At 38.0% G+C, this 72,089-nt stretch overlaps 1 protein-coding gene across 2 annotated transcripts; it reads right to left on the reverse strand.

The window, feature by feature from the left end:
* Positions 1-6,647: 6,647 nt before the first annotated feature.
* On the reverse strand, positions 6,648-52,712 carry DNAJC12 (DnaJ heat shock protein family (Hsp40) member C12). 2 transcript variants are annotated; one of them, XM_066243570.1, is made up of 6 exons: positions 52,506-52,712; positions 42,774-42,852; positions 29,442-29,581; positions 13,798-14,002; positions 10,624-10,687; positions 6,648-7,200 (listed from the first exon to the last, which is right to left on the reverse strand). In XM_066243570.1, exons 1-6 carry the CDS (start codon positions 52,581-52,583, stop codon positions 7,122-7,124), a joined length of 645 nt encoding a protein of 214 aa, XP_066099667.1. In that variant the 5' UTR covers positions 52,584-52,712; the 3' UTR covers positions 6,648-7,121. The 2 variants fall into 2 exon arrangements, with proteins under 2 accessions (XP_066099667.1, XP_066099668.1); XM_066243571.1 differs by lacking the exon at positions 10,624-10,687 and having other exon boundaries at positions 52,506-52,707.
* Positions 52,713-72,089: the final 19,377 nt, after the last annotated feature.

Here is a 72,089-nt window from a genome sequence, read left to right on the forward strand (position 1 = left end):
ATGGTAGTTCTATTTGTAATTTCTTGAGGAACCGCATAATGTTTTCCAGAATGATTGTACCAATTTACATCCTCACCAACAGTGCACAAGACTTCCTTTTTCTCCACATCCTCACTGACACATTTTTTATCTTTTTTATGACAACCATTCTAACAGTTGTGAGATGATATCTTGTTGTTTTTGATTAGTGATATGAAGTACCTTTTTGTATACCTGTTGGTCATTTGTATATCTTATTTGGAAAAATGTCTAATCATCTGCTCATTTTTAATTGGTTTATTGGTTTTTTGCTTTTGCATTGCAAGAGTTCTTTATATAATTTGGATATTAAATCTTATCAGGAATTTATTTGCAAACATTTTTTCCTATTCCATGGGTTGTGCTTTCATTTTGTTGGTTGTTTTTTTTTTCATTGAGCAGAAGCTTTTTAGTTTGATGCAGTTTCACATATTAATTTTTGCTTTTGTCACTTATGCTTTTGGTATCAAAAAAATCACTGCCAAGCCCAATGTCAAAGAGCTTTTTCGCTATATTTGCTTCTAGAATTTTTACAGTTCCAGGGCCTATTTTAAGTCTTTAATCCATTTTGAGCTAATTTTTATAAAAGGTATAAGATAGAGTTCCAATTTCCTTCTTCTACATGTAGTTACTTAGTTTTCCCAACATCATTTATTCAAGAAAGTATTTATTCTTTCTCCATTCAGTATTCTTTGCTCACTTGTCAATTAGTTGGTCAAATAAGTTTCCCCCATGCCAAACCTAATGACTTCATCTTCACTTGATTTCATCTGAAAAGACCCTATTTTCAAGTAAGATTACATTCAGAGGTAACAGGAGTTAAGACTTTAAAATATCTTTTTGAAAGACACAATTGAACTAATAACATGGAGTATTCCCAACATAATACATATGCAAACATCTACAGAAACAGAAAGTCTTGTATAATAAACCCTTATGTACCTATCACCCAGGTTCAACAATCATCAGTACATAGCCAAGCTTGTGTCACCTGTATCTCATCCACTTCCCCTCCCCTCCTATATGATTCTGAGGCAAATTCCAGACTTTATATCACTTAATTTATCAAAATCTGATGCATCTTTTAAAACAAAGACTTGTTTTAACTTTACCACAATTCCATTATCACACCTAAAATTGTTAATCATCAATATCCAGTTAATGTTCAAATTATCAATCACCTTATAATTTTTTTTTAACTCTTTTGTTTAAGTCAAGATCCAAATAAGATCCTTAGAGTTACTGACACTTAAACCACCTTCCTAGGAGATGAGTTAACAATGTCAGCATCTTTAATCTCTCACTGGGTGGTTCTGAATATGTAAAAAAGACTCTGAATTTTAAGAGGATGGAGGGAAATCTAGACAGGAGGGAGGAAAGAGTCAAAAGACATCAAGGGGTGGAGGGAGGATTCAACAAGTTTTAGATCTAGGAGCCACACGGCTGTGGTGAGAGGAGTCTGGGAGTAGGAAGAGTGGCTCAAAACAGTGGTGGGGAGTGGGGAGCAAACAGATTTTTAAGAACAAGGAGTTCTGTTAAATAACTATATATCTTACACATCAGTCACCCAGAATTTTTTTTTTCCAAACACACCAAGCATTGTCAAATCTCCAAGCTGTTCCTTCCACGAAATATACTCTCTCGTACTCCTATCCCAGACCTTCAGCCTAGAGAACCCTACACATCTTTCAAAACCCAGCTCATATATCCACATATGTGTAAAGACCTCTGACCCCTCCCCCTCAGAGCTGACCTCTGGACATACCTCTACTCCTCTACTACAGCACAACATGAGCTGTGCTGTCATTATCTACTCAGATCTGCATCTCCCAGTGAACTGTGGGCTCTTTGAGGGGAGGAGCAAGGGTGGTTCGTTTCCCACAAACCTAACCTAGAGTCCACCATGGCAACATTCATTCTTGACAGTTAATTAACAAAAGAAATCATCCAAGCAAAAACCCTGGAAGAAATGAAACAGCCTTGGTGGGAGGAGGATGAGAATGCACAGCCTGGTGCAACCTATTCTCCCACAGGGAGGGCGAGATGACACAGAAAGCCGGAAAGTAATAATACCAGGAGACACAGCCGCGCTGATGCATATCACAAAACCTGAAATTGAAGAGAATTGAAGCCTTTCATTGTGAGACATCTCATCATTTTCTCAGTAATTTCATCAGTTTTATAATTTCTTCCATCACTGACTCCCCAGTAGTCCTGGCATCCCTTCGTCTATGATGTGGACATGGCGGGTAACGGTGTTTGCCTCCAGGAAATTAAAGACCCTTTCAATAACTGCATTACTCATTGACACTTGCTGCTGTGATTGAGCTTGTAACCACCATCAGATCTGGGCACAGAAAGGATATGAAAATTCATAAGCAGGAAAACAATCTTATCTTCCCCTTATTCAGCTCTCTCCTTACAAGAAATATCTGCAAAGTCATCTGTTTTGCACTTCTAATTTGTTCATCAAGGGGCATATTTTTGACCGGCCGGCTGGAATATATCCCATGGGGACTGGCAGCTATTTGGGATCCTAGGAAACTGTGACTGCTGCCTAGGTTTTCCAGAGTTGCTCTGTTGAGCTGTTGTTTAACTTAAAAGAGCACAATTGTTTCAGAATTGTATTTCAACATTGCAGGACACTCAAAAGGCAAGAAGCCATAAGACTGAAGAAAACATTGGACAGTTGTAAGAAACTTTAAAAAAAATCAAGAGGACTTTGTGGAATCAGTGCTAAAGAGGAAGAATCAAAATTAATATTTAAGTTTTAAAATCTGATACTACATTTCCCTTATCTAGTCAAATAATTACTGTGTACATGCTAAAAATTATTTGTTTTTATATAAATTATTAACTGGAAAAAAAAGACTGAAAAAACACCCTGTTCTCTTCCTATGGAAGATACTGGAAGAAAAATATGCTCGGTTTTATTATTGCTTTATATCTTGGGAACTCCCTGGTATCATGGGTTTGGAAGGTGCGGGGGAATTTGTTTCAGAAACACAATACCACATTGAGCCACTCAACAAAGCCTAGCTTAGAGTGGAAGAAAACCTAAAGGCAAGAACCCCAATGAACAACCACTATTCGCTGGAGTTTCCAATCCAATGGCCCTAAAATCTTTGAAACTTACCAAACTGCATCTGTTATTTGTTTAAGAATATTGTAATCAAATTCTAAATGCAGTGTAAATAGTATATATAAACTGTTTGATCCATTACAGCAGGGGTCGGGAACCTATGGCTCGCGAGCCAGATGTGGCTCTTTTGATGGCTGCATCTGGTTCGCAGACCAATCTTTAATAAAAATAATAATGTTAAAAATATAAAAGATTCTCATGTATTACAATCCATTCATTTCCTACTGCTCATGTTCATGGTTGCGGGTAGCTGGAGCCAATCACAGCTTTCCTCCAGGCCACACCAAATTTTTATTGGATAATGTGTAACATACACAGATCGTTGTATGGTTCTCATGGAATTACATTTTAAAATATGTGGCGTTCATGGCTCTCTCAGCCAAAAATTTTCCCGACCCCTGTATTACAGTATTAAGTATTTATTCTATAGGTATAGTTCACATAAAGAAATATTATTATAGAGCAATTCATTACAGTGTTACTTGTGATCACACATACAAAAAAAAAACTGTAACCTTGATGTAAGGTCGGTGGATGGAGGGATGGTGATGTAGGGACTCAGACCCGCCTACTTTGGCTAGGACCGCCCACAATCAAGCCCGCCAAAGGAAGCTTTCCAGGAACCATTTGGAAAGAAGCGATGGTCTGCCAGCCAGTGAAATTTTACCACGTCATAGTAGCTCCACTTCCCTAGAGGGACCCTTTAAATATCTGCCACGCGGTTTAATCTTGGCAACTTCTCTGGCCTCCATGTTTCCTCGGGGCCAGGAACCTTGCCGGGTGGAATGTGCGCTCTGTACTCAATAAAGCCGTTTACTTATTCCACACTTTGCGGCTCCGACCCTCTTCTTTCCTTCTCGGCGGGGAAAAATACCTTACACTTGAAAAGTATTAATAGAAGAGAAGTTAAATTATAGTTCAGCCACACAATCGAATGCCATGAAAGGGTAAAAAGAATAAAGTAGGCCTTGCCGGGGTGACTCAGGAGGTAGAACCTTGCCCTGGCAGGCCAAAGTCACGGGTTCAATTTCTGGTCAAGACACATATGAGAAGCAACCAACGAGTGCACAACTGAACGGAACAACTAACTGGAACAAGTGAATGCTTCTCTTTCTCTTTTTCCTTTCCTTTCTCTTCCTCTCTCTTTCTCCCTTCCTCTCTCTCTCTCTCCAAAATCAATGGGAAAAAAATTTTTTTTAAGTAGCACTCTTGTACTAATAATGGAAAAATCTCCAGGATTAAATAAATAAATGGAAAGTATGTAGAAGTGTAAACAGTATGCTACTGTTTGTATAAAGAAAAGAACAGAAACACATCTATGTTTGTAATGCACAGGACATTCATGGAAAGATATGCAAGAAATTTCTCTGAGATGGAGAAATAGAAGAAAGGAATTGAGGAGGGAGAAAGCCATAATTCCATTCATTGATTATCACAAGATTTGACACATACTTATATAGTAAGAACAGTAACAAGTACACATACTGCTTACTACGTGCCAGGCAGGTTTTAAGCACATTACATACTTACACTAATTCAACCTGCTCCTTTTAAACTATACAAAATTTAGATACCTCTCTTATTTCACTAAATTATCAACTATTTGAGAGCATCAACATGACTTAATAATTTTTATATCCTACACAAACAACAGGACAATATTTTTCACATAATGCTCTCAAGAAGTATGTACCATGTCCTGGTTGGGTGGCTCGTTTGGTTAGAGCAAGGGGTAGTCAACCTTTTTATACCTACCATCCACTTTTGTATCTCAGTTAGTAGTAAAATTTTCTAACTGCCCACCGATTCCACAGTAATAGTGATTTATAAAGTATGGAAGTAACTTTACTTTATAAAATTTATAAAGCAGAGTTACAGCAAGTTAAAGCATATAATAATAATTACTTACCAAGTACTTTATGTTAGATTTTCACTGTTTGGCAAAATAAATCTTTATAAAACAACTTACTATAGTTAAATCTATCTTTTTATTTATACTTTGGTTGCTCCGCTGCTGCCCACCATGAAAGCTGGAACACCCACTAGTGGGCAATAGGGTGTTGACTACTACTGAGTTAAAGCATCATCCTGAAGCGCAGAGGTTGTTGGTTCGATCCGCGCTCAGCACACATACAGGAACAGATTGACATTCCTGTCTCATCCTCCTTCTCTCTCTAAAATAAATAAATATTTTGAAATACATATGAACTTTGCCCTGGCTGGGTTGCTCACTTTGTTAGAGCATTGTCCCAATACACCAAGATTGTGGGTTTGATCCCTAGTCAAGGCATATACAAGAATCAACCAATGAATGTATAAATAAATAAAACAACAAATTAATGTGTCTCTCTTTCTCTCCTTTGCTAAAAATATAAATAATAAATAAAAAAAACAAATAAAAGATTTCCTACTAAGTTATATGGAATTGAGTATATACAATGCTTAGCACAAGCCTGACCCATCATAAATCCCCATTTAAATGGAGCTCTTTCTCACTTCTTATTGGTGGCTTCTGGCCTCATGGGAAAAAAAAGTCAATGAGAGTTGGCATTCAGTCTTGTCAACAATTGGGAAATCCGTCTACAACAAAAGCAGAGTGGACTATGGGAATGGGAAAGTTTTTCCTATCAATAGGTCATTAAATGTCATCAGTGCTATAAGTCAGACAGTCTGGGGGGAAAGAGAGAGAAAAAAATTAAAACTCCAATTCTTAGATTTAAAAATTTACTTATTCAATCTAGTATTTTTTTAGTACCTACCTGGGCCAGGCAGGGATTATGACAAGCAATTGTAGTCTAAAATCTCATTTAATTAGTTCAACACACTATATTTTTTGCATTTATTTTTTTATTTTTTAAGTAAATTTTGCAAATATGGTAACAATGCCAAGTCATATTTTTCTGAAGTGGTAAGAGATTGCTAGAAATAATTCTCTAAACAGATTTGACAAAACAATAAAACTTTACATGAAATCAAGGAAACCAATACAGGATTGTATTTGTTGTTGTTTTTTAAGTTTTCACCTATATTATGAACTTAATTATGTTCCTCAAAAATTCATATATTAAAGTCCTCCAAATCCCAGTACCTCAGAATGTAAGCTTATTTGAAGATAAGCTCTTTAAAGAGATGATTAAGTTAAAAGGAGGCTGGGTGGAGTCCTTATTCAATGTGACCGATGTCCTTACAAGAAGTAGAAACAGCAGGGGAGTTCATGTGCAGAGAAAGGCCATGTGAGGACACAGTGAGAATGCACCCATCTGCAAACCAAGGAGAGGCCTTGGAAGAAACCAATCTACAGACACCTTGATCTTGGCCTTCTAACCTCCAAACTGTAAGAAAATAAATATCTGATGACTTGCTATATAATCAAATAAACCTGGGAGGAATATAGTTCCTCAAATAAATAATCTTTTAAATTTATAATTAAATTTATTTATATTAAAGTATAAATATCTATTCAAATTATTTTTAAAATATAGTTGAATTATACATTCATTACGAACCTTGGAAAAATTATTTATTTCATTCTGTGAGGTTTAAACAAGTAATTTCACATTTCATTTCAAGTCCAGAGTCAGAAAACATTTCTTATACATCCAGCACAAATAGAGATCATCACATATCAATGAAATATTTAAATACAGAGATTGATTTTTAAGTGGATTTCTCTAAATAACATGAACAGGAAAACACACATAATACAATGTTCTTTGGATCTAAGAGCCTTAATTTATTCAAATATTAGAAGAACTTTGCCTTCTAAAAGTTTTTCATTTAGAAAACATTGTGAGAATGGGTTAAAAGATGAAGGAATCAACTAGTACTCAGCAATTCACAAATGTGACAGATAAGCAAGACAGTTTAAAGATTTGAACAAAAACTTCATGCTAGCAGCACGAGATGGTCTTGCTCACTCACTCTCTCCTACAAAGCAGGGACATTTTATATTTCATAGTTTCTAAATTTCCTCAGGAGTTCTGAAGGAGCATCCCCTGACCAGCGGAAACGAAGATGCCAACTGTTCACATCTGAAAAGCCTTTAAAGGAGAGAAGAGAAGATTTTTAAATCCAAGGTAGGAACAAGTAAGTCAAGCTTATAATAGTAAAACAGCTTGCTGATAAGATGTCACTGCATAAGTAAAATGTAAGGGTAAGTCTTTGGTATGAATTATTAATATCTCACAGAAGCTGATTAACTTAAGCAGACTATTGAATTCTTATGAACAGGGATTAGTTTATATGGATGAGAGGATCTCACATGCTTAAAGTTAATAATACAAGGATATTTATAGATGCCTCCAGTGGTGGGAATTTTGACCATTCACAAAAGGAATTGAAAACAACTTTCAAACAGCCGTCAAAATAAAAGGTTAATGGTAAAGGATCTCTGGAAAGACAAGTAATTTATTCCATAATACTAAGATTTATTTTTTTAGTCTAATAAACAATTTTGTTGAAAATTAAATAAAAGGTCATTCTCCTTCTCTACTAGAAAAAGTGTAAATTGGCAAAACTCTTCTGGTAGGAAACTTGCAATATTTATCAAACTCATTAAAATGTAACCCAATAATTCTACTTTTAGAAATTTATCTTAAGGAAACAATCATGAATGTGCTCAAGGGTTATAACTGTACAATGTTTATCATTATACCTTTTATAAAATTTTTTTAAGGGAGAGAGACAGAGAGAGAAAATGAGACAGGAAGGGAGAAATGTGGAACATCAACTCATAGTCACTTTTAGTTTTTCACTAATTGCTTCTCATAAGTGTCTTGACTGTGGGGCTCCAGCCAAGCTTGTGACCCCTTGCTCAAGTCAGCAACCTTGGGCTTCCAGCCACCGACCTTTGGGCTTAAGCCACCGACCATGGGATAATGTCTATGATCCCATGCTCAAGCCAGTGACCTCGCGCTCAAGCTGGTGAGTCCATGCTCAAGCTAGCGACCTTGGGGTTTTGAACCTTGGACTTCAGTGTCCCAGGTGGACACTTTATCCACTGTACTACCACAGGTCAGGCTATAAATGCTTTTAAAAATCAAAAACCCTTCTAAGTCTTCAGCTATACAAAGCTGGTTAAAAGGCTTTGATGTCATCATTAACATTTTTTTAATATATATTTACAATCACAGAAAAATGCTCATAACATTGTTAAGTGACAGGTAGTTAGGGAACAGTTTAGACAGTATGGTTTTGTTTTTAAATTTCTTATTTCCATGTATATTTATGTAAATTTAAAAAAATTACCCCTAAATGTTAATAGTAGTTATCCTTGGATAGTTGGAATAGATGTAATTTTCATTTTTAATACCCTTTTTGTTGTTTACCTGTATTTTGCTATTTTTCTGAAATGAACAAGAAAGCCTTTTGTCATTTTTTTTGTTTGTTTATAAAATTGGTAATGAAAAAGCAGGTTATAGAATAATAAACAAAATATGCTTCCATTGATATTTAAAATATTACCTAAAATGTTATCTGAATGTCTAGTCAGGAAAAATTTACTCAGAATAGTTGACAGGGATTATCTCAGAAAAAAACCAGAATCTGTTTGCATTTTCTTTAGAATTACCACAGAAAACAAATATAAAGAATTTGCATTTGAAGAAAAAGCACAAAGGAATTTCTTTCTGACAATCTGTAATTGAAAAACACACACAAAATACGTACAATATGATCCTTTTAGTTTTAGGTATCATAACATATAATAATATAACAAAAGATCAGTAATAGATATGTTCTCTAGGGGGTAAGATTACAAGTTGCATTTTCTTTCTTTTGCTTGACCATATTCTCTCATCTCATCTACTGCTAGGCAGACCCACCTGCCAGAGGAAGCCTAGGCCTAGCAAAGCCTGGGCAGGTAGATGCCCAGAGGACATGGCTGCACACCAACAGCATCTGCTACATTTAATTTTTTGTTTGTTTTTATTCCAAGATATTATACAAAATGATTTGAATATAAAATTGTATTTATCAGAAGCCATAGTTACTGCATATTTAAATGAAAAGAGAGTAAAGGTGAGATTTTTCTCACACACTAGTTATCAGTTGCCATGATCTATATTTTACTGGTTGCAATGCCAGTCAGAAGATGAAGGGGATTGTTTGATGGCCGCTCATCACAGAAGAGGCAAACTGCTCATCACACAAAAGGCAAACACCACAGTAAATATTAATTATTGCTTGAAGAAGTTTACAAATATGCTGAAAGGGTTATGTGAGAGGGCTCTCAGGATTTGGTAAAGCTGACATGAATAATATTTCTTAAATGCTGAGTTTATTCATACTACAGTCAATGAAATTATAAGTAAGTATGCAACTATACTTTGGTATATCACACTCCAGCACTACTCAGAACAGCCAATACTATCTTTGTTTTGGGGGTTTTGTTTTTGTTTTTAGTGATACAAAGACAGATCCAGGTAGGGAAAGAGATAAGAAGCATCAACTCATAGTTGCAGCACTTTAGTTGTTCATTGATTGCTTCTCATATGTGCCTTGAACGAGGCTTCAGCTGAACCAGTGACCCCTTGTTCAAGCCAGTGACCTTGGGCCTAAGCTAGCGACCACAGAATCATGTCTATAATTCTACGCTCAAGCTGGTGACCCCTCACTCAAGCTGGTGAGCCCACACTCAAGCCCAATGAATCCATGTTCAAGCTGGCAACCTTGGAACTTGGGACCACAGCATCCCAGGTTGATGCTCTATCCACTGAGCCACCACTGGTCAGGAGAGACTAGCCAATAGTCTCTTAAACAACAGGAAGAAAATACTGGTAAATGCAGTCTATTGCAAAATTTCAAACTTTATTCTCCAACAAACAGCTTCTCAGAACAATGATCCTCCTTCCTCTCACCCCCTCCACTTCATTCCTTGACCTCAGTAAGAGAATACACTTCACAATGTGAGGGCATCAAACTGACATCACAATTTATACTGAGTGAATTATGATATATCAGCTGTCAAAAACAATGCATTTATTCTAAATGTAAGAGTCTAAGGAGAAGTCCTATAATAATAAATTCTGACATTTAAAAAATACTATGGGCCTGACCGGGTGGTGGCGCAGTGGATAGAGCGTTGGACTGGGATGTGGAAGACCCAGGTTCAAGACCCCGAGGTCACCACCTTGAGTGCAGGCTCATCTGGTTTGAGCAAAAAGCTCACCAGCTTGAACCCAAGGTCGCTGGCTCGAGCAAGGGGTTACTCAGTCTGCTGTAGCCCCACAGTCAAGGCACATATGAGAAAGCAATCAATGGACAACTAAGGTGCCGCAACAAAAAACTAATGATTGATGCTTCTCATCTCTCTCCATTCCTGTCTATCCCTCTCTCTGACTCTCTGACTCTGTAAAAAAATACTATGTGCCACATCTATTTTCCACATGTTATTTACTCCTCAAAAAATCTACTTAAGTTAATCAGTTACTGTAAGATATTAATAATTCATACCAAAGACTTACCATTTGGCCCACCATGAAAGCTGGAACGCCCACCAGTGGGCAGTAGGGACCAGGTTGACCAGCACTGCAAAAGTGGGCAGTTTTTGTAAAAAGTTTGACGACCCCTGGAACTAATATTTTATCCATTGTACAGTGTGTCCGTAAAGTCATGGTGCACTTTTGACCGGTCACAGGAAAGCAACAAAAGACAATAGAAATATGAAATCTGCACCAAATAAAAGGAAAACCCTCCCAATTTCTGTAGGATGATGTGGCAGCATGTGTGCATGCGCAGATGATGACATAACACCGTATATACTGCAGAGCAGCCCACGGCCATGCCAGTAGAGATGTGGATGGTACAGAAGATAGTTCAGTGTGTTCTGTGGCTCGCTAAATTCGAATCCATGACCAAAGTTCAATGTGAATATCAGTGCGTTTATAATGAAGCGTCACCACATAGGAATAACATTACTCGGTGGGATAAGCAGTTGAAGGAAACTGGCAGTTTGGTGGAGAAACCCCGTTCTGGTAGGCCATCAGTCAGTGACGAGTCTGTAGAGGCTATACGGGATAGCTACCTAAGGAGCCCTAAAAAATCTGTGTGTGAGCCCACATCGAACTGCACTGAATAGGTATGAAACTGGGAGAGTTTTCCTTTTATTTGGTGCAAATTTCACATTTCTATTGTCTTTTGTTGCTTTCCTGTGACCGGTCAAGAGTGCACCATGACTTTATGGACACACTGTATATGGGTAAGAAAATTCAGAGAGGTTAACTCTTGTCAACATAGGAATGTCCAAACCTGTAGAGAATTTTTATAAAAATGTATTATTTGAGTTAAACAGAGGTATGCTGGAAGCAAGATCTCAAAACACAGAAAAATCCTTCCCAGAATAACAATTTGCAGTTTCTTTTATTCATTTGAGATTAAGGAAGGAATGTAAGAAAGATATCACAAAGGTGGGGATTGGATTACAGGTTAAGAATATGTGCTCCTTTGAGGGTGGTCAAGGATTAGGACGAATCTGAAAAGAGGCATTTTAAAGGTGTGTTAACCTAGAGTCATAGAAGCAATGGACAGGGCTTGATTAAGGCAAAGATAAGCCTTTCACTAAAGAAGATACATACCCCACCATGGTTTGCTCAGTTAGGAGTTTATGAGCAGATCACCCTGTGAGGTTCTGTTCCATAGAACCTCATCCACATTCACTTGCCCAAGTTCACAGAACTCATCAGTGGAAGAAGCTGGGATCTGGTTCCAGCGACTATGCTCTTAGCCACTGAGAACATAGAGGCATGTGCTCAGTGGATTGCCATTCTGTACTTCTGAAGCCCTCGTAAATGAATATATACTGTATTTGTACATGCTGGTATTAGCACACAGAACAGTGTGGAAGGGGACACACCTGGGCATCTGCATAGGTTACTTTGGGGGGTAGAAGCAGAGAAAGATGAGAGACTGGGGTAGGCACTAAGTTATTGTTTATATATGATTCTTCAAACTTTTTAAAGACTAGCTCGCTATTTGGGAGATTTTAACATATGTAAATAATTCTGAGGTCACTATGTCAAAATCTCAGATTTGCCCGGTCAAAGCACATGTGGAAGTTGATGCTTCCTGCTTCTCTCCCCTTCTTTCTCTCTCTCTCTCTCTCTCTCTCTCTCTCTCTCTCTCTTTTTCTCTCTCCTCTCTCTTTAAAAATGAATAAATAAAATCTAAAAAAAACATATGTAAATAACTTTTAAAAGAAAGAAATTTTCAGGCTTTTATGAGAGATTCAAGTGGGGCCTGAATCTCTGAAGTGTCCAATTTCCCTAGTTCTGGTGAAGTCAGATTTAAGTCTGAATCTAAAATAGAAAGTCATGTGTTAGGGACAAAGAGATCTGAACATTTCAAGGCTAAAGGGACAAACATTGCATGTTTGCCTGTGTGTGCATGTGAGTGGGTGTTTGTATGTCTGTGTTTGCTTAAAACACTGTTTTTTTGACATTTGGCTTCTGCTTTGATCAGTTGGCTATAACCACTTCCAGTTATGAGGCTGATACAGTCAAAAGACGGACTACAAAAGGATCTTTTGGGTAACCAGCAGAGATACCTAAATCAAACTCTAAGAATCTTTATTCCCAGCAAGTAATGAGCATTAAAAGTTCTCTCAAAAGAGTGATTTGAAGTGACTATTTCTAAAAAGACTATAATTCACCACAAAACATCTAATTATCTTCTTTTATTAAATAAGTGTTCAAGAATGGTTAGGAACCTTCTGCTTAAAGGCTAAAATTTAATGTAATATTGTATCACAACTCTGAAAATCAATTAAGATTTTGAAGGATCGTTACAGTGTGTGTACATAACACACCTATCTATACAAGACACACAGTGGGATGGCTATATAGACAAACAAAGAACTTATAATAATAGCTCACATGTACCTAGGGCTACTGCAGGCAAATCACTGTGCTAAGCATTTTGCATGGATCTCCTCATTTAATCCTCATAATAAGTCTTTAAGAAGGTGCCATTATGATTTCCTATTTTGTAGATGAGGAAACTGAGATCTAGAGAAATAACTTTCACCAAGTAATACCATAATTAGTAGAGTCAGGGTGTGTAGCTTGGGATCCAGGAGTGCAATCTCCTAACACCTGCTTCAGGGGATCTATAATGATTCAGAATGTCTACAGAGTTACTTATAGATAAGGTATCTTCTCAAGATAGTACAGCGCCTTAGAAACAGACTGAAACCAAATTGCCTTAGTTCAGACCCCTGCCCCGCCACATGCAAAACTGCACAGACTTGAGAAGATTATGCAGCTGCCCTGGGCTTCAGTTTTCTCATCTGTAAAGTGATGTTGTAATGTTGATACCAACCAACCTCACAAACTTATAGTAAGAATTAAGTTAATTAATATATGTAAAATTAACATCAAATGAGATAATAGATGTAAAATAATTTATGCAAGCCATTCCTGCACATAGTAAACTCTCCAATAAATATTAGCTAGCTTTATTTCAGTGACAAGGAAGACACTCCCAGAAATATCTTAAATTTCCTTTGCCAGGAATGTATTGAAGAATATATCTTTTAGTTTCTGTTTCAGTGCTAAGCCAGTATCATTTAAGGTGCCAAACCAATCCTCAAACTTGACAAGACTCAGATTTTCTCCATGTACAAAGCTGATGACATGACTTACTTGAAGAATCTGGATTCTGTGGGGAGAGTGGCATCTTTAGGGACTCAGATTCCTTTTGCTCCATTTTCTCTGTGGTTGAAGCCTGTCCTTCTTTCTTTATTTCTCTTTGTTCGTTCTGTTCCTTGTTTTCAACCTCGTTGGTATGAGTCTGGTCAGTTTCTTCCAGCATCAGATCTTTTTTACCTCTGACAGCCCAGTGCATTGACTGCGTTAATTAAAAGCAGAAACATAATATAACATCAATATTATATCGTATTCTATGTTTACATTTAATATGTGGTAACACCTACCTGTTATTACATTGCTAATTATCAGAATGTTAAACTTGACAGTTAATCAGATATTAATTAATTAATCCAGACATTAGTTAATTAATCTTTCCTGATTTAGACGACTAATGATATATGGAGAAATCAATATTATGGTATAGAGCAAAGGGACTGGCATCAGACAGGTTCAAAGAATTAGACATTTCCTCAAAATATTAAACCTAGAATTACTATATGGACCCAGCAATTCCATTCCTAGGTATATACCCAAAAGAACTGAAAACAGATATTCAAAGAAACATTTATCCATAAATGTTCATTCACAAAAGCCAAATAGCAGAAACAACCCAAATGTTCATCAACTAGTGAATAAACAAAATGTAGTATATCCATACAATGGAATATTATTTGACCATAAAAAAGGAATGAAGTACTACAATGTGTATAATCTCTGAAAACATTACGCTATATAAAAGAAGTCAGGCCTGACTGTGTGGTGGCGCAGTGGATAGAGCGTCAGACTGGGATGTGGAGGACCTAGGCTCGAGACCCTGAGGTCACCAGCTTGAGCATGGGCTCATCTGGTTTGAGCAAAAGCTCACCAGCTTGGACCCAAGGTCGCTGGCTCAAGCAAGGGGTTACTCTGTCTGCTGAAGGCCCAAGGTCAAGGCACATATGAGAAAGCAAGCAATGAACAACTAAGGTGTCACAACGAAAAACTTATGATGATGCTTCTCATCTCTCTCCATTCCTGTCTGTCTGTCCCTATCTATCCCTCTCTCTGACTCTCTCTCTGTCTCTGTAAAAAAAAAAAAAAAAATCAGACACAAAAAGCCACATATATATGATTCCACTTATATGAAATATTCAGAATAGACAAATCCATTTAGATAGACAGCAGAGTAGTGGTTACCAGGAACTGGGGGAGAGGGCAATAGGAAGTGTTGCTAGTGAGTATGGGGTTTCCTTTTGGGGTGATGAAATAGTTGAGGAATTAGATAGTGATGATGGGAGAACAACATTGTAAATGTACTTAATGTCACTAAATATTATACTTTAAAATGGTTAAAATAGTGAGTTTTATGTTATGTGTATTTTACCACCAAAAAACAATGCAGCTGGCCCTGGCCGGTTTGCTCCGCAGTAGAGCGTCAGCCCCGCATGTGGAAGTCCCATGTTCAATTCCTGGCCAGGGCACACAGGAGAAGCACCCATCTGCTTCTCCACCCTTCCCCCTCTCCTTCCTCTTTCTGTCTTCCCCTCCTGCAACCAAGGCTCCATGGGAGCAAAGTTGGCCTGGGTGCTGAGGATGGCTCCATGGCTGCTGCCTCAGGCACTAGAATGGCTCCAGTTGCAGAGGAGCAACACTCCAGATGGGCAGCGTATTGCCCCCTGGTGGGCATGCCCAGTGGATCCCTGTCGGGCACACGTAGAGGTCTGTCTGCCTCCCCCTGTTTCTCACTTTGTAAAAATACAAAAGTAATAATAATAATAAATAAAAATGAACAAAACAATGCAGCTGTGTGTCTTGAGTCATGCCCGATAATTATTGTAACTACTGTTGTGACCTTCCATTCAGCCATGATCAATCAGGGTTGACATCAGAATTCTGGCAATAAAAATATTAGAATTCTGGATTATACATCTCTTTAAGAAAAATGCATGTCCCAAAGCAGGAATTCAATCAAAATTTACGATGAAATATTTGTCCTAACTTTAAGTGAGTTCACTTCCTATATACTTTCCTAAGTCCCGTTATCTTCAGGTTAACAAGAACTTATAAATTTCTATTGTTTTAAAGGACAGTGTGAATGTCTGTGTGTACACTATATGAAAGGTTTCTGGAAGGAAAGACAAGAAACTGCAACGGTGACTTTCTGGGAGAGGAGAATAGAACTGGTGTCTGAAATAAGATGAACTCTCTTCTTACTACATATCCTACTATATTGTATTGTTCTTTTATTATAGTTTAATTTACAATTTTTAAAATATCAGAGGTTATAATCAACAGTGTTGGTTATTGCCCATTGATTTCTGGTATAACTTTTATATTTTTAGACATATTCAAGATCCAAGAAGCCTGAATACTCTCCCTGGAAACCTGATATCATAGAATTGTGTCAAATATGCTGGCGGAGGTCATTTGCCCAGTGATTTAACCGTGTGATTTTACCAGTGTAATTCTGGCTGTGTATAGATGTACCCATATTTTTTAATTGATCTTTATTTATTGATTACAGAAAGGGAAAGGAGACAGAGAGACAGAGAGAGACAGAGAGACAGAGAAAGGAGCAGGAAGCATCAACCTGCTGCTTCTTGCATGTGCCTTGACCAGGCAAGCCTGGGGTTTTCAACTGTCAACCTCAACATTCCAGGTCAATGCTTTATGGACTGCACCACCACAGGTCAGACTTCCATGATTTAATATTACCAATCAAGTGATCAAAGTAATGTGTTCTGTAACAATTCAAGAGTATATAATGGACACTGTGCTTTCACCTCTGACCAAGCTCTTGTTACACTAGAATAGCCTGTTCCAGAAATAAGAAAGACTGATACATTGAGTCAACAACAAAACCTTCATATGTCCTGCTAATTGTAGCAGGTTTAAAGTTTATGTGACTCTGACTAATCACATTAGCTTTATGTTACTGTTAACTAACCAAATGTTTCAATTATAATTATAGAAACAGGAGGCCGGTATCCTGCTTAATTTAGCCGGTTCAGTTGCCAGAATGTCACTGAAGCCAAGACCCTTATCAGAACTGACAAGAATGATCCTGCATTCGCTGTTGCTCACTTCCCAATATAGAATGGCCTCTCTTCCTTTGATCTCTTTGTTCTGCCTTCCTGGGGTTGTCAGGGCCTTCCCCTTTTCCTTCTTATAAAAACCCTCAGTGCTGCCTGCGCTGAGATGTTAAGATAGGTTTTTGAGGACAGGAGTCCCCCATCTTCTCAAGTCACCAGCATTTAAATAAATTTCTTTGCTTCTCATTAGCACCTGTCTCAAAGTATGGTTTCCATGGCAGCAGGCAGCCGGACCTGTGAGCTGTTTCCTCATTTCCTCAGTTTCATAGTGGAATTTAGAATAAAGAAGATATCAAAAATGGGTTTTCCAAATGGCAGTGTTCGTTCAGTCAGAAGGACTGAGGAACAAAGGTAGGAAGGAGATAGAGTTACTTTTCCATAGACCCTTTTATACCCTTTCTATCTTGTGTCCCGTATATGTATTTCTTATTAAAATGTTTAGTATGGGATAGATGGGTGGATGAAAGGAAAAAATAAATAAATACAGAATGAGAAAGAGAGATTGAGAGTTCGCTGTATCAAGAATATTTTGCCTGGCCTGTGGTAGCGCAGTGGATAGAGTGTCAACCTGGAACACTGAGGTCACTGGTTCGAAATCCTGGGCTTACCCAGTCAAAGCACATACAACAAGCAAGCGATGAATAACTAAAGTGAAGCAACTATGAGTTGACATTTTTCACTCCCCCTCCCCTGTAAAATCAATAAATAAAATCTTAAAAAAACAAAAAGATATTTCAATTAGAATAGTTAGCCCTGGCATCAACCAACATAGTAAATAGAACTGTTTATTTTCCTGATATCCAGAGTATTTGTTTCCTATACTACAAAGAAAGAGAGAGAAAGCAAAGCAAAGAAAAAAACATTGATTTTCTGAAGTCCAAGGCTTATTGAATTAGCTCAGAAGTTGTGACATTTAAAACGGTGCCAGAACTGCAGAAGGGGCCACTGTTTCTGCTACACACCTGCCCCATGTCGCAAGGGGCATCTCGCTCTTAATACATAGTGTACTGCTTTCTTGGACAGTCTGACCTTATTTTAAAATACTGGGGTTGCCAACTTCTGCCTAGGGCACTACTTTATTTACCAGTTTAAACAAAACAATATAGGGAGGCAGAGGCTGAATATTACATACATGGCCAAATTGTCTCACCCAACTTTTTTTTTTCTTTTTTAAGAAACCAAATCCTGCTTCATAAGGCTGAGTGGCCATTATTGGTTTCTCTGCTAAATTATGAGGTACCAGGGGTGATGTGGGGGCGGGGGTGTTTATCAGCACATCGACATCTTAAAGAGTTAGAGAGACACCACAATTTCTTACCATCTGTCTCAGTACACTAATACTGGCCTCACAGCAGGAGCCAGGAAAAGAACCTTGCCAAGAAGAAAGGGAATATGCAAAGGGGTAAAATGCTTTCTTGGAATCTTTTCAATAAATCTGTTCATCACAATTTTTAAAGAAAATTAGGAAGTGGTAATAACATGATGTTAATGAATAATAACCAAAATGGTCATAAATAATAGCATGAAAAGGTAGATATACAGGGGGTCCTTGGGTTATGACAGTCTTGACATATGACATTTCGAGTTTATGACGTTCACTCCCATAAAAACTTAGTACAGGTAGAATCATCTCCAGCGTCTCCTGCATGTTCCTGAGACAATCCAGGTTCACCTGACCCAGTATCTCCAGCACCTTCTGCAGGTTCTCCTGCATCTCCAGCTTCCTCCTCCCAACAGGTCACTCTCTCCCACCTTGCAGTGACCCTTCCAGTGTGCAAGCCAGCCACAGGAATAAAGGTATAACATTTTTGGATATGCACTTTTTGTCATTTTTTTTCTGTTACTACAGTATAATGTCCAGTACCGTATATTTATGTCCTTTTCCTTTTTCTGTGGCTTAGTTGTGTTTTTATGTTCTAGATTATGATTTTACAACTGTGTTAGGATAGGTAAGTGACTTAGGCTAGGGTGTATTTCGACTTACACCAAAATTCTGGTTACGTCACTGTCGTAGGAACAGAGCTATGTCATAACCCAAGGACTCCCTGTAGTCAAATACAGATATATAAATGTATAGGTAGATACATATGCATAAAATAAAGACATATGGACAGACTGGAGGGTCATGTGGCCTTGATATACCCTAAAACCATAAGTATGTTGAAACCCTCTGCCTTAATCCCACCAGAGAAGCCTTTTCTTTCCAACTGCAAAGGAGCATTATCCTGAATCCTCTTCTCCAAAAGTAATCAACCCACTCACCTCAAGATCCAGAATTACCCCCATAAAGCTATTACAACTACCATTCAATGTAATTGGCTTTCACACTAACAGATAAAGAGGATGGAACAGTGAAAGGAAATGCACCAAAATATCAATGTGGTTACATCTGCATGACAGGATTATAAAGCTTTTTTTCTTTTATTTATTTATAGGCTTTGGGGGTGTTTTCTAAATTTTCTATAACAAGATTACATATATGTATTTCAGTTAGGCAAAATGGTTTCTAGCACGTGATTGACCTACCTGCCTATCTTAAGAAGCAGTTGCTCTCATACCTGACCAGGTGGTGGCATAGTGGATACAGCATCAACCTGAGACACTGAGGACCCAGGTTCGAATGCTGGCTGGAGCGTGGGCTTATACAGCAGTGTAGGGTTATTAGCTTGAGTATGGGATCATCGACATGATCCCAAAGTCACTGGCTTGAAGTCTGTGACTTGAGCCCAAAGGTTGCTGGCTTGAGCGAAACAATCACTAGCTCGCCACCCCCTCCCCCCATCAAAGCATGTATGAGAGAAGTAATCAGTGAACTAACAAGCTGCAATTACAAGTTGATGCTTCTCATCTCTCTCCCTTCCTGTCTGTCTGTCCCTCGCTCTAAAAAACAAAAAAGAAAGAAGAAGAAGAAGAAGAAGAAGCAGCATCTCTCAGTGACCTCCAGCTCACTCCAGGCGGGGTGTACAGTATCACCTGAAAGAAAGTTCTTACATACATAAGTAGGCCCATTAAGTTTTGTACTGCCTTGTACTACATAGCTCTTAACAAGCATGTGCCACTTAGCCAAAAGCCACCTCTGCTCCTGGAGGACATTCATACATCAAGTCCTCATCCCCTTTCAGGTATAGAGAGCCAACCTTTTTTTTTTTTTTTACAGAGACAGAGAGAGAGTCAGAGTGAGGGATAGACAGGGACAGACAGACAGGAACGGAGAGATGAGAAGCATCAATCATTAGTTTTTGTTGCTCATTGCGACACCTTAGTTGTTCATTGATTGCTTTCTCATATGTGCCTTGACCGTGGGCCTTCTGTAGACCGAGTAACCCCTTGCTTGAGCCAGCAACCTTGGGTCCAAGCTGGTGAATTTTTACTCAAACCAGATGAGCCCGCGCTCAAGCTGGCGACCTTGGGGTCTTGAACCTGGGTCTTCCGCATCCCAGTCTGACGCTCTATCCACTGCGCCACTGCCTGGTCAGGCGAGAGAGCCAACCTTTTGATGTTGCCCAAAGTTCCCTTAATAAACTGTTTAATTCTGAAGTTGTCAGCCTCTTTTTTTAGTCTCTCAGCTTCATCCTCCTTTGAAGGTCAGTTCAGACCATATGAGAAAATTTTCCCAATATTTATAATTAGATAAAAATTAGAATTCAAATATTAAACCTAGCTAGGACTGCCAAAATATACATATGAAAGGGGAGCCTCTGGGTGATAGTAATGTATGTGTTGAGAAGGATGATTACAGAGTACTGTATACATTTCATAACCACTTCCTAAATTGTAAATATAGGTGTTATACATTTTTCGGTAGGTTTATTTCAAAATTAAAATGTTAATTTTGCCTGAACTGTGGTGGTGCAGTGGATAAAGTATTGACCTGGGATACTGAGATCCGAGGTTCAAAACCCCAAGGTCACCAGCTTGAGTGCAGGCTTATTTGGCTTGAGCACAGGCTTGCCAGCTTCAGTATGGGGTTGCTGGCTTGAGCACAGGGTTATCAACATGATCCCAAGGTCACTGGCTTGAGCCCAAAGTTCGCTGGCTTGAAACCCAAGGTTGCTGGCTTGAGCAACCTTGCTCATGATTGGGTCCAAGTTTATTAAGGGAACTTTGGGTTGCTGGCATGATCCCAAGGTCACTAGCTTGAGAAAGGGGTCATGGATTCAGCTTGAGCCCCCCAATCAAGTCATATAGGAGAAGCAATCAATGAACAACTAAAGTGATATAACTACAAATTGATGCTTCTCATCTCTTTTTTCCTGTCTCTCTTTCTCATTCTCTCTCTCTCTCAAAAATAAATAAATAGCAACAAATAAAAAATTAATAAAATAAAATCAATCAATAAAAAACTTTTTAAAATGCCCTGGCCCAATGGCTCAGTGGATAAATCCTCATGCCCATGTGTGGAGGTCATAGGTTCAATTCCCAGCCAGGGCACAACTCTCTCTCTCTCTCTCTCTTTCTCTCTCTCTCTCTCTCTCTCTCTCCGTCCCTCCCTCCCTCTCTCTTTCTCTCTCCCTTCTTCTTTCTCTCTCACTCTTTTTCAAATCATTGAAAGATAAATATTTTCTTAAAAGGATTCAGGGCCTAGAAAGCTGAAAGTGTGAGTTGTAAGTGGCACAGATGGCCTGTATACAATATATCGACTTTATATCTCAGTGCTCCTCTCTTAGAACAAAGTGCCTATAGTATGCCTTAGATGGGTTGTGAGGACTAATGACTCACCTACAATAAATGCTTTCAAAGCCCTCAGTGAAAAGATATTCTGAGATAGCAGTCTTACTCATCCATCATCTTTATGAATAAATCAGAATAAAGCATTTTATTATCAGCCTCTAGATGTGCTGATCCCAATTAATAAAATATCCAAGGAAAAAATCAAACTTTACCTAACCGATACAGACACCCTTCATGCTTTGTAGTACAATCAAAAGACTAACATAAGAGCAATGCTAAGCAGCTTGGTTTGCTGGGACACATATAGATCATTCATTTTTGTGTTTACAGAGTCTATTTTTTAGTTCCACTAGGGTATTAGTTGGGCACAACAATATTAAACATCAAGTAAACTATTGTGGAGTTACTCAGTTTGATACAATGAGTATCAATAGAAATATCAAATTATAGTAATTGAGAGAGTCAATGAGGAATACTAGGGAGGGAAGAGACTGGACAGTAAAATAATGGACTACAGCAGGCAGAAAATCGCTGTGTGCATGGAGTGAACTAACACTAAATAGACACCAAGCTTGGGTGCAGAGGCCACTGTCCCACTCTGTTAAACTGGTATGCTCTTGTCTGCCTTCTTAATCAACTTGTTTACCAGCTCTCCTCAATGGGTTGTTAGTTTCTTTTCTTTCTCTTTTTTTTAATCTAGGAAGCCATTTTCTTTCTTTCTTTTTTTAATTGATTGATTTTAGAGAGACAGAGAGAGGAAGAGAGAAGCATTCATTTGTTGTTCTAATTAGTTGTACATTCACTGGTCACTTCCCATATGCGCCCTGACCAGGGTTCGAACTTGCAACCTTGGTGTTTCAGGACAATGCTCTAACCAACTGAGATAACCAGACAGGGACTAGGAAGTCATTTTCTTAAATTCTGTACCTAAGTCAACACTGGAATAAAAAAAGAGTGTGTCTATATGTCAGGAAACATTGAGACAAATAGAAAGAATATCAATGGACTCAGGTGAGCTATGGGTCAGCTAACAACTATTTTAAATTGAAAGATTCTTTTTTTTAGTAGTTTTTTTCTTTTAGCAAGAGAGAGAGAGAAAGAGAGGAAGGGAGAAAGATGAGAAAATCAACTCATAGTTGCATCACTTTAGTCATTCATTGACTGTGTCTTGACTAGGGGGCTCAGGCCAAGCCAGTGACCCCTCGCTCAAACCAGTGACCTTGGACTTCAAGCCAGCAACTATGGGATCATGTCTGTGATTCCACGCACAAGCCAGCGACCTCGTGCTCAACCTGGTGAGCCTGTACTCAAGCCAGATGAGCCCACACTCAAGTTGGTGACCTCAGGGTTCTGAACCTGGGACCTCAGCATCACAGGTCAACACTCTATCCACTACACCACCACCAGTCAGGCAAATTTGAAGGGTTATTTTTATCCTGGATCTCTAAGAGTACTTTTTTTTTTTTTTTTTTTTTTTTTTTTTTTTTTTTTTTTTTTTTTTTTACCTGCCTGGGTGATTGTTGACCTGGTTTTGGATAACATCCAATTAGGACAAACTGCCTCTGAATAAGTCCGAGGTGCTGAACTATACACTTTTTCCCATCTGGCCAGAAAAACTGTGACTATACAGGCATAATAGGAAGCTTCCCTGGTAGTCTGTAGCCAATGCACTCATCCAAAAACCCTTTGTCCAGCCAGAAACAGTTGGCAAAGAGGTCCACATGAAGGTGACCGGCAGCCCCAATAAGCCATCTCAGAAACAATCAATTGGTCAAACAATCAGTTCATCAAAAGTGTGTTTCTATTAACTCATTTTTTTTATTGACTCACTGATATGAGAGAGAGGAAGGTGCGGGAGGGAGAGAAAGAGAAACATCAACTCTTCCTGTTACTGGAAGAAGCCAGGGTTCATGTTGCCCATCGTCCCTTTAGCCAATTTATGAGTAACAGGTATAAGCGTCTTTAATCAAGATTGTCAGCAATTCAAGTGGGCAGAGCACTCAGGTCCAAAAAACTTTCTTAACAGTCTCAGCTGACTGACCAGTTTATGTTCTTTTGGGGAAGGTTAGTAATTATTGACTATGCAGTTAATCAGGTAGTAGACTGCAGGTGGTTGGAATCTGGCGTGCAGGAATGTACCTCAGGATGCTTGTTTGACATGAGCGATGGCCTTATAGGTATTCTTTAACTTTGTCTCTAGGGCACTGGCATCTTGATTTTGGGAACCCATCTATAAGACTTCTTACTTTTCTTGGAAGAACATAGTGCAAAGATTATATTGTTCATGAGACAGGCTATTTATTCTTGCTAAGAATTATTATTATTGAATCCTTTAACTCATTATATTTGGAAGGACATGAAGGAGGACATAAAGATTAAATTCCATATTTATGCTTTATTTTCTAAACTATGAGTATATAAGAGTTAACTCCTAATATACTATTAAACCCTTACAGTTCCACATAGTTGTTCCATTTAGTTGTGTATTTGTTGATTGCTTCTTATAGGTGCCCTGATTGGGGGGTTGAACCCCTGACCTCAGTACACCAGGATGACACTTTATCCACTGAGCCACCCAGCCAGGGTCATTTCTATTAACGCTTTATAAGATTTATAGCAATTTATATGGCATAGAACAATTTTAACACTTGTGAGAATTTTTCTCAGTGTTTTCTTTTGACTGTGCCCAACCACTTTCCCACAGCATTCTAAAAGGAATTCTGCCATATATGTTGAAGCTAGAGGGAGAACAATTTATACTCTGAATCCCTTGGGCTAAAACCATTTAGCTTGACAATGATAAATTTTCATAAGATTCTTTGAGCTAGAAAGGCATCTGTTTTCAAGTTATCCCAAGATCCCAAAGGCCCTGATTACAGAAGCCCTCACCCCATATCCTTTTTTAAACCAACATCACATACCTAAATTTAAATTCCTATCAGATGGTCTCATATGACTTCTTAAAATATTTTTACAAATTAAACTATCAGGAAAAACTTCTAAAAAGGAAAAGAAAAATAGTTAGTCAAATTGTTAACATAAGCAGGTAGCTAGATATTGATGGAAAAAGAGAGCAAAGGGAATTGGACATTACATTTAATAAAAATTGGAAAAGCTGCCTGACCAGACGGTGGCGCAGTGGATACAGCATCAGACTGGGATGCCGAGGACCCAGGTTTGAGACCCTGAGGTCGCCAGCTTGAGCGCAGGCTCATCTGGTTTGAGCAAAGCTCACCAGCTTGGACCCAAGGTCTCTGGCTCGAGCAAGGGGTTACTCTGTCTGCTAAAGGCCCATGGTCAAGGCACATATAAAAAACAGTCAATGAACAACTAAGGTAAAAAACAAAATTGGAAAAGTCTGCTTCAGTAAGAAGCTTCAACATCTCATTTACAATTTGGACAGCCCACAGGTACGCCCAGCTAAAGAGATTAACACTCCCTTTCTCCCCTATGTAGGGAGGACTAACCAGGTTTTCCAATTCCCCAGATTAAAACCAATTCATACCCAGAATATGGAGAAGATGCTTCTGTGCTACACTTTAAGGCATGTGCAGTGGAAGCCAGAATGGTGGCCATAGAGGCCTCTCAGTCTAGTCTAGAAGAAGAATCTGATTGGCTATTGGGAGGAACCAACACAAGACACAACATTTTAAAGAAATTGATTGGTTGGCTTAAAGGAAAGCTAGTTCTTCTCAGCCCAAAAATATAAACAGAGGCCTTTTTTACTCTTTCTGCCCTTTTTTTTTTTTGTCCTTCTCTCTGCCTTCCTGCTTGAGAATGCACTTGTCCCATTTGCTCCCATGCTGCGTGGGCTGGCAGCTGAGCAATTTCCCAAGTACAGGCTTTGAGAAGCACCTGAACTGGACTGAGCTTTAATATGGGCTAACCCATGGCAAAGAAAATCTGGATTTTAGTCTTTATACTGGGCTTAATGAAGACAAGAGTGGACTTTTTACTTGGCAGGACAAACGGAAAGAAGACACTGGGAACCTGGGAATAACCTTCTATTTCAACCCCAAATAAATCACATTGCAACAGCCTAAGAGTATCCAAATGCAGGTGCTTATAAAATTTTATTTTTGTGATACTGTACAAGAACTACATTTCTACCAGCATCAGAACCAGCATCAAAGTAACAGTACTTAGCATGGGAAAAGAAAATACCAGTTACGGTTTCACCATTCTTGGATTATAGAAGTGTGTTTCTTAAGCCTGACTGGTGGTGGTACAGTGGATAGACTACTGACCTGGGGCGCTGAGGTCCCAGGTTCAAAACCTTGATGTCATCAGCTTAAGCGTGGGCTTATCCAGCTTAAGCACAGGCTCACCAGCTTGACCACGGGGTTGCCTGCTTGAGTGTGGGATCATCAACATGATCCTACGGTCGCTGGCTTGAGCCCAAAGCTCGTTGGCTTAAGCCAATGTTGCTGGTTTGAGCAAGGGGTCACTGGCTCAGCTGGAGCCCCCTGGTCAAGGCATATATGAGAAAGCAATCAATGAACAACTAATGTGACACAGCTATGAGTTGCTTGCTTCTCATCTGTCTCCCCTCCTGTCTGTCTCTCTCTCACGCTAAAAAAAAAAAAAAGAGAGGAAGGAAGAAGGGAGAAAGGGAGGGAGGGAGGGAGGGAAGGAGGGAGAGAGAGAGAGAGAGAGAAACAAAGAAAAAAAGAAAGAAAGAGAGAGAGAAAGAGAAGGAAGGAAGGAAGGAAGGAAGGAAGGAAGGAAGGAAGGAAGGAAGGAAGGAAGGAAGGAAGGAAGGAAATGTGTCATTTGAGGAATCCTCCCAGAGGAGATTCCTGAAATGCAAACCTATATGTGATGCTGCAAAAATGCACTGTGATTTGTCCTGCCTTGAAGCTATTGGGACTGATGTTGCTCCCTCCCAATGCTTTTCCTTCAAGAAGTATTATACTACTTAAATAAAGAAGCATAAACACAAAGTTGATGATGTAAAAGATAGAATTTATGCGATTTAACACTCTGTGTATAGAGCAATCAAACACGCAAATGTGTTTTAGATAAATGTCACCCACCTTAAGTTATAACCATTTTATTATCAGAATGGCATTAGTAATATATATACCTAATCCAAACACCCCAATGGCAATGTTTAGCTACATAAGGATAGACAATCTATTAGGTGATGAACAATACTAGGTATAACAATCATTAATTTTTATGCAGCAATGAATATGGAAGGCTGAACAAATGAAATGTACCAATACAGAAAGCAACAATTAAAATGTTACAGAGAGAGTTAAAGATTTTACATGCAGAAGTCACTATGAGGATAAGGACAGAAAAGAATGAAAGGAAATACACAGAAAGTCTAACGAATGAGGTACAAAACACCTGCAACCGGGCATACAGGATTCAAAATCCACTGACGAAGAGAAAGAAAAACAAGTTGGAAGCAAAAAGGTATGGCCAAACAAAGAAGACAATGCAAGAAAAAAACCATTACAAAGCAGAAAGATGTGCATCTCATCATTTTTGTACCATAAAATAAGAATAACTCCAAAACCAAATGCTAGCCCAGCATACTATATACTTCAATTTTGCTGACAAGATAAATGATGTAGCCAGTAAGATCTAAAATGTAATTATTGTAAGAGCTCAACCGGTTCCTAGTTAAGCTAAATTCAAAGCAGAAATGATGTGTTTGGAGACAGGAAATTAGTATTTAATGGAAAGACATCAGCAATATAAATTAAAGCAAGGATTTAGAGGAGAGTTTTGTTTTTTTTTTAATCCACAGCTAACTTGATATTAATGATTAAAATTAAGTAACAGAGTTCAGTGGATCATCAAAACTGTGAACTGTAAATCAAAAGGCATTAGAAGAGCAAGGGTCACTAATTCAGTTGCAGGTATAGTGTCACACACAGCAGAAATAGAAATATGATCATGTAGAGATGGTAGAACAATATTTATTTAATCAATGCCAATAAGTCCTTTTGGGTATACACAATGTAAAAGGAAAAAATCTTATGCTTAAGTATGTGACATTAAGTCACTATTTTAAAAATATTCTCCCTAGTTATTCTGGACATAGAGTGTGGGGCTAAAGTAGGTTTACAGTTATGAGTATGTGAAACAGAATTTATTCTTGTATTATTATTCATTATTTTATTATTTTCCATACAAGCAACTGTAAACCTACTTTTGCCCCACTCTGTATATTCAATAATCATGTAGTTAGTTCTTTATAAATAATTAACTCACTTAAATCATATGAATAAACACGCATTCCAAAATGAGCTGAAGAAAAGTTTATATTTTATGCAGAGTGACTTTAACTATATATTTTGAGAATTTTGCATTGTTCTTCCTGATTTCTTCAAAGAGCCTTCCTGATTATTACAGATCTTTTATCAATAAAAAACAATTTGTTCAAGTTTTCTTAAGATAGAACTATTAGCCCTGGCCGGTTGGCTCAGTGGTAGAGCGTCGACCTGGCGTGCAGAGGTCCCGGGTTCGATTCCCGGCCAGGGCACATAGGAGAAGCGCCCATTTGCTTCTCCACCCCCCCCCCTCCTTCCTCTCTGTCTCTCTCTTCCCCTCCCGCAGCCAAGGCTCCATTGGAGCAGAGATGGCCCGGGCGCTGGGGATGGCTCCTTGGCCTCTGCCCCAGGCGCTAGAGTGGCTCTGGTCGCGGCAGAGCGACGCCCCCGGAGGGGCAGAGCGTCGCCCCCTGGTGGGCAGAGCATCGCCCCTGGTGGGCGTGCCGGGTGGATCCCGGTCCGGCACATGCGGGAGTCTGTCTGACTGTCTCTCCCCGTTTCCAGCTTCAGAAAAATACAAAAAAAAAAAAAAAAATTGTTCAAGTTTTCTTAAGATAGAACTATTAAGAAGGAAATTTAAAGGTAATTCTGATGGGTTATAATTTAAAAGATGTGAATCCAGACAACAGCATGGTGCCTGCCAGGGGAAAGGGGGCTGGGGGAGGTGGAAGAGAGGAAAGGGGGTAAATGGTGGTGGAAGGAGACTTGAGTGGGTGGTGAGCACACAGTATAATATACAGATGATGTGTTATCGAGTTGTACACTTAAAACCTATATAACTTTTTTAACTACTGTCACCCCAATAAATTCAATTTTAAAAAAAAGATGTGAATCATTTTGTAGACTAATTCTAAAAAGTGTCCCAGAAGACTTGCTATATGGTAACTTCCATATTGTTAGTCTCGTGTCATAGAGAAGTGTCCCTGTGAAAAAAAAGCTGGATGGTAAGTCATGCCTCAGAATGTAAAAACCTTTAAAATTGCATTTAAAAGGTTTATAATATATAAAGGCCAATGTAAAAATAAAATAAACATATAACACAGTAAGTATAGTGATTATTTTGATATTTAGGTTTTTCTGATGGCATAAAGAAAGATAACACAATAGTTTAAGGCCCCTCTGAATTGATTCAATAATTCTTTAATCAGAATTTAAAACAGAAATAATTTACAAATAATTTATAGCTTTCTTTGATGAATCAGACCCTGTTTATTTATGGAGTTTCTAAGCCTTGACAAAGAACAGGCTGATATGAACTAAAAAGATAGAGGAGCTTAATTTGCAATTGTTCAAAATTCAGCAGTATTATACGAGCAACTTCAGAAGCACAGTTATCAGAATGCATAATACAGTAAATGATGATGGGGAGCATATATAATAAATCAAGCAGCCAAATAGACTCACAAGGATATCACGGGCTCTTCTGACACTAACCTACCAAATTTCCCTTCACAGGATTTCGTAGACATTGACTGAGTTTCATCCACATCCTATCACCTTCTTGGCCTTCTCCTTCTAATTCCCTAATGTCTCTAAGCTACTATGTTTTGGTCTAACCACTGGGAAGCCTGAGCTTCATATATTCACTTCATCCCAGAGAGAAACCTACTGTTTTCACTGAGTCACTCAAAGCTTCCCACTGCTGAAATGGCATCGACATCTGGCTCCTTCGCCAGTGGTCATAGCGGGCTCGACTTTCTTCGTTAGTCAGAATCTCCTTTGCCTTCTGCAGCTTCTGAAAAGTCTCCACTGGAAAACAAATGAAAAAATGAGTACGTCTCTTTTGGAAGAGTTATTTTAAACTCTTAAACATTTAGACTGATCTCACTGGATTACGTCTCTGCTACTTAGTAGCTGTGTGACCTTGGGTTAGCTCACCGCCTCAAACTTAGTTTCCTCCTTTGTAAAGTCTATCATAAGGACAAGTGAGATTGTGTAGGTAAAGTGCTTAGCTCACAATTTATCCACTCCCCTACTGAGATCCAGTAATGTACCAGGTGCTGTTCCAAGTACTGATGACACAGGTGTGAACAATGAACATGACCTCTTTAGTACAATAGACATTTATAAACATCGAAAAAATTATAATTTTGTCTACTAGGAAGAAAACTACCTTTTCTCCCCCCCCCTTTTTTTATATTTATTTATTTATTTTTAATGGGGTGACATCAGTAAATCAAGATACATATATTCAAAGATAACATGTTCAGGTTATCTTGTTGTTTAATTATGTTGCATACCCATCACCCAAAGTCAGATTGTCCTCTGTCACCTTCTATCTAGTTTTCTTTGTGCCCCTCCCCCTTCCTCTTCTCTCTCCCTCTCCCCCCTCCCCCCGTAACCACCACACTCTTATCAATGTCTCTTGGTCTCACTTTTATGTCCCATCTACGTATGGAATAATGCAGTTCCTGTTTTTTTCTGATTTACTTATTTCACTCCGTATAATGTTGTCAAGATCCCACCATTTTGCTATAAATGATCCGATGTCATCATTTCTTATAAAAAAAATGGGAAGAGGATATGAACAGACACTTCTCCCAGGAAGAAATACAAATGGCCAACAGATATATGAAAAGATGCTCATCTTCTTTAGTTATTAGAGAAATGCAAATCAAAACTGCAATGAGATACCGCCCCACACCTGTTAGATTAGCTATTATTAACAAGACAGGTAATAGCAAATGTTGGAGAGGTTGTGGAGAAAAAGGAACCCTCATCCACTGTTGGTGGGAATGTAAAGTAGTACAACCATTATGGAAGAAAGTATGGTGGTTCCTCAAAAAACTGAAAATAGAACTACCTTATGACCCAGCAATACCTCTACTGGGTATATACCCCCAAAACTCAGAAACATTGATTCGTAAAGACACATGCAGCCCCATGTTCATTGCAGCATTGTTCACAGTGGCCAGGACATGGAAACAACCAAAAAGCCCGTCAATAGATGACTGGATAAAGAAGATGTGGCACATATACACTATGGAATACAACTCAGCCATAAGAAAACTACCTTTTTTTTTTTTTTTTTTTTAAATAATTTTATTTTTTTTAATGGGGTGACATCAATAAATCAGGATACAAATATTCAAAGATAACAAGTCCAGGGTATCTTGTCGTTCAATCATGTTGCATACCCATCACCCAAAGTCAGATTGTCCTCCGTCACCCTCTATCTTGTTCTCTCTGTGCCCCTCCCCCTCCCCCTTTCCCTCTCCCATTCCCCCCTCCCCCCCGTAATCACCACACCCTTATCAATGTCTCTCAGTTTCACTTTTATGTCCCACCTATGTATGGAATAATGCAGTTCCTGGTTTTTTCTGATTTACTTATTTCGCTTCGTATCATGTTATCAAGATCCCACCATTTTGCTGTAAATGTTCTGATGTCATCATTTCTTATGGCTGAGTAGTATTCCATAGTGTATATGTGCCACATCTTCTTTATCCAGTCATCTATTGACGGGCTTTTTGGTTGGAAAACTACCTTTTCTAACAGTAGTCGTCAGGGATGGTAGTGACCAAACCAGAGGAACATTATAAATAAAAATACCTATGGCATGGCAATTTAGAGGAAGTAGAGAATTCTAGGGTGGCTGGAAGACACAGGGCCAGGAAGAGAACAATAAGGGCTGGGGCTGTTGTGTAAGCCAGGACCCAGTATTAGGGACCTCAGAGGTCAGGCTGAGGATCTTGCTCTGTTTTTGCCGTAAGAGCAACAAGAAGCTATTGGGAGCTTTTAAGCACAGGAAATAACATGGTAGATGGTTGATAATTGGTAGCTTGGTCACTGATCTATTGACCAGTGGTATACAATAGAAACCTTTCATGGCCCTGTTAAAAACACTTCCAACTTCATTTCTGCTCCTGAGTCAAGTTAACTTCACTTCTGCTCCTCAGTGAAGTTAAACCTTTCTATAGAGCAGGATAGAGGATCAATATAGGAAAATCAATTGTTTCTATATATTAGCAATGAGCAATCTGAGAATGAAATTAAGAAAATAATTCCATGTACAGTAGCATCAAAATGAATAAAATATTAAAAAGGAAAGGAATAAACTACTTAGGAAAAATGTTAACAAAAAAAGTATAAAACTTAGACAATGAAAATTATAAACCACTGTTGAAAGAAATTAAATCACCAAACATTTAGAAAGATATCCATGTTCATGGATCAGAAGACCAAATATTGCAAAGATATTAATACTCCCCAAACTGATCTACAGATTCAACATAAGGTTGTTTTAAATTTTATTGGAATGACACTGGTTAACATAATTAAGCAGATTTTAGTGCCCAATTCTACAGCACATCTCTGTACACTGTATTGTCTGTTCACACCCACAAATCAAGTCTTTGCCCATTACCATTTATTACCCTAAACCGGGGGTTGGGAACCTTTTCGGCTGAGAGAGCCATGAACGCCACATATTTTAAAATGTAATTCCATGAGAGCCATACAATATGTTTAACACTAAATATAAGTAAATGTGTGCATTTTATGTAAGACCAACACTTTTAAAGTACAATAAGTCTCTGAATTCTTTTTAATAATGTTGTTCTGCTGTTGCTAACCAATGATGAATAAAGTACTTCTTACCATTAATGCAACTTCTGGTGCTGCATGGTTTTGCTGATGGCTTTGTAGTCTGGTTGATACGTGGTGAGGTTAAGCTTCATGCAGGCGTTGAGACTTCCATCTGTTAAACGTGATCGTAGTTTGGTCTTAACGTTCTTTAGATGTGAGAAAGATTACTCATATGCATATGTAGAGCCAAACATTGTCAGTACATCAATACTCACACGCTGCAGTGTGTAGTATGTGACGGGAAGCGCGTTCTAAGTTTTGACAATCAGCTGGTCCGTGGGTTGAAGTTTTTTCATTTCTCCCCACTTGTGTTTGCTCGCCAACTCTGCTTGCTGTTGTGCAAGTCTTTCCAAATCTTCATTCAGTGACTTGAACTTATTCACCCACATGTCTGAGGCCTTCAGGTCAGCAGCTTGTGGCTCAAAATCTCTGATGGAGACACTGGGGATGTAACTCAGGTCGGCGCTGTCCACTGCACACTCATGTGGTTGGGTGATGAACTTAAAAAGATGAGTGCGCTCACAAAATTCTCCAAAGCGCGCTTTGAATGACTGCAGGAGATTAGATGTGAAGCCTGCTAGCTGCTGGAGATCAAGATGTTGATCAGGGTAACTTGCTGTGCATGCATCTTTAAACTCTCCCAGTTTTTCAAAGTGTAGTAAACGACCTGTTTCAATGTCAGCAATGAAGAGTTCCAGCTTGTTTTCAAATGCAAACACTGCTTGTTGAAAGGATAAGACTGTATTTCCAACGCCTTGCATTTTCACATTGAGCTGGTTCAGATGTTCAGTCTGATAGCACTACTACACCCTTGTGGCCTTGGCACTTGCAGTCTTCTGTCCTTTCCACCAACATTTACCATATTTTTTGCTCCATAAGATGCACTTTTTTCCCCAAAAGTGGAGGGGGAAATGCCCGTGCATCTTATGGAGCAAATGTTCTTTTTTCTTTCATCTTTCTTTCTTTCTTTCTTTCTTCCTTCCTTCCTTCCTTCCTTCCTTCCTTCCTTCCTTCCTTCCTTCCTTTCTTCCTCCTTCCTTCCTTCCTTCCTTCCTTCCTTCCTTTCTTCCTCCTTCCTTCCTTCCTTCTTTCCTCCCTTCCTTCCTTCCTTTCTTTCTTTCTTTCTTTCTTTCTTTCTTTCTTTCTTTCTTTCTTTCTTTCTTTCTTTCTTTCTTTCTTTCTCTCTTTCTGTTAAGCTGCTGTGGGGTCCTGGACAACTGGAAGAGTATTTGAACATTAAAGTCTCTTCTCATTTGTTAATAACACTGCTAATGGTTGTTAATACTGCTGTTGAACTTACATTGTTGAAATATTATTGTGGTATATTTTATTAAATATTTTAACACACCATTTGGTTCAGTATATTTTTTTTTCTTATTTTCCTCCTTAAAACCCTAGGTGAGTCTTATGGTCAGGTGTGTCTTATGGAGCAAAAAATATGGTATACCCCGGCACTTCACATGTTACTTCCTTCAGATGGCAGCTCAGATGTCGTCTTGTCAATGGAGTCTTTTCTGACCATGCTATATAAGATAGCTGCTCACCCCATCAGCCCAATTCTTTTATCTCCCTTAACCTGTTTACTTTTCTTTATAGTTCTTATCCCCTGACGTTGTGTAGTTATTTGTTTGTGATCTGTCTCCTCTACCAGAATACATACTCTATGGGAACAGAGACTTTCTTTCTTTTGTTCTCTGCTGCACCTCTTACATTGGTGCAGTATAGCAAGTGCTCAGAAAGTATTTGTGTACTGAATGAATGAGCAAGAGCCTCCTATTTTGAGTGTGAACATAAAAATAATCAAATAGTGCTATTCCCTGAGCTTTAAACACCAAAAACCCCTCACATATCCTTATAATATTTTGTGAATTAGGAACATTTTAATAGTATCATTGTAGAAAATAATTTAAAGTATCCTGATAGGTGTAAAGCCAGTAGTCACGGCCAGGGCCACTGGCCCATGCAGGTTCGCATTGGATTCGGACAGTTGGTAAAGAAACAATGGAGCCAAAAACTGATAGGCCATCTTCTTTAATTCTAGCTTGCACCCGACGGGCAAGTAAAAACACACACTGGGCTCCAAAACCCACTCACATTCAGTGCTCACAAAGCTACTGACTTAACCTAGTTTCCTAGAATCAAAGGTTTCTAGCTCACCAACCTTATTCTCCTTAGTTCCCCATCTCCTTCCTTATCCCAGATACAAACACTACACAAACTGGCCTCTCACTCAATACTCTGCCATCTTTGCTGCTTCTCCTGGCCACATGGCCTCTTTCTGCTCTCTGCTCTGCTCTCCTCCGCTCTCATGCTAATCATCCCAGGAACCAAGAGAGCAAGCTCCTGTTCTGCCCCCATTTTATAGTGTAGATTCAAAACCTTTAATCCAATATACAAAATAGGGAAGTCTCTAATACAAAGTCACTTCTCTGAGGCATGATTGGATTGTACCACCCCACATCAAAAAGGGTGGGAAAGGCTTAATCCCAAAACTAAGCCCCAGGCTACAAGGATTCTCAACACACATTAATATCACCTGGGCGATGGCCTCACATGGGCAGCGCCATCTTTAACAAAGTGAGCATAATACATTTTATCTGCCCAACAATAGGCCTTAAAAATATCTCATGAAGAGTAGTCAAAATCCTCTATAACAGGTGTTAAGGCAAATGTGCAGTCAATACTAACTTTACCTCTATACCTATTGTGAAAATACTGAAATACTTCTGTGTACCCCACTGCTAACGAGCTGATCTTCCTGACACCAGTCCCCCAAACACAACACTTGAAGTATTCCCCTAGCAACCAGAGATACAGCCTGTCACAGAGAGCACCTCCAGGACCTTGCTCCACTGTTGGACAGCACAGATGCCCAACAGGCCATTACCTATTTAATACTACCACAGGAGGTAGTAGCAATTAACAGGTTAAAGGGAAGAACCTAAAGATGAGGTCATTAAAAGCTACAGGAAAATAAAGAAACAAATGAAAAGCATCTTGTCATATCAGCTGGTTCCAGTGAGCAATTCTTCCTGTTGCTGATGCCAACATAAATCTCTATATAAAGGAGATGTCAGTTTTTCCAACAGGAAAAAAAAAAAAGGTCATTAAATTATCACCACAGATGCACATGCCAGTTATTACTAGAGTAGGAGCTGTAAAAATTTACATATTTATCTATGAGTCACCTTCTCTTTGCACATTACCGCTGGCCTGTTTTCCAGTTTCCAGAACAAAAGAAGCCTGCCTGGAATTATTCTGAGGTCAATCCCTTAATGACAATTGATAAGCAGAAAGCAAAAGAGTCCTTATCTTTCCTGTTAGGTGGCCTTTTCTTTATTCCATCCTCCTCCTCACATTTAATAAAAACGAGTTTGGGTTTATATTTCTCCTTTAATATATCAGCTAATCAAATGAATCACACAAGATAAATATTTGCCTGTTCTGGGAAGAGAGATCTCATTTTGTAAGCTTATACCAGCAAATGATGCTGGAACCTTTGAGAGACAGACACTCTCTTACTTCACTCCTAGGTCGACTTTGAGAACACATAGGTTCTTTTAAATTCATATTTCACAATAGAATTTGTATTATTATAGCCATATTTTAAATGCACAACACTTACAATTACTTGAGAAATAATAATAATGTAATATCAGCTTTGAAAAAACTCTGAAGAAAAATATACCAGCTGTTAGTGGTTCTCTGGCAGAGAGAGATAAGAACAGACTCCCACTTTCAACATTATTTATTACTATATGTTATTTTTATTCTGAAGGAAAGAAGCAATAATGAATTTTTGAATTAGAAAAACATTGAAACATTCAAAGGTATCAGCATGGGACAAACAGCTGCCCTTCAAATATCCGTATCTCTTTGAAGCCCACAAATCAATAACAAAAGTCTTATTTCACAAGACCTTTGACCCCTTGCTTCAGGGTCAAAGAGAAGTTTTAAAGCATTGACCCAAAACAGTTAGTCCTGCACATGCACGGGATTGGCATGAACAGCAGCCAAGTTCTTTTGTGTTCAGTGACACAATTTCTACAGTACAACCTGTCCTGCCTCCATCACCCATACCCAGAGAGGAGAAGGGATTTCCAAGAGCCTTCGGTTTCGAATGTTTTAAAATGAAAACAAGAAAGCTCTAAATGGTTACTTACAAAAGAAAACTATCCCATTTTGTTAAATTTTTATCTTGGAGTGTCGCAATTAAAGCAAGAGAAAGTCCACTGAATCATAATTGCCAAAATTCATTGAACTATTCGCGTATAGGGCACCTCATTTAATCTTCACAACAGACGCATGAAGTAATATACTATTACTCTACCTATTTACCTGTGAAAATGCTGAGGCTCAGAGAAGTTGTCCACAGTCAGATAGCTTGGAAGTGGGAGCTAGAACAATCCAGACCCACAAACTCATGTTCATATCTTCTACTCCAGGGGTAGTCAACCTTTTTAAACCTACCGCCCACTTTTGTATCTCCGTTAGTAGTAAAATTTTCTAACCACCCACCAGTTCCACAGTAATGGTGATTTATAAAGTAGGGAAGTAACTTTACTTTATAAAATTTATAAAGCAGAGTTACAGCAAGTTTAAGTATATAATAATAATTACTTGCCAAGTACTTTATGTCGGATTTTCACTGTTTGGCAGAATAAATCTTTATAAAACAACTTACTATAGTTAAATCTATCTTTTTATTTATACTTTGGTTGCTCCACTATCGCCCACCATAAAAGCTGGAACGCCCACTAGTGGGCGGTAGGGACCAGGTTGACTACCACTTTTCTACTCCATCATGCTAACAAATTAGTAATTTCTTTTTTTTTTTTCAGAGACAGAGAGTCAGAGAGAGGCATAGACAGGGACAGACAGACAGGAACAGAGAGATGAGAAGAATCAATCATTAGTTTCTCGTTGCACATTGAGACACCTTAATTGTTCATTGATTGCTTTCTCACATGTGCCTTGACCGCAGGCCTTCAGCAGACCAAGTAACCCCTTGCTGGAGCCAGTGACCTTGGGTCCAAGCTGGTGAGCTTTTTGCTCAAACCAGATGAGCCCACACTCAAGCTGGTGACCTTGGGGTCTCGAACCTGGGTCCTCCGTATCCCAGTCCGACGCTCTATCCACTGCACCACCGCCTGGTCAGGCCAAATTAATAATTTCAATGACAAAGCCTGAGACTACATTTAGTGAACCAAAAAGTATATGTTAATGGGTTTTATTTCTCCTACCTGCAGTTGCTCTATAGGCTAGTTTTTCACTTTAATGAAATTCATTTCAAAATCTTTCTAATGTATTCTGGATTTCCGTCAACCTAAAATCCAGTATCTGAGTGAATTTTTAACATTTTAAAATATTTTTCATCAGTAACCCTCTTTTTCCAGTATGTAAAGAAAAAGTTAAATTTTCACAAAAGTCTTATTCATTCAAATTGAGTAAATAGATGTTTAAACAGTTTTGAAAACAATTTTTACCCAAAGGTTGAATCATCTATCAACAGCAAGACCGACAGGGAAGATGTTGACATCTGTGTACCTTTTCATTTTAAACAATATCTACACAGTCCAGTGTTTGTCTGAACAAGAAGCCTTGAGGTTGCCAGTATGTGAAAACTCTCATCACTATGGCAACTAGAAATGGCAATGATTGCACAGTGATTCATCATATATCCCAAGTAGAAATTGTTTGCCAAGGACAGAGAAACAAATCAAAGCTACATTGCATTGGGTGACAATACCCAGTTAAAGAATAACCTGGGGCCTGATTGGCAGTGGCACAGTGGATAGAGCATCAACTTGGGACGCTGAGGACCCAGGTCGAAACCCAGGTCACTGGCTTGAGCATGGGCTTGCCAGCTTGAACATGGGATCATTGATATAATCCCAAGGTTGCTGGCTTGAGTCCAAAGGTCACTGGCTTTAGTTAGGGGTCACTGGCTCAGCTGGAGTCCCCAACCCTGTCAAGTATGAAAAGCAATCAATGAACAACTGAAGTGACACAACTATGAGTTGATGCTTCTTGTCTCTCTCCATTCCTGTATCTTTCTCTCAAGAAAATAAATAAATAAATAACCTGGGACTGGTAGTTGTTTTTAAGTGTTTATCAAATGTTTATATTTTTAAGTTAAGACATCTATCTTAATATTAACTCCAGTTTAGAGAAGTAATTAATATCTCTTAAAGAAATGTTCATGAACTCATTTATTTACTCAAGAAATTATTTGCACAAAGCAGATGTTCTCTGTGGTAGGTGCTGGGACATACCACTCTGAAGAAGACAAGCAGGAAGCCTGCCTCACTGAGCTGCCAGTCTGACTAACAAGTGAACAGGCAAGAAGGAGATGGTCTGATACACAGTTTGCTGCCTGATATATAGAGTGCCCTGGAAGTCACACCTGACTTCCCAGAGGAAGTGATGACTAAGCTGAGACCTGACACGGGAACATTGACCTAATTCTAGCCAATCAAAGTAGGGCAGGAATGGGCACAGGCTTCTGGGTGTTCCAGGCAGAGGAAGCAGCAGGTATTAAGATCTGAAGAGGAGAAAACAGAGCATTTTATGGAACCAAGGAAGTTCTGAGTGACTAAAACATGGACCTGTAGATATGGTGGTGGCAAGAAAATGAAAATGGAGATATGAGGGAGTAGTATACTACGTGAGAGGGTTGATACCTGAAAAACCTAATGACAAAGAGCAAACTACTGCTCTACATGTGCAATATGAGTAAATAACACAACCACAATGTAAAGCAAAAGAAGCCACACACAAAAGAGTACATGTTGTATGATTCTATTTACACTGAAATTCAAAACCAGGCAAAACAAATCAATGACAACAGAGATCCACAAATCAGAAAGGGTGCTGACTTTGAACAGGATATTAAAAGGAACTTCCGGGGTGCTGGAAAGTTTGTCTGGGCAGCGGTTAAACTGGTTACACAGAGACACAAATCCATCATGTTTGCACTTATGATTTGTTTGTACTGCCTTAAACAACTTATGCCTTAAGGAAAATCAAATGAGCAAAAGTAACAGTTAAGTATTTAACAAAAAAATGACTTCCTATACTGAAAAAGGATTTGTTTATAGAAATCAAATAAATTAATGATTTCTAGAAAAAAAATAATAAAGAGCTTTAAGATAAAGGAAACTCTTTTTATACCAATCTTTATGTATTTATTCACACATTTGATAAAAACATCAGAGTTAGGAATAAAATCATTATGATGACATGAGTAACTACCTTTACAGACCAAACTCAAGGGCAGTTAAATTCCCCAAAATCAGAACATGAGTAACACACAGCTCCTTAACACCTGTGCACTCACACACTCTTGCCCATAACAATGACAGGGGCTAAGTGCAGACCTAACCCAAAGCCTCTTCCCTGGCTTGTTGGGGCCCAGGGAGGGAAATATTCTTTAAGGAAGAGGAGTTTTAGTTTTATCATTTGTGCAATGTGGAGTTATAGACAAGCCTTAATCATAATATTTTTCTTATAGAAAAATTATACAGATACACATACTATATATGTAACTATAGCATATACATATAGCAAACATAATAATTAAATTTAAGATAGTATTACCTACCCTGAGGATAAAATCAGGATATGAATACATAGGAGACTGCAACTACATTGGTAAAGTTTTAAGTTGGGTGGCACATTACATGGGAATTTGTTTTGGTATTCTTCATATATATATATATATATATATATATATATATACACACACACACACACACACACACATATATATATATTAAATCATTTATTTTTTTCATAATTAAAACAAAAATTGACCACTATCTCTAGTGTGAAGCAATTAAAGAAGTGCTATAAGGATCTAAGCCTGAAATGATGGTGACCTGCTGTAGAGGCTGTGAGGACGGAGGGAAGAGGAGAGAGATATGGAAGGTAAATCACTAGAATTGACCAGATGCAAAGAAGAGGGAGACAAGGTTTTTGCTTGGCCAACTAAAGGGATGATGGTTTTATTTATTGAGATGGGGAAACAAACAAACAAAAAAACAAAAACAAAGGAGGGTTTCCTTTTCTCCACATCCTCACCAGCACTTGTTGTTTGTTGACTTATTGATGAGCACCTTTCTGACTGGTGGGAGGTGGTATCTCATTGTAGTTTTAATTTGCACTTCTCTGATGATTAGTGATGTTGAGCATTTTTTCATATATCTATCGACCACCCGTATGTCCCCTTTGGACATAAGTGTCTATTCAGGTCCTTACCCATATTTTAACTGGGTTGTTTTTTTTGGTGTTGAGTAGTGTAAGTTCTTTATATATTTTGGAAAGTAGCCCCCTACAGATGTATCATTGGCAAATATGTTCTTCCATTCAGTGGGTTCCCTTTCTGTTTTATTGGCGATTTCTTTTGCTGTGCGAAAGCTTTTTAGCCCATCAGTAAATGAGTGGATAAAAAGCTGTGGTAGCCCTGATTGGGTAGCTCAGTTGGTTGGAGCATTGTTCCAAAATGCCAAGTTTGCATACTCAATCCCCACTTAGGGCACATACAAGAATTGATCAATGAATGCATAAATAAGTGGAACAACAAATCAATGTTTATCTCTCTCCCATCCTCTCTAAAATCAATCAAAAAATTTAAAAAAAATTTTTTTACTGTGGTACATTTAAACAATGGAATACTAGTTGGCCATAATAAAAAGGAAGTCTTACTTTTTGAAAGAGCATGGATGGACCTAGAGATTATTATGCTAAGTGAAATAAGCCAGTCAGAAAGATAAACACCATATGATCTTACTTATATGTGGGATCTAATGAACAAAATAAATTGGTGAACAAAATAGAAACAGAGGCATAGACACATGGAACAGACTAACAGGTTTAAGAGGGAAGGGGGGTTGGGGGCCGGATGAAAGAAAGTGAAGGGATTGAGCAAATGAAAACTCATATATGTAACACAGAGACACAGACAACAGTGTGGTGATAACCAGAGGGAAAGGGAGGTGGGAGAGTTGATGGAGGTGGGCAAAGTGGGGGAAATGAGGAGGGAACGAGACTACCTGGGGCGATAAACGCAGGATGCAGTGTACAGATGATGTTTTGTTGAGTTGTACACTTAAAAGCTATCTGATTTTGTAAATCAATGTCACCTCAATAAATTATTTTAAAAATAAACAACATTTTTTACAATATAAATAAATAAATAAATATGAACAAGATTTTAGAGAGAGTGAGAGGATAATAATGAGCCATTCCAGTTTTTGACAGAGTGACTTTGAAATATCTCCAAATAGGGATTTCTAAGAAGCAATCAAAATTACAGTCTGAAAATGACGAAAGAGGCCTCAGTTAAGGATCAATTTGGGGACCATCAATAAAGAGCTAATGATTGAAGCCACAGGCTTAGACAAGACTCCAGAGACAACGTGGGGAGTAAGCCCAGAAGAGACTTTAGGAGAGAACCTTAGGGCAATGGAGAAAGAGACGCAAAGCCGACAGAAAGAGCAGTTTAAGAGATTGGAGGAAAAGCGTGAGTGTATAACTCTGGTAGCTAAGAGAAAAGAATGCTTCAAGAAAGCGGGCATGATCAACAGTGCCAAATTCTGAAGCAAGTTCAGGGAAGATAAAGACAAAAAAAGCAACCATTGGATTTGATAACCAAAAAGTCCTTGGTAATTATTACAAGGCAGTTTCCAAGAAAGGTGAGAAAGAAATCAAACTGGGCTAAATTGAAAACTGAGCGGAACGTAGGTAGAGATATCAACTGTGGACATATTTTTCAGGAAGTTTGTATCTAAAGGAGAATGATAAGTGAGGAACAAGAGGGAGACAGATTAAGAAAGGATTATTGGTTCATTGGTATTTTTTCAAGCTAAGATATACATAAGCATTTATGTCTAAATTTATGATAATGGAATTTAAGTTACCATAAAGGAAAAAACAAAAGTTTGAATATATTATCATACATATGGACATATCATATATGGACATATTCAGGTCCCTGAAATGAAGAAAACACAAGGCTCTCACCAAGACAACTATCTGGTTACAAGTATATTTAAGTTATGCTAACACTCCAGCAGTGGTGAAATAAGAAATAAATGAAACAAATTTTAAACCATGTATGTTATAGCAGAAAGAAAAATGGATGTTAAATGACTGTTAAAATGACTAGAAAAATGACCTTATATTATACTTTTCTTTCCCCTCCTACCATCCAATAGAGGGGAAAAAATCCTTTGTAACTGAATGAAAGAATAAGTTTGATAATAATAGGAAAAAAAAAACTAAGTTACTATTCAGTAGCTTTTTAGTTCTATATGCTATTCATTTTCATGAGAAACAGCTGTTAAATACCTACGTGCTTTGGAGTTTTCAGGATGCTTGTCAGGGTGACATTCCAGAGCTCTGACTTTAAATTCTGCCAGGATTTGTTCAACCTAAAACAAAAATCAATGTTTAAAATAAAGAATCCAACTTAAATATCATGAAGGACAAAGCTGGACATCAGTCCTTCCCAAATAGCCATGATCAACCCAACTTTTCATTTTGATGCTTACATTTGTATTTTGACTTTTTACTCTAAGAAAAAACTTCTTCAATAACAAAATTCAGAAAGCATCCATTAAAAGCCCCTATTCAAATTGTGGTCTAGAATGACAATTGAACTTGTTACTGTATTTAGATGATGACCCTAGATACCTATGAGCTCAATATGTTTAAATGTCGAAAATGGTCAGATAGGTTTATCCTAAGAATGTTTATAAAGATGTGTTCATACATCTAAGTCCTTCAAGAGATGTTTAGCCTGACCTGTTGTGGTGCAGTGGGTAGAGCAGTGGCTCTCAAACATTTTGAAGTCAGGGCGCATTTAAAATCTTACAAATAATTGTAGGCGCACTATATACAAATTTCTGAGAAATACGTTATAATAATTAAGTCAAATATTAAATAAAAAATATAAAGTCCAAGCATGCTTTTATGATAATTAAAAAAAATAAATACAACAAATTAAATTTATTCTGACATTAAAAAATATTTTACGTTACATTTTTTGAGTTATGCTTTTTAGAATTCATAAAAAAGAGGGGTTAAAAAATTTTAAAATGACAAAAAAGTTATCTTTTTATATATAGAAATACATTCTTAGTAAGATTTATTATATTTGGCAGGTCCCGGCACAAATGTGTTAAGTTTTTTCATTCTTGTGTTTATGAGAAACATGAGCCTGATGTGTCCTAGCAATTTCTTCAATGTTTGGGCATATAGTTGAAAGGCAAACTCTCATTTCCTCAATACATTGAAGAATTCCTCTCCTTTTACTCTTAATTGTGTTGAGTGCAGAAAACCCCCACCATACATATCATTTTAACTTGACCAAACAAAGGATAGAGGGAACTTGCCTCCAGTCTTTCCAGGGAACATGTCGGGTAGTGTAAACAAACCAGCACCACAGCTTAACAGCCTTTTGCAACCTAATCAGGCAAGTGAGGTGGGGGTTTGGGCAGACTGTCAGCTTACAGCCAATTCCCCACACCTCTGTCCCCCAAAAATCTGAACACCAAAAACCCTGTTGGTTTTTTGGTCTCCAGCAGGCACATATTTCTCTGGAATACCATAGGGCGCACCTGGAAAACTTCTAGGGCACACCAGCGCACCCTGGCACACACTTTGAGAACCACTGGGGTAGAGCATTGTTCTGGAATGCTGAGGTCACTGGTTTGAAACCCCAGGCTTGCCTAGTCAAGGCAACTATGATTTGAGACTTCCCACTCCTCCACCACCACCTTTCTCTTTCTTTCCTCTCTCTATAATCAATTAACACAATTAATTTAGAAGAAAAAAAAAGATTCTAGCCACCATTCATTATTCGATTGTCCAGTTTCCTTCTTCCTGTCTTTTGGCCCTTTTCAATTTTTTTTTTTGAAGAATTTCACAATTTTTAGGCCCTGGCCGGTTGGCTCAGTGGTAGAGCGTCGGCCTGGCGTGCAGAAGTCCCAGGTTCGATTCCCGGCCAAGGCACACAGGAGAAGCGCCCATGTACTTCTCCACCCCTCCCCATCTCCTGCCTCTCTGTCTCTCTCTTCCCCTCCCGCAGCCGAGGCTCCATTGGAGCAAAGATGGCCGGGGCGCTGGGGATGGCTCCGTGGCCTCTGCCCCAGGTGCTAGAGTGGCTCTGGTCGCGGCAGAGCGACGCCCTGGAGGGGCAGAGCATTGCCCCCTGGTGGGCAGAGCATCGCCCCTGGTGGGCGTGCCAGGTGAATCCCGGTTGGACGCATGCGGGAGTCTCTCTGACTGTCTCTCTCCATTTCTAGCTTCAGAAAAATACAAAAAAAAAAAAAAAAAAGAATTTCACAATTTTTAAAAAAAGGATATAATTCAAACCTGATCATTTTGCTACCAACTAACATTTTGGTTAGAGATTTGACTAGGAGAACAAACTTCAGCCCAAACTGGAATTATGTTTGAAGGCTATCTGTGATTTGATTTGATTTAATTTGATTTCACTCACCCATTTAATCTTTATTATCAGGAATACTCAGGACTTAGCTTTATTAATCATATTTGCAATGACAGCAGCAGGAGAGACAATAGTGTTTATGTGGCTCGGAAATCTGATTGCTCCATTTTAAAGCCCAGTTCTGCCCTGAGACTTTAGGCAAGTTATATAACTTCTAAGTGCCTAGGTTTCCTCATCTTTGCATTACACAAATAATATAAGTAGAGCACTATATATAAAGCCTGCTTATAGTAAGACCTCAATAATAGTAACTATTATTGAATGTCAGTGGTTGGTCCTGACCATTTGGCTCAGTGGATAGAGCATTAGTATATGGGTGTCCCAGGTTTGATTCCCAGTCAGGGCATACATGAGAAGCAACTATCTGCTTCTCTTCCCCTCCCTCTGCCCCTTCTCTCTCTCTTCCCTTCTCAAAGCCAGTGGCTTCAAGCATCAGCCAGGGTGCTGAGGATAGCTTGGTTGATTCAAGCACCAGCCCCAGAGAGGGGCTGCCAGGTGGATCCTGGTTGGGAGGCATGCAGGTGTCTATCTCCCCTCCTCTCACTTAAAAAAAAAAATGTCAGTGATTAAGTCACTTGTCTGAAGTCATTTATCTAGTTACTAAAAAAGTTAAGTTTGTTTGTTAACTAGCAGTTGGATTTCATATTCGATCATCTTTCCCACTGTTTTATATGGCTGAATTCTTCAGGTTCTGGGACCTATTTTTAAGTTCTATATTTATTATTAACTAGTTAATGAAAGCAAATTACCTCCTATTTGAGAAATAAACTCTCAAGCAGCTCAGCTCAATATTGTCATAAGATTCATGGGAGGAGAAATATATTTATCAGTTCCATGTCATTCTTAATCAATTCTCATAAAATATTTCTTCACTTTTATAATCAGACTGTATTAGACATGTACATGTATAAAGCCCTAATAACTTTATTCTTTTCCTTGTTAAGCATCTACTGACAATCCCTTGGAAAAATAGGAAGAGATAAGCTTTAATTTAAGTGCCTAGGTTTCCTCACCTTTGCAATACACAAATATGTAATTTTTTTGTAAAATTTTTTACAAAATTTTTCCTCTTCCTGGGTGCTTTCTGTAACCATCAATCACCATAACCTGCTTGTATAACAAAGAAAATAGAGAAGAATTTCTTTTCCTTTCTTTTTTAATTAAGTGAAAGGTAGGGAGGGAGACAGAGAGACAAAGAGACTCTCCAATGAGCCCACTAGGGGGCAATGCTCTGTCCATCTGGGGCCGCTGCTCTGCTACTCAGAACAGAGCCTCAGCAACGGAGGCCAAATTGCTCAAACCATCTGAGCTATGACTGTGGGAGGAGAGTAGGGGGAGACAGAGTGAGAGAGAAGGGGGGAGGGGTGGAGAAGCAGATGGACACTTCTCCTGTGTGCCCGGATTGGGAATTGAACCTGGGACTTCCACACGCCAGGCTGGTGCTCTACCACTGAAGCAACCAACCAGGGCCACTTCTTTTCCAATTTTAAAATATTAAATATTCTTGCTTGGCCTGTGGTAGTGCGGTGGATAGAGCATCGACCTGGAACGCTAAGGTCGCCAGTTCGAAACCTTGGACTTGCCTGGTCAAGGCACATACGGCAGGCAACAAACAACTAAAGTGAAGCAATGATGAGTTGTTACTTCTAACCCCCCTCCCTTCATCTCTTTGTAAAATTAATGAGTAAAATCTTTTTTAAAATAAAATAAAATAAAATGTTAAATATTCTAAAGATACTAATAGTAAGCATTTTATCATTAGTAACTAACTTATGAATACTCACAGCCCTGACCGGTTAGCTCAGTTGATTAAGAGCGTCGTCCAAAAACAACAAGTTTGAGGGTTTGATCCCGGGTCAGGGCACACACAGGAAGCAATTAATAAATGCAAGACTGAGTGGAACAGCAAATGAATGCTCTCCTTACTCTTCCCCTTCCTCCCTTCCTTTCTCTGCCTCTCTAAAACTCAATAAAAATTAAGCCCTGGCTGGACAGTTCAGTTGTCTGGAGTGTGGTTCCAGGGCACAGAGGTTGCCAGTTCCATTCCTCAGTCAAGGCACATAGAGGAGCAGCTCACTGTTCCTGTCTTTCTCTCCCCACCCACCCCACCATCCCGCCTCTCTCAAAACAAAATTAAATTAAATGTATGAATACTCACACTCTCACTTTAAAAACAATTCTATCAATACATAATAAAAAGTAAAAGCTCCTTTACCCATCTTCCTCCGAGATAACAAGTTACAGCTTTCAAGACACATTTTTGACATATATATATATATCTTGCGGGAATTTAATACATAAATAGATTATAGCATACCTAGTTATCAAAGGTAGAAATTTGGGGTTTTACTGTTATTTTATTTTTTTATTCTTGTCCCATTAGGAAACATTCTGGTATTAGCCCATGGAAGAAAATGTGTCAAAATGGTTAATTCTCAGTAGTGCTAATATGTGTAGTTGTTAATTTCTTCCTTATATTTTCTGTATTTGCCAATTTCATATTTTAAAAAAATTAAGAATAGTTCATATATATCTTTCATTATTTTTCATAGTTTTACTGTCACAAAGTTTATCATAAATTTTTTATGAAGGGCTGGTTCTGGCTGAACCGATAAAGTGGGTTAATTTGTCTTGGACATACTCTATTAATCTCTTGGCATCCCCATCCCATGTGTCTAGTACCAAGTGCAACCCATGGGCAAGTGATACCCTCAATGTCAAAGTCCACCAAAGCCTGACTTACTGATTCAGTGTTCAGTGGTCTGGAAAACTGCCTATCCTATTGGCCAGTAATCATACAAAAATGTTTAACTTTATTTATAATCAAATAAATCAAAACATCCAAGGAATAATAATGACCAGTGTTATGGAAGGTGTAAAGAATTGAACATTTTCATGTTCTCCTGGTACAAATTCCATGGAAAACAATTGTGATATATATATTTTTTCATACTCTTTCATCCAACAATTCTAATTCAAGGATATTGTCTAAGGAGGCAATCAAAGGTGGGAAAAGAATTTATTATAAGAAAGTTCACACTTAACTGACCAGTGGTGGTGCAGTGGATAGAGCATTAACCTGGGATGCTGAGGTCCCAAATTTGAAAACCTGAGGGCTCCAGCTTGAGTCTAAGATCATCAACATGATCCCACAGTCGCTGGCTTGAAGCCCAAGGTCATTGGCTTGAAGCCCAAGGTTGCTGGCTTAAGCAAGGGGTCATTGGCTTGGCTGGAGCCCCCCATTCAGGGCATTTATGAGAAGCAATCAATGAACAACCAAAGTGCTTCTCATATCTTTCTCTTTCTTGCTAAAAAAAATCATCTTATAGTAGATAACTTTTTACAAGCTGAGAAAATTTATATATTTTTATGAGAAAAAGTAAGCTACAACACATTTTGTGCAGTATAAATCTATAAATCCATGTTTCACCTCAAAATAAATGATGTAACATATATATGTATGTGTTCACATATACATATATAATAATGATAATAATAATAGCTAAGATTTATTGAGACTTACTATGCGCCAAGCATTGCTCTAAGCTTTTACATACAGTGTCTCATTTAATTCCCACAACTTTATGGGGCAGGTACTATTATTATTCTCACTTTGCAGATTGAGAAATCAGACATAGAGAAGTTAAATAATTTTCCCAATTCACACAGCTAGTAAGAAGCCAGAATTTGAGTTTAGGCAGTCTGATTTCAAATACATATAAAAAGACACATATAAATGTATGCACATATATGCATGTACTTATCTATATAATACATAGATATAGCACATGTCATCTACCCAAATATTAAGCATCTAGGTTAACATTTTTCTTTGTGCTCCCTTTATATTCCATATCTCCTTATTAAACATATATTAATTTTTTAATTAAATTTAAAAATATTTAAACTTATCTTTTCCATATTCTATTAGCACAATATTTTGATCTGTTCCAGGAAATACAATAGTATGCAATAAAAACTAATCTGCCAGGTGCTAGAGTGGCTCTGGTAGCGGCAGAGCGACGCCCCGGAGGGGCAGAGCATCGCCCCCTGGTGGGCGTGCCGGGTGAATCCCGGTCGGGCGCATGCGGGAGTCTGTCTGACTGTCTCTCCCCGTTTCCAGCTTCAGAAAAATACAAAAAAAAAAAAAAAAAAAAGAACTAATCTGATTCCCACTCAGAGATATCTTGTCTAGCTTTCCCTGGCCACACAAATGTCCTCTGTCTCTCCTTCCATGCATCTAAATTTTGATGGCATAAGATCATTTCAAGCCCCATCTCTTCCTTGAAGTCTTTTCAGATATTCTTTCTTTATTTCTTGTTGCACTTAATAGACAGTACCACGTAGCACAGTATTTATCTTTTCTCATCTGTTCTCAAATTATTTCTTGTGTATTAGCTCCACAACTGGATACCAAGTTCCTTACACACTCAAACAACATCTCACCTTTTTGTTTTGTTTTGTTCCCCACCCACTTTGTTTCTAGTACTGGTCTGATGCCACTGATGCCAAGTGTTGAATAAATACTTGATTACAGACTGACAGGTGTTCTTCAAATAACATGACTGTAGCATAATAGGAGACTTCTGAACGTTTTGATTTATTCATTAAAAGAATGAACTCATTGCCCTGGCTGGGTTGCTTAGTTAGTTAGAGCACTGTCCTGATATGCCAAGACTACGGATTTGATCCCCAGTCAAGCCACACACAAGAAGGAACCAATGAATGCATAAATAAGCAGAACAAAAAATCGATTTTCTGTCTTGTCTGTCAGTCTGTCTGTCTCTCTGTGTCCCTTCCTCTCTCTCTCTAAAATCAATTTTTTAAAAAAAAGAATGAACTGATTCTAGTGACAAAATTTATATATTGCAGAAAAGAGAAAACTCATTTTAATAAATGGGTGAATTAGTACCCATCAATTCAATTCAGTTAGATTGAAACTGAATTTTCCACACAAAACGCCAGATATTAGCCATATCTCTGAAATAAATTCCATGAGAGATCAACCTACATTATTGTAATCAAATGATAATTAATTAAAGCATAAGCTTTAAAAAGCCACAAAATATATATCATGGTAGTACTGGGTTATAATATATAAAACTTGATATCGATTAATCCACAGTGACAAAAATTGTTGAATGAATAACTAAATGTGGAAGAACACTACACTTTTTCTTCTGTAAAGAAAATGTACAGCTTTTCTTTACAGAAGAATTTCAAGTAATAATGGTTATAGGCAAGATTTGCCAAAGGATGCTAAAATCAGTGGATGAAAGTTTGAGGAGAAAGAATCTTCACCAAGATACATGTCAATTACAAAAGGGAAAATAGTAGCCCTCCAGTAAAAAAGACTGACAGACACCACCTTAACTAAGTGATCAAGGTCAATAAGAAATACCAATATCATGCACCCTTGGTATGACACGGTGAGGAAGGCACTATATACCACCTGCAGTGTTCTTTCTAAAAACAAAGAACCTCAATCTAATCGTGACATCAGATAAAACAAAATTAAGGGATACAATATTCTACTGACTTTACTCTTCAAAGTGTCCAAGTCATGAAAGATAAGGAGGGTATAAGAAATTGTCATCTTAGAGGAAGCTAAGGAAATGGGGTAACCAAATGTAAGAAAAAGATCTTTGTTTTAGATGTTGGAAGAGAAAAAGGGCATTAGTAGAAAAATTGATGAAATTAGAATGGGGATATAACAACCTTTACTTTGTAACCTAGCATGGCATTATTTTTTTAATTCAAATTGGGAAACTTATTAAGTTCAATTATGTTCCTTTGATTTTTTTTTTTTTTTTTTGTATTTTTTTTTATTTTTCTGAAGCTGGAAACGGGAGAGACAGACTCCCGCATGTGCCGGACCGGGATCCACCCAGCACGCCCACCAGGGGGCAACGCTCTGCCCACCAGGGGGCGATGCTCTGCCCCTCCAGGGCGTCGGTCTGTTGCGACCAGAGCCACTCTAGCGCCTGGGGTGGGGGCCAAGGAGCCAGCCCCAGCGCCCGAGCCATCTTTGCTCCAATGGAACCTCGGCTGCAGGAGAGGAAGAGAGAGACAGAGAGAAAGGAGAGGGGGAGGGGTGGAGAAGCGGATGGGCGCTTCTCCTGTGTGCCCTGGCCGGGAATTGAACCCGGGACTTCTGCATGCCAGGCCGACACTCTACCGCTGAGCCAACCGGCCAGGGCTGTTCCTTTGATTTTAAATAGTTCCTTCAAAATTATTTGGCAATGGTAGAATCCATGGTGTAAAAACACATATGCCAAAAATGGTAATAACACTTCTCAGTTGCTATCAACAAAATAACCACCAAATTAAACAAGAGAAAGATATTATCCTAAAGAAAAATTATGCACCTAAAAGAGCATTATAACCTGGTGTATGTGTGCATGTGTAACTACAAGGTATCTAAGATAAACTCCTCAGGATGATGACAAAAGAGATTTTAATCCTTTGTGTCCAATATCACATTCTTTTCTCAAAAGTACATCTCATTATTAAACTCCAGCCAGATGAAACAAAGATAAATAGAAAAATATTTTTGCTTTAAAATATTTTAATAGCTTTATTTTAGTAATAAAAATATTTTAAATATACTTATAAAATAGAAAATAATTTGAATATATTAAATAATATTATTTAACTATATTTTCATATTTATAGCATCAGTATTGAAAATGGGAAATAAATAAAATAGTTAATAATAAGAGAATAATAAATTGTAGTGCAATAATAAAATGAAATATGCAACCATTAAAATATGTATGAAGAATGTTTCATGGCATGGAGAAATCTTTGTTAAAATGTTAGTGGGTAAAAAGTAGGAATCAACAAGTACATATAATATCCCCCTAAACATGTCTTCAAAACTATGCATGGGGAAACCCCTGAAGATTAATACAGCATACGTTAGTAGTGTTACCCTTAGCAGGCATAATTATCAATGTGTTTCCATAATTTAAGAAACTTCTACAACCTTTAAAATTGTCTATGGGGACCTTGAAAACATTTTTTTAAAATAAGTGAACAACTACAGAATTTTCACATTTAGTGTTAGAAGCTATCCTTTTAAGAAATAATTTATCTCACACAATTTGAAGTATTAACAAAAAAAGATGCTTCTTGGTTTGTATAATTTAGCTGCTCACATAATATTACATACTTTAATAAAACATTTTAAAATCACTAATTATAGAAAAATGACATTTCAATTATAATGTAAATTACCATAAAAAGCTCTAGCTTATTTATGCTATGAAACATGGCCAACGGCAATTATAATAAAATTTCAAATGTCTTTTTAAATATATTTAAAATAGAGCCTATGGTCATGTGCCAGAATATACATATTCAATCAGAAGTGTTCATAAAATTGCAAGAGGATACTATTCAAGTAAAGACCCAACATACATTTAAATCCTTAACTTTCTAAGCCAAAAAGTACTTTAAAATAACACAAGATTAGGTTTTTTGGCAATGTAAGTAAAATTTCAAAGTTAAAATCTTAAATAAAACTTGAAATAGTGTTGTGAAAAACCATAGCATTATCCACTGTCTTACCGAAGACAGCTCATCACATCCCAGTATCATGTAGTAGTCTTCAGTATCTTCCAACCTGTAATTCAGTATTGCGTCCATTTAGATCACTAAATCAGCTCTTCTTGTCCCTGAATCAAGAGGCACAATGAGCTGTGGAGTAGCAGGAAAAGCCTTTTAAAATATGGTTGACAGCAGCACATTCCAAACTGTACTAACTAGATTTAAGGCTAAACACAGTCCATACAGCAGATGTCACCCAAGATCTGCGTAAACTACATTTCATTGGCTGTTTACAGAGAAAAAAAAATAGAACACGTACCTAACTGTTGCAGTGCTGCCTGGGATTTGTAGTTTAAATTTATGTAAATGATGCTGATGAATCACTCCTCTTCTGGAAAAACAAAGCCTGTCAATTTTTACAAATTCTAGGATTCATTAAATATGAGTAGCGGGTGGTTTTCTGAATGTTTAGAATATTTCAGAATTTTTTAAATTGTTTGAGTAGAAGGAAATACACTAGGAAAGCAAATTTTCATTCACCAGATAACGTATTCATTCAGGAAATATTAAGGACCTAGGCTGTGCCCAGCGTGGATGTAGGAAACGTATGGTAAACAAGCCTGGGTTCCTAGGGAGCTTACATACTGATGGAGGGAGGCCAATAAAACATGCAGACAAATAAAATCATTTAAAAGAAATACAAGTAAAATTTGTATTTATTTAAAATTTAAAAAAAAATAAAATTAAAATTAAATTGGAGTGAGAAGAACTGTAGGACAATAGCAGTGTATTTGCTGTGCCCCTGCTCCTGGGCTGGCTCCCTGCAGACTCAGGAGTGAGTCTGGCTGGAAGTGGGTTCAGGGAGCCATGTTTCGGCTCACTGTGACTTAGGACTTAAACAAGGAGGTGAATGGTGAGATATACAAAATTGTAACTGCCTTAACCCTTTAAATGCCACCATAAGTTATCACCTTGGAAAAAAATACTTTTTCATTGAGCCCACCTATATAGATTTTGCTAAGGCTTGTTTCTGAAGAGAAATAAAGCACTGAGGTACCATTTTTACTAATCCTTCATTATATATCCTCTCTTGCTAAAAGTGCTGTATGGATTTTTTTTTAATAAAGCAATTAATTTTATTTTAGAAATTTCACATCTCTTAAAGGTATTTAAAGGAGGCCTGCTTGGGTATCACAAAATCCTGACTAAAATCCTGACTGGAAATAACTTTAAAAATGATATAAAGTTGCTGCTATGGAAAACAGGATGGTCATTCCTCAAAAAATTAAATATGAAATTACTATATGCTCCAGCAATTCCTCTTCTGGATATATACCCAAAGGATTTGAATGCAGAAACTTGAACAGATATTTGTATGACTACGCTAATAACGTCATTATCCACAACAGCCAGAAGGTAGAAGCAACCCGATGTCCACTGACAGAAGAATAAACAAAATGTGCTATATACTTACAATGAAATATTATTCAGCCGTAGGAAGGGAGGAAATTCTCACACAGGCTACAACATGGATAAACCTGGAAGACATTAGACTAGTAAAATAAACCAAACACAAGTACAGATTCTGTATGGTTCTACTTCTATGAGATACCTAGAGGAGTCAACTTCATAGAGACAGAAAGAGAAATGGAAATCTCCAGGGAGTTCAGGGAAGGGTCAAATGAGGACTTAGTGTTAAGGGTATAAAGTTTCAGTATGGGAAAATGAGAAAAATTCCAAAGATGGATGGTGGTGATTGTTGCGCAACCATGTGAATGTACTTGATGAACTGCACTCTTAAGGTAGTTTTAAATAGTAAATTTTATGTTATATATATTTTAACACAAAAAGTAACAGTGAGTTCCCTCAAACACTAGACAACCTTGAGCAGGAAAAAAAAATTATTCCTTTACTCTCCATCCTGAGAACAGTCAGGACATTGCTTTAATGTTGTTCTGAAGAACAAAATCTAAAGATAATTACAAAAAGAATTTTGGTAAACACTCACTCGTGTTTTATTAAGTGCAACTTGAATCTCTTTCCCGGAACCACCATCTTCTCACTTTCTGCAGTATACCAAGTAGTCATTGAAGATAATGTAGACATATTTATCACCTGAGAAATATTCACACTCCATTGTTATGTGAAAAAAAAATGTTAGAAAACAGTACATACTATGTAAAAATGCATGGAGTACTGAGACCTATGCACCTTACTGGGTGTAAGTTTATCTCAATTTAAAAAGTAAAAAATATGCCTGACCAGGTGGTAGCACAGTGGATAGAGCATAGACCTGGGACACTGAGAGTCCAGGTTCGAAACCTGAGGTCACCGGCTTGAGTGCAGGGTCGCCAGCTTGAGCATGAGATCATGGACATGACCCAATGGTTGCTGGCTTGAGCCCAAAGTTTGCTAGCTTGAAGCCCAAAATTGCTGGTCAAGGTTGCTGGCTTGAACAAGGGGTCACTGCCTCCACTGGAGCCCCCTAGTCAAGGCATGTATGACAAGCAATCAATGAACAATTAAAGTGCCACAACGAAGAATTGATGCTTCTCATCTCTCTCCCTTCCTGTCTATTTCTGTCTCTCTCTCTGTCTGTCTGTCTCTCATGCACTAAAAAAAAGTAAAAAACATAAAATTTTAATTTTAAAAGTAGGTATGATATGATTTCAATTTTATAACTATATACATTGTATATATATTTATAAAATATGAGAAAGTATATACGTACACCCAAGTAGATCAGTTGTCACTGGTGAATGGAGTTACAAGTGATTGATACTTTATCCTTTTTACTCATCTACATTTGCTTAGGTGCACATATATTATTCTTGTAATAAGAAAAAAGAAGCAATAAAATAAAACAAGTAAAAATTGCAAAATGTCAAACTTTACTGAATCCTGCCATCATAAGCTTTCCTTCTCACAGGTGTCTTGGCCACTGTCCATTCTGATTGGTAGGTTCAATTGTTGTATCTTCTGAATGACTACTTGCTTACAGGAATCACTGTGCAATGGAAACAACGATGAACTCTGTCCCTTATTCCTTGTATGCTTTAATAACCACACCTCCCATATCAGTGAATTAATATGGTTGAGAATATAAGATTGACTCAAATGAAACATTAGCACATTACATAATCAGATATCAAAGTGTGTGATTTTGAAGAAAAAAAATTTAACAGAAATCATGGAAGCTTTCACAAAAATGGAAAGGAGGAAGAAGCAACACACATAAGCTAATAGAAAGATGAAAATGTCCATAGCATATTCAGGCAAAGGTGAGAAAAAATACCTTGCAGCAGAGTGTGTTGGAGAGAAAAGCCTTTAAGATTAGTATGAGGTGGCACAGTGGATAGAGTGTTGGATTGGGATGCAGAGGACCCAGGTTCAAAATCCCAAGGTTGCAGGCTTGAGCACAGGCTCACCAGCTTGAGCACAGGATTGCTGGCTTGAGTGTGGGATCATAGACATGACCCCATGGTCGCTGGCTTGAGCTCATAGGTCGCTAGCTTGAAGCTCAAGGTCGCTGGCTTGAGCCCAAGGTTGCTGGCTTGAGCAAGGAGTTACTCGCTCTGCTGTAGCCCCCAGTCAAGGCACATATCAGAAAGCAATCAATGAACAACTAAGGAGACTAAGAAGCCACAATGAAGAACTGATGTTTCTCATCTCTCTCCCTTCCTGTCTGTCTGTCCCCATCTGTTCCTCTCTCTGTTTCTTTCTGTGTCTCTGTCACCAAAAAAAAAAAAAAAAAAAGATTAGTATGATGTGAGACATGGGCCAGGACATAGAGAGAGAGCCTTGTTGATCAGTCAGAAGATACAGAGTGCATATGAAGGCAACAGGGAACTACTGAGCATGTGAGTAGTAATATGTTAAAAGTGGAGCTTTATGAGCCGGTCGGCTCAGCGGTAGAGCGTCGGCCTAGCGTGCGGAGGACCCGGGTTTGATTCCCGGCCAGGGCACACAGGAGAAGCGCCCATTTGCTTCTCCACCCCTCCGCCACGCTTTCCCTCTCTGTCTCTCTCTTCCCCTCCCGCAGCCAAGGCTCCATTGGAGCAAAGATGGCCCGGGCGCTGGGGATGGCTCTGTGGCCTCTGCCCCAGGCGCTAGAGTGACTCTGGTCGCAACATGGCGATGCCCAGGATGGGCAGAGCGTCGCCCCCTGGTGGGCAGAGCAGTCGCCCCTGGTGGGCGTGCCGGGTGGATCCCGGTCGGGCGCATGCGGGAGTCTGTCTGACTGTCTCTCCCTGTTTCCAGCTTCAGAAAAATTAAAAATAAATAAATAAAAATTAAAAAAAAAAAGTGGAGCTTTATGAAGATTAATTTAAGGAGATTAATTTGGTGTCTGGTGGTGGCGCAGTAAATAGAGCATTGACCTGGGACACTGAGGTCCCAAGTTCGAAACCCCAAGGTCACTGGCTTGAGCACAGACTCACAACCTTGAGTGCAGGGTTGCCTGCTTGAAGCCCAAGGTCACTGGCTCGGCTGGAACCCCACAGTCAATAGGAATGTATGAGAAGCAATCAGTCAACAACTAAAGCGCCACAACTACAAGTTGATGATTCTCAACTTTCTTCCTCTCTCCCTTCCCGTCTATCTACAACAGAAAAATGGTAAGAATGCAGCAAACAGACCTGAATAAAAGACAACTCTAAATTTCACCAATGAGACAATCCAAAAAAATAAGTTTGAGGTTTTATATCTATATATTACATATAAATATTCTTTTCATTATTTCCCATATTTATTGCTTTGTTTTCTGACTCCTCTATCATTTTATCTTATGTACATTGATCTAGATTCTTATTGATAATTTTCTCTGCTAAGATTTCAGTTATAAATCTTGGATTAATATAAATAATGGATTAAATCTTAAAGTTAAATTATTATTATTTTAAAACTCACAATATATTTTGAGTATTTCTGTTATAGCAGGTTTCTAGTAAAATTTCCTATTGTGCTTTCTCTTCCTTGGGCATATCAATCATAGTTATTCACAAATATTCAGTAACCACAATATTTAGATAGTCTATTTGTATTGTCTGTTTTATCTCTTAAATTTTGGTCCTCAGCCTTTTTTTTTTTCCTAGATAGCTATTATGTGCCAGACATTGAAAAACTTTACTTAACGTTAACTTTCTCCAAAGAGGAGCCTTATTTATTTGTTTATTTATTTATTTTTATCTTGTTTTGATTTCATATATAAGTGAAACCATATGATATTTATGTTTATCTGTCTAATATTTCACTTAGCTTAACACCCTCTAGGTCCATCCAGGTTATCACAAATGACAAGATTTTATTCTTTCTTTTTTCTTGTATAACGTCTTCTTTATTTATTCATCTATCAATGGACACCTAGGTTGCTTTCATATCTTGGCTATCATATATATTGCAGTGAACTTAGGGGTGGGTATGTCTGTTTGAAATAGGGTATTTGTTTCTTTTTTGTTTGAATAAATACCCTGACATGGAATTGCATTAATTTACCTAAATTTAAATAGGCAAATGTCCTGGCATTAAAAGCAAAGGAAAGTGTGATCTTACCTTAGTTTTTGCTTCCAGAACTTAGGAAGTCCTGTATTTCTTGTTTGTTTGTTTGTTTGTTTTTTAAAAATTCAAGAATTGCCTAACCAGGTACTGGCGCAGTGGATAGATCTTCAGACTGGGATGCAGAGGACCCAGGTTTGTGACTCCGAGGTCGCCAGCTTGAGCATAAGCTCATCTGGTTTGAGCAAAAAGCTCACCAGCTTGGACCCAAGGTCGCTGGCTCCAGGGGTTACTTGGTCTGCTGAAGGCCCGTGGTCAAGGCACATATGAGAAAGCAATCATTGAACAACTAAGGTGTCGCAACGAAAAACTGATGATTGATGTTTCTCATCTCTCTCCATTCCTGTCTGTCTGTCCCTATCTATCCCTCTCTCTGACTCTTTCTCTGTCCCTGTAAAAAGAAAAAAAAAATTCAACAATTACTTTACATATTTTATTTAGTTTCTCTAATTGTTTTGTGTGAAATAATGTTTGGCACTATTCTTTTACTTAATTGTACAGTAAATAGTTTTTGTTAATCTAAGGAGATTCACATTAAGTTCTCATTTGCTACAAGAATTTTATAAATGTGTGTTTAATTTTGTATCTCTTCTGCATCTGAAGTGATCACACCATATTTTTTCTTTCATAGTCTTTCTTGGGTTGAAGCACATTTCTGTTTCTTGGGGGAACTTATACCATATTTTGAAGACATTGTAAGATTCAATTACTTAAATTTACTTTTTAGTTTTTTTGTATTTTAAGTGAAATTTGCTGAGTTTGTATTTATTATTACATGCTTGCCAGGTTTGGTAACTAGGTTTTACTAGTATCAAAAATAAGCTGAGTAGTTTCTCTTGTTTTCTATTTTTTAGACCTATCTGACGTAAGAGGTGAATTAAAGATTTGAAAGTAATTTTAATTCATTTTATATAAGCCTACTGCCACTCTCTTCTTTTGGTGCATCTTAAAATGCATATTTACTTTGTAATATTTTCTATAGTTTCTTGATCAATTTTTCTAATTTATATGATCTGAAATGTGTTTATTTCATCTAAGTGTGTGTCTTGTAATTGATACGTTGCTAGAATTTTTCCTCTTCCACTTCTTTGTTTTCCTAGTCTAATAATCTTTATTTTTTAGTAGGTAAATGAAATTGTCAGAGATTTCATGTCAAAGAAATAACATTAAAAATGGGTAATTCTGATCAAATTTTCCAGCACCATTTATTAAAGAGATTTTTTTTATACTGTCAATACTATGCTTATTTTTGTTTATTTTTAATTAGATTTATTGGGGTGGCATTGGTTACAAAATCACATAAGTCTCAGGTGTACAACTCCATAACATATCATCTGTACACTACACTGTGTGTTCAGCATTTCAAGTCAAGTCTCCTTCCATCATTTATCGCCCTTTATCCTCTCCTAACTTCTCCCATCCCCTTTTCCCTCTTGTACAAATCACTGTGCTATTGTCTGTGTCTTCGAGATTTTTCTTTGCTTACTCCCTTTATACTGCCTTGAAAGGCCTTTGCCTCTGAGAGTTGTCTGTCTGTTCTTTGTATCTGAACCTGTTTCTATTTTATTATCACTTTGTAGTATAATTTGAAGTCAAATAGTGTGATACTTCCAACTTTTTTTTCCCCCACTCAGGATTGCTTTCACTATTTTGGGGCTCTTTTAAAAAGTTTTGGTTTCATACAAATCTGAAGATTTTATTGTTCTATTTTATTTTTAAAGGCCATTGTGCTTTTGGTGGAGATTACATTAAATCTGTATGTTGCGTTGGGTAATATGGCCATTTTAACTATGTTGATTTTTTTAAATTCATGAACACAAAATATGTTTTTATTCTTTTGTGTCTTCTTCAATATCTTTTAATAATGTCTAATAGTTTTCAGTGTGTAGGTCCTTCACATCTATTGTTGAAATTGCAAAAACTTTTTATTTAATTTTTGAAATTTAATTGATAATATACAGAAATGTAATGCCTTTTTGTACATTTATTTTGTATCCTGCAACATTACTGCATTTGTTTATTGTTTCTAGTAGTTTTTGGTAAAGTCTTTAAGTTTTTCTATGTAAAGAATCATATTGTCTACAAAAAGTGACAATTTTACCTGTTCATTCCCAGTTTAGATGCCTGATTTTTCCCCCTTGCCTGATTCCTCTCACTGGGACTTCCAGTATTATGCTGAATAACAGAGGTGAAAATTATGTTTCTTGTGTTAGAAGGAAAGCTTAAAGCTTTTCACCATTGACTGGGTTTGCCATATATGACCTTCATTATGTTGAAGTACTTTTCTTTAATAACCATTTTATTCAGTGTTTTAATCATAAATATATATTGTATCTGTCAAATGCTTTTCCTGCATTTATCAATATGATTAAATAATTTGTATCCTTTATTTTGTAAATGAGGTGTATCACAGTGATCAAGCTGCGTATGTTGAACCATTACTTTGCCCCTGAAATGAACCCCATTTGATAATGATGCATTAACTTTTTAATGTATTGTTATATTCAATTTACTTGTGTTTTTAAATTTTTATTTATTGGTTTTAGAAAGAACGATTTGCTTGTATTTTTTTTTAATTTTTTGCATCTCTATTTATCAGATATATCAGTCCATAATTTTCTTTTTTGTGTGTTATCTTTGCCAGGTTTTTGGTACCAGGGTAATGTGACCCTCATAATATGTGTTAGGGAAATACTGCCTCTTCTTTAAGTTTTTGGAAGAATTTGAGAAACATTGGTATTAAATCTTGATTGACTGTTTCAGAGAATTCCCTAATGAAGCCATCTGGTCCTGGACTTAAACTTTTTGGGAGGTTTTTCATAGTTGCTTAAATTTCCTCACTGTCAGCTGACCTATTTAGATTTTCTAGTTCTTTATGATTCTGTATAGGGACGATATATTTTTAAGAATCTGTTTATTTCTTCTAGGTTATTGAATTTGGTGGCAAATTTATTACAGCTGATTTGATATCTTTGTCAAGTAACTCCAGTATTCAAGTTTCCTTAGAGACAGTTTCTATTTATTGCATTTATTCCCGAGTAAGCTATACTCTTCTGCTTAGCAATTGACACTGATTGTTGCTAATAAATGCCCTTTATGAACAGAGTTAGGTCTGAGCTAGGTCAAATAAACCCAATTCCAGAGAATGAAACTTTTCAGAGCTGCCAGACCAATGAACAAAATGGTGACATTCCCAGGGAAGAATCTTTTGTGTGACCTGACCTGCCCTGCCCCTCAGTGGCTGCTAGACTGCTGGTTTCACAGGTGCCATGGTTGCAATGTTGTGGTTTTCAAGATTATTACAACGCTAAGGAGAAGAAGGTGGGAATATAGCAGGTTGAACCACTACAAAACTTACTATGTGTTTAATATCCAGCCTTTTTTCCCCCTTGAAGAAAATTTCCTTAGACATTTGCAAGCCTTTAGTTTATTTCCAGAGTTCTAATAAAGTTGCTTTTGACTGGGTTTGACAGTGTCCTTTTTTTTAATATATGTAGAAGAGTAGATTCTTCACAGTCCTTTCTTTGATATTACTGAGGTGACTATACTATATTATAGTATATATTACTTGTAAGAGAGAAGGCAAGTGTGAGAATGAGAGTAGGTAAGAATAAGAGAGAAAGAGAAAGCAGAAGTTCCTGAGTCAGAATGTCTAGACATGGGCTATAAAGTTTAATTATAGCCCTAAGCTTCCAGTTTCCTTATCTGGAAAGTAGGAATAATAACAGATGTATCTCACAAGGTTACACTGTTGATTAAATAAAATTCTGTACACAAAGTATTCATCACCTTTTTGATATATAGAAAACTCTAAATATCACTAGTTTTCATTTTAATTACAATTGATATTCAGTGTCATTTTGTATTAGTTTCCTATGTACAGTGGTACCTTGAGATACGAACAGACCAACATACAAATTTTTTTTAAGATACAAGCTGCAACTCATTTCATATTTTTGTTTGAGATCTGAGCGAAATTCTGAGATACCAGCTGTGATTCAGGAAGCTGCCGGTAGTTGGTGCGTGGGCGCATCGGTCCAGTATTGCCAGTTTGATATACGAGTTGACTGACTTACGAGCTCAGTTACAGAACAAATTAAATTTATATCTCAAAGTACCACTGTACATCATAGTATCCATCATGTACTTTACAAAGTGATCCCCTGATATTTCAACTACAAACCTGACACCATACATAGTATTGTACAATATTATTAACTATATTCCCTGTGCTAGACCTTATATCCCTTTGGCCACTCTGGAACTATTAATTTGTGCTTCTTAATCCCTTCACCTTTATTATCCAGCACCAACCCCTTCTCCACTGGCAACCACCAGTTTGTTCTCTTCATCTATGAGTCTATTTCTTAGATATTACTAGTTTTTATTATTTCCAACATCTATCTTGTCTTAAAATATATATGTATAAATAAGAATAGAGTAGCATCATATAAGATGAATCCATGGAATTATATCAATAGCAAATGAATACTAAAGAGAGATTACTTTATTCTTTTATAATTAAGTAGTAGTTTATTAGTTAAGTTTTAGGACTCTCTGAAGCTCTCTCATAAATGTTCACTGGGAAATATTTCAGAAGTTTCAGTAATGGAGACAATGAATATCTTATTGCATTTTGTGAAGAGTCAGCCTAAAGAAAAGTTATCAAAACTTGAAAAGAAAATTCTTAAATTTCATACTGTTTGAGAACATTCACATTCTATATCATAATAAATTCTTAAAACATATTTTAATATAGAAAATTATTATTGCATTTTATTGACCATATGCTTATATTCTTTGAGAAGAAAAATGTTAGAAAAATGAATATTTTTACTGGAATATTAAATTTCATTAGATGATCTGGGTGTCCTAAGTTACTGAACTACCAGTAGAGGTCCTCAACTCTAAACTTCTGGAGTAAACATAGTTTAGTGTTTACACAGTTTCAAGACATTAAAGAGCAAATTGAACTAGGGATGTAATTTGAAAGCTGACTGCAACCTGCCTTCTGCTATTTCTGGCACAGTGTAGAATTTAACTGCCTTCTTTATTTCTGATTTTTCTTGCCCCAAAGCAGAGTCAACAGCTTTAGCTACAGATGGGGCTCTGCATGGCAGTTAAAGGACCCAGATGCCACACTCTGGAGCAGGCTTTGCTCAGAGCATCGGACTCCTTTGCTGCCTGTGTAATTGGCATCCATGTAGATGCTTTGGCCTACTTTTCTTATGGGACACTACAAAGTAGACGTTCAAACAGCGTGAAGGTTTGCCCCAGTTGACCGTATGAATTTTGTTTCTTTTCTTTAGTTTATAATCTAGGCAAAGTTGCCCTAGATGCTTTAAATTATGAAACACTATGCACTAGGATTTTGTATACTTCTTCTAAGGATGTTTTACATTTTTTTTTTTGTATTTTTCTGAAGTTGGAAATGGGGAGGCAGTCAGACAGACTCCCACATACGCCCGACCGGGATCCACCCAGCATGCCCACCAGGGGGTGATGCTCTGCCCATCTGGGGCATTGCTCTGTTGCGACCAGACCATTCTAGCACCTGAAGCAGAGGCCATAGAGCCATCCTAGCGCCCGGGCCAACTTTGCTCCAATGGAGCCTCGGCTGCGGGAGGGGAAGAGAGAGACAGAAAGGAAGGAGAGGGGGAGGGGTGGAGAAGCAGATGGGCACTTCTCTTGTGTGCCCTGGCCGGGAATCGAACTCGGGACTCCTGCACGCCAGGCCAATGCTCTACCACTAAGCCAACCAGCCAAGGCCTAATGTTTTACATTTTGTAATGAATCTAACTAAAAAAAAAGTTTGAAGTTTAATGAATGTAAGTAAAAAAGATATATGTTGATCTATGTTTTTAAATATTGAATGTAAACTATAAAATTCTGGTGTATTATAGAAGATTTTATTATTTTTTCTTTTGCTTAGCTTATGCATAGATCTCAAAATGCCCCAAATGCTAATAATAAAAAGCTCTTATATAAAATTTTTATAAACACTGAGTTTTGAACAACAGGTATGTTCATATGTGGATTTTCCCCTCCCATTTTGGTAATTACATCATAATTTATTTTATGGATATAACAAGAAACCAGTTAGGCAACTTTTAATAGTTTATAATTGTAAACCATTATTTGGGAAAATTAAAAAATATGTGCCTTTTTACATGCATATGTCAAATTAAAGATCTACAAAATAATGGTCTATGATGCAAAAAGGTCAAGGTTGCCTGACCAGGCAAGTGGTGCAGTGGATAGAGCATCAGCCTGGGACGCGGAGGATCCAGGTTCAAAACCCCAAGGTTGCTAGCTTGAGCATGGGCCCATCTGGTTTGGGCTTGAGCTAGAGCTCACTTGGTCTGCTGTAGCAGCCCCCTCACCCCCCAACCCCGTCAAGGCACATATGAGAAAGTAATCAATGAACTAAGGTGCCACAACGAAGAATTGATGCTTCTCATCTCTCTCCCTTCCCGTCTGTCTGTCCCAATCTGTCCCTTTACTGTCTCTGTCACACACACACACACACACACACACACACACACACACACACAAAGGTCAAGGTCAAGAAAATCAAAGAAAGGCTACAGAAGAGTTGCAATTCAAAGAAGAGTAAAGAGAGCCAATGAAAGCACTGTATGATTTTGAATTGGATTCTGAACTAGATGGTGGGGGCAGGGGAAAATAGCCATAACAAACATTATTGGGAGATTTGACAAAATTTGAATATGAATTATGGGTTATATAATAGTATCATAATAATGTTAAATTTCCTGATTTTGATAATTTTACTATGATTATGAAAGAAAATGTTTTTTATTGAAAATCTCCACATAAGCATTTAGGGATATAAGAGCATGATGCTGCCAACTTACTCTCAAATGATTCAATAAAAAAACTACATGTGTAAAGGTAAATAAAATATGAGAAAGCAAATGGAGCAAAATGTACCTTACTGTTGAATCTAAGTAAAGAGTATATGGAAGTTTCTTGCACTCTTGAAATTTTCCTATAGGTTTAAAATTACTTCAAAAAGTAAAAGTACCCCAAGTTTTAAAAAGTTCACAAGTAAACATTTTTAAATTTCACATATACTTCCTTTGGATTTATAATATAAATATTTTTATTATTAATATGGTAAACGTATCTCTGTCAAGAGTATGTTTTGGGTAATATAATAAAATATCTTCTTTCACAGGCCTTATGAAAGAAGGAAATTGGGCCCTGGCCGGTTGGCTCGGTGGTAGAGCATTGGCCTGGCGTGCAGGAGTCCCGGGTTTGATTCCCGGCCAGGGCACACAAGAGAAGCGCCCATCTGCTTCTCCACTCCTCCCCCTCTCCTTCCTCTCTGTCTCTCTCTTCCCCTCCTGCAGCCAGGGCTCCACTGGAGCAAAGTTGGCCCAGGCACTGGTGGTGGCTCTGTGGCCTCTGCCTCAGGCACTAGAATGGCTCTGGTTGCAACAGAGCGAAGCCCCAAGAGCCAGCGCCTTGGGTCCAAGCTGGTGAGCTTTTGCTCAGACCAGATGAGCCCACGCTGAAGCTGGCGACCTCGGGGTCTGGAACCTGGGTTCTCCGCATCCCAGTCCAACGCTCTATCCAACACCTGGTCAGGCTCCCCTCCAACAAGTCTTGATGTGGCTTCTTCTTTAATTCCCTTGTTCAGCTTCCAATCAGCCTGACTTTGGGTGGTTCTGAATGACAGTTGCTCTGTCCTTTAGTTGTAATTCTGATGGATCTCGGTTGGGCACATGGGGGAGTCTGTTTGACTGCCTCCCAGTTTCCAGCTTCAAAAAAAAAAAAAAAAGAAAGAAAGAAGGAAATTAATCAAAATCACCTGTTAAAATACATCAATAGAAAACTAAGTAAAGGCTATAATTTTGAGAAAAGTTGCACAGTAAAGATAGAATGGATTTCAGAGACTCATGTTGAATGAGAAAAAACGTTTACACACTAAATAGATAAGGTTATGAATAAAAATAATTATAGTACTCTCTAAAATCATCAACTCTTTCCTTTTGAGGAACTACCACAATTCTCCTTGCCATAAACTTCCCTATTTGAGGAATATGGAACTGAAAAATATTTAATAAAACAGAAAAAGATTCACGTGAAATCAGAAAGCAAAGAACTGCAGACTGAGGAATTGACAAGCTCTAAGTCCAAACAATCAAAGAAATAAAGGAGATTTCTCTCTCTCACAATGGGCTAAAGTTTGATTAGATAAATGCTTCTTCTCTCATTATGGAAGCCTAGTATTGCTTATGTTAGTTATTTCACTAAGTTTTATCTTTAACCTGAACTTAGATATAACTTAGCACTCCACTTTTTGAATTTTCTTAAATATATACAGGGTATAGCAAAAGTAGGTACAGTTCTGAGGACATGAAGCAGTTTATTCTTGTATTATTACTTATTAATTATTGTATTATATTTCATATGAGTAACTGTAAACCTATTTTTGCTTCACACTGTGTGATGAACTTATAAATTTCAAAAAAAATATTTATAAGATTTTTAACTTTTTAAAATTAGAAACAATGACACTGGTATGTTTAAATAACTACATTCTTTGTGAAACCTACAGTAAAAAAAAAAAATGGTTGATTATTAAAGTATCAGAACAAGAACGTTTCTGCTACCTCAAGTATCAAGTAACTACCTTAAATTTTTCTTACTAATAATGTGTCATATTTAAAGCATAGCTTTAAAAACCATTCTGGTTGCTAAGTCAAAAAAACATCTGAATTCCCTAAATAAATATGAAATTCACAATAATACTGCAAATTATTATTGAGCACCTACAATGTATCAGGCATTGTATTAGAATTAGAGGCACAAGGAAGAAAAGGACAGCCTGTCCTAGCCTCTTGAAGCTGCCAGTTGATCAGGAAAGGCTTACATTGGGAAGAGGAAAATGCAGGGTGTTAGAGAAGTGTGTAGAAATGGGATTTTTATCAAGTCTAAGGCATAATGAAAAGAACCAATTTCTTTTGAGATTCTCTTGATCTTGAGATTCTACTGTTATAGTCAAGTGTGCTGTAATGTAACATGCATTCCTAAAAATCACCACACTGTACAGCATTGAAGCGTCTGGAGCCTTGTATTTGGGGCGCGCCTTCCCCGCCACACACCTTTTGTATTTGTGTCTTTTTCACCCCGCTGACCTGGGAAGGCATGAACCCTAGTCAGTGGGCGGCCTTGTCCCCACCACAGTACCAGCTCTCGGCTCATTGCCCCTACCTGGGGAGGCCAGCCTTCTGCTCTTTGTAGCGGAGATTTCCAAGGGCCTGAGACAAAGACTTTGGAAGCACAGGGCTGCGGAGCCACAAAGTTACAAATAGCCACAGCCATAATATTCCCATCTCCCGAGTTACTCTCAGACTCCAAGCTCTCACATTTACATTCCTCTGTTTCTACCTCATTCTGATCAAACAACTTATTCTTAAATAAAAACATTTGAACAAAAAGAAAAAGGTCCCTCACTTTTGAACCTAGTACTTCCATAGTTATTTACTCCCAAATTATTACTATACTCTCCCCCCACACTGTACTTAAAAGCTTCACTCTCTAAAAGCTTTAACTTACTTCGTGTGCTCACTTCTGGGGGAGTTCCATTACCTCTCTGCTTTCCCTTTTTCAATGGCCACACGTATGGGCGCCAATTGTTGTGGTCCAGCCATGACAAGACTATTACGGGATCATCAAATGAGAAAAGGTATGGAATTAAATAAATGATAGAGAATTAAAGATATATACATAAAGATGGGATCGGAAGTTCCTATGCCGATGCATTGGCGGCCCCCAGAAGAGCATCCGTCTTTATTCAGGGAAAAAACGTGAACCATTAGCAATTCAATTGTTTCCAAGACAACCCTCACCGTACCATTTAGATCTAACTTTACACAAATAAGAAACTAGCTTCCAGCCTCTTCTGGAGAACATGGGTGGGACAAGTGAGAATCAGTATAGCTCTTGTCCCAGTAGAGCCTTCTATGTCAATCAGGCATCCCTGATTCAAACTTCCCGTTGGCGTGCTCCTCTCGGCTGGCTTTGGTCAGAGCTCAGAGCGGTGTGGAGACAGTCCACATCAACGTTGGTGTCTAGGCAACTACTACAGCACAGGGCCCCTCAGCTTTAGTACCCTTTCTGGCCAACGCCTTCTAACAGGTGTCAAGCTACAGGATTATCACCTCAAACCACCTTTTTGGGAGTTCCTTGCAGGGAATTCCCTTTATGTCAATCTACTGAACTGTTTACATTCAACCACTTTTTTAAAAGTTCTTATTTTTATTAATTTACAAAGTTAATGTAAATAACACCAAGCCACTTCTTATCTATGTATAACTTCACACACATACTTGTAAATCAGAGCTTGTTTATCATATTACAGAGTTATGGCACTAAGCCACTATTTTAATTCCTATCCAAGTGGCATAACTTTATTCAATTTTAATAATTATTTTTAATATCCTTTTAATTACTTTTATATATACTCCATGTTTTTATATTTGTATATATTTAATTACTATAACCTTATATTACTACAACATCCTACCCGTTGATCCCAGCAAGCTATAAACTTGCAGGGATTATTACAAAACTATTTTTATTCCTTTTTAAACATATATTGCAAATGGGATTACACATCTTCAATCCAAATACAATCATAACAAACAGGCATATTAGTATTATTATTTCCATAATTCCAGTCCATATAAATGTAAAGGTATGAATATCTTGTACAATATAATATACTGGCTCTCTCTTTTCTTCTAGCACCCCTATGATGCAAATATTGCTATACTTGATAATGTCCCAGTGGCTCTTTGCACTACCTTTATTTTTATTTTTTAAATTATTTATTTATGCATTTTAGAGAGGAGAGAGAAAGAGATAAAGAAAAAAGGGGGGAGGAGCAGGAAGAATCAACTCCCATATGTGCCTTGACCAGGCAAGCCCAGGATTTTGAACAAGTGAACTCAGCATTCTAGGTCAATGCTTTATCCACTGCGTCACCACCAGCCAGGCACTATCCTCATTTTTAAAAATTCTTTCTTCAGTTTGCTGTTTTGCTTCTTTATATTTCAAATCACAATTTGATGATCAGCTTCATCCACTCTACTGTAGATTCCCTATAAATTATTTTTTGTTAGTGTATCCTTCATTTCTAACTGGCCCTTTTAATGCTGTTGAGGTTTTCACTAAGTTTATTGAGCATAGTTATAACTAATGTTTTGAACTGTGCGTATAGTAGATTGCTTGTTGCCATGTTATTTAGCTCTTTTTCTGGAATTTTGTTTCGTTCTTTCATTTGGGACATGTTCCTTTGTCTCCTCATTTTTGCAGCCTCCCTATGTTTGTTTCTATGTATTAGGTAGAGCTGCTACATCTTCCAGGCTTGGCAGAATATCCAAATGTAGTAGATGTCCTGTAGGGTCCTGTGGTGCAGCCTCCCTGATCACCTAAGCTGGGCTCTTGAGATGCCCTGCTCCCTTATGGGCTGTGTACACCCTTCTCTTGTAGTGGAGCCTCGATTGCTGTTGGCATATTAGTGAGAGGGATTTACCCACAGGGCTAATCGGCTGAAAGGACTGGCTGTATCCATCAACCACTGTGGAGGATCAGCTGTGTAGAGGCCCACCTAACGAAGCAGGAATTATTTTAGTGGAGTGCCCCATGAGCCTGCCCCTGAGTGTGTTGCTGATGGAAATGGTTGGGTGGTGAAAGCTGTTCCCTCAGCTCTATTCCGGATGCCGGCAGTTCGTTTCCTCCCCATATGTCCCTGGTGCCTTCAAACTAATACTTTAGTGCTGGAGCTCAGAGGGAGAAAGTCAGAGTAAGTCTATCTGTGGGACTCCAGCAGCCCTCCGTCTCCCTCAGCCTCAATCCCCACTGGTTTTTACAGCCAGAACTTTTGGGGACCTCCTACCCCGCACCAGAACCTTGATTTTGGAGGCCTGGGACTGCAGTGGGGGACCTCTGCAGCCAATATATTGCTGTTGACTATTATCTGCTACATGTGGATGTGTGACTAGCTTGTTCTGCATCTCCACCCCTCCTACAAGTCTTTTTCTTTTTTACAGAGATAGATAGAGAGTCAGAGACAGGGATAGATAGGGACAGGAACGGAGAGAGATGAGAAGCATCAATCATCAGGTTTTTTGTTGAGACACCTTAGTTGTTCATTGATTGCTTTCTCATATGTGCCTTGACCGTGGGGCTACAGCAGACCGAGTAACCCCTTGCTCGAGCCAGCGACCTTGAGTCCAAGCTGGTGAGCTTTTGCTCAGACCAGATGAGCCCACGCTGAAGCTGGCGACCTCGGGGTCTGGAACCTGGGTTCTCCGCATCCCAGTCCAACGCTCTATCCAACACCTGGTCAGGCTCCCCTCCAACAAGTCTTGATGTGGCTTCTTCTTTAATTCCCTTGTTCAGCTTCCAATCAGCCTGACTTTGGGTGGTTCTGAATGACAGTTGCTCTGACCTTTAGTTGTAATTCTGATGTGGTTGTGGGAGGAAGCAAGCACCACATTTACCTATGCTGCCATCTTGACCAGAAGCCCTGGGATGTCATTTTCTTCTGTGTAACCTCTTCTTCTGCTTAGTTGTCAGCAAGGATCACCTCTGTGGCAGGCTGGGCTCATGTATGGGTTATTTTGCCCCTGAGCTAGCCCTGGAACTTCTGTGCCACATTTTGGAAACTCTGTTCACCTGGATGTGCTCAGTGACCAGAGAATCTACATCTTAACTTTTAAATTCAGCATTATTCTGCATTTTTAAGCATTTGCTGCAAGAATTCAGCACTCTTTTTGGGCCACCAACCCTGCATCTAGTTCCACCCTTTGGCCTGGGCACACCTACCAACTCCATCATTGCAACAATACTACAAAGCGACATCCTTCAGACTCTTGGTGGCTTTTTGGATATGCATACCATTAATAGCCTGGGAAGTTTCACAAGTGTTCTTAAAGTGAACACAAAGATTAGAACCTCTTGATTTGCATAATTCTGTGGGGTTTTCTGGATCAAGTGAATAGTGAACCATTTTCAGAGGTCATCTCAGGCTGCTTATGAGAAGAGCTAGTAGGTTATTTTTTAAAAGGATGTTTAGAGATGTGTTTTACACATCTCTAAACATGCATACATTTTATTTGTACTTTTTCCTTTTTGATATTTTTATTTATATCAGAATTATTATTTATTGATTGATTTTTAGAGAGAGAGAAGCAGGAAGCATCAACTTGTAGTAGTTGCTTCCAGATTGTGCCTTGACCAGGCAAGTCCAGCATTTTGAACTGACAACCTCAGCATTTTAGGTTGACTCTTCATCCACTGTGCCACACAGGCCAGGATATTTTATTTTTAATACATTTTTAAATTGTAGCATTTGTTTAAGAACTATTTTTCTCTCTGCTAGTTAATTTTACCTATAATATTGATGTTTCTAATTCAATTACCTCTTTAATAAATAATAGGAATCCCTTTATATTGTGAAGGGCTCTTATTTTTATGTCAAATCACACAATAGAAAGTGAATCAGCTTAAGGTTTTGGTGATCATTTTGCAACAAATACAAATATTGAATCATATGTTCTACACTTGAAACTTATACGACACATGCCAATTATACCTTCATTAAAAATTTTAAATCATTTAATAAATGGTTGCTTCTTATGTGTGCCCTAACTGGGGATCAAACCTGGGACCTCCACATGTTAGGCCAATGCTCTAGCCACTGAGCCAACTGGCCAGGGCCATCTTAAAATACACAAGTCAGTAGCATTTAGTATATTTACAATGTTGTGCAACCACCACCGCTATCTAGTTTGAACATATTTCAAACATCCCCAAAGAAACACCATACTCATTAAACAGTCCCTTTTCCTCCTTTCACCAGCTTTGGGAAACACCAATCTATTTCTGTGAATTTGCCAATTCAAGATATTCCATTTAAATGGAATCATACAGCCTGACCAGGTGGTGGAGCAGTGGATAGAGTGTCAGACTGGGATGCAGAGGACCCAGTTTGAAACCCTGAGGTCGCCGCCTTGA

The sequence above is a fragment of the Saccopteryx bilineata genome, chromosome 9 (assembly GCF_036850765.1).
Source record: "Saccopteryx bilineata isolate mSacBil1 chromosome 9, mSacBil1_pri_phased_curated, whole genome shotgun sequence".
Taxonomy (NCBI): Eukaryota; Metazoa; Chordata; class Mammalia; order Chiroptera; family Emballonuridae; genus Saccopteryx; species Saccopteryx bilineata.

Bases quoted from the DNA above. Each gene is read 5' to 3' on its own strand.
- DNAJC12 (XM_066243570.1), bottom strand. From the start codon at position 52,583: ATGGACGCAATACTGAATTACAGGTTGGAAGATACTGAAGACTACTAC. The intron at 29,582-42,773 runs GTAGGTATTTAA...TTTGTTTTCCAG, and splicing joins TCCTGAAAACTCCAAAGCAC to TGGAGACTTTTCAGAAGCTG. The intron at 7,201-10,623 runs GTAAGTCTTTGG...TCTCCTTTAAAG, and splicing joins CTTTCATGGTGGGCCAAATG to GCTTTTCAGATGTGAACAGT.